Source organism: Pinus tabuliformis, chromosome 4_1 (genome assembly GCF_031772625.1).
Source record: "Pinus tabuliformis cultivar Carrire ecotype Pingquan chromosome 4_1, CPIR1, whole genome shotgun sequence".
NCBI lineage: Eukaryota > Viridiplantae > Streptophyta > Pinopsida > Pinales > Pinaceae > Pinus > Pinus tabuliformis.
Window position 1 is genome coordinate 107,882,359 of NC_142303.1, and position 72,089 is coordinate 107,954,447.

The window sequence follows — 72,089 nt, forward strand, 5'->3', positions numbered from 1 at the left end:
AGGATGCCAAAGAAAAGTTGGGCCAGCTGGACGAGAAATATGACAAATCTAAGCAGCAAGTGGCAGAAAAGACCAGGGAAGTTAGGACACTAGAAAGAAGGATAAAAGAGCTTGAAAAGGAGCTCACCATGAGCAAGGTCATAAATGAGGTCAAAAAGATCCTATGGGATAAGATTGGCCAGTCAATCACAGATCAGTGGCAATACATAGAGACAATTCATGAGCAAATGGATCTGCTGAACAGGGCTCATGCTGAAAGTCAAAGGGCCAAAGCCTCTCTGGGAAGTATGCCTGATATTGCTACCAGGATGATCAATGTCCTGAATAATAAAACTGGCCTTCAATTGGCAACAATGGGTATCAAGGATAGGACTGATGCAATTTTGTTAATCAAAAGGGTGCTCACCCTCAGGAGCTATGTGCAAACATTAGAAAGAAAGTGCCAAGATATTCAAGTAGAGATCAATGCTTTTGCCACCAAAATCACAGCATTGCATGGCAGAGGGCTTCCCAGCCTAGTGACCAGTGCAGGAATACTGTTGTCCCATGAACAGTATGCTAAAAGGGTCAAAACTTATGCAGCTAATCAGTTGACAGCTACAGCAAGCAGTCCAGAAGGAGTTGGGCCACCATCAGGGCAAGAGATTTATGATAAATTAGAGAATTTATTCTTCATTGAACATGAAACTAAGCACCTTTTTGAAGTCCCCCCTAATTATTATAAGTATAGAGAGGCAGATGAGACCCTAATCAAGATGAAGAGACATCAAATGCCCATTGATGTGTGGTGGACGAATATGATAAAAACTTTGCTCTAAATCAAGTCTAAATTTTGGTCTAAAGGTTTTTCACAAGCAACAGGAAAGCAGTTGAATGAGGTGGACAGTGGCTATGCAGAGCTTGAGCATCACAGATGAGCTGTCCAAATACAGCAGTGCCCTGACGCGGTAGCATAAAGGCAAAGACAATTGAAATCGCCGCAAAGGAGCTCAGATGGCCCATAAACCCAAAAGTCAAGAATTTCTGACAAACAGCAAACAACTGTTGTATGTTTATTTAAGTAGCTTTTAATTTTGTAAGAAATATCTTAGAAAGTTGGTAAGAGCAGTTATTGTGCAATAACTCATTGTTGAGATATTTTTGTGATATTTTGTATATATGCACCCCCGCATAGCTTATTGGGGGTTGTTGTTGCTCAGTTGTTCAAGAGAACTCGGTTGTATATCCTCTGAAAGATATAATGCAAAGGAGCTGTTGGTTTCCAAAAGAATGAGTTTGGCTTGGACGTGATGTGATGAAACTATTGACTGCTGCAGGATTCTCGTGTTATGGCGTGATACAATAAGTGTTTTCTAACTGTATTTGTGTTTCAGTTCTTGCATAATCTATTTATGATGTTTGATGATTAGTCTTGGTAGAAAAGAAAAAGAATAGTTCAGGATTTTTCCTCTAAGAACACCCTAAACTCAATCTTTACTACTAAATATGTTTTCTCTAGGGTTAGCTGCAACTATGGAATTCTTAAATGCTCCTATTTGCTCTAATCACATGATAAGTCTTTATTCAGTAATTCTCACTTGTTGTTGATTAGGATTTGTCTGTTATTCCCTGTTGCACTATGAAAGAACTCTTAATTGCCTTTTACTGGTGTAATTTATACTGTTTCTTGTCTTAAAATCAAAGTTTGTATCATGAATACCCATCTGGCCCTGCAGTGAACCTCTCTTTATCACAGATATCAAATGCTATTCATTTCTGGACTCCACATGCCCAATGGATTAAACTCTTTTGATACTTGCAAGCCCTTCTTTGAACAATAGCCGACAACCAAAATTCAAACAAAACTCTCACCTCATAACTAGCCTAAAATCTTCAAAAAACAAAGTTAAAACTAAAAGAGAGAGCCCTCTCTGATTACAGGTAGGCTAGAACCTGTAATCCAAAGTTTGGTTAGTGGTTACCCCGGCCGTATTCCCTCAGGAGTCAAAGGGAACAACCTGGGTGTTAACACAGTCTAAATGCAAATGCACATGCATGTATTTTTTTCAGTTTCCTTAATATGAGAATGACAAAAAGAAAACTAAGTACAGATCTGAACTATCTTTCCTCAAAGCAACACTTTGGCAATTTCTTTTCAAAAATGAAAGGAAGACTAAGACGACACTTTCAATTTCGAATGGAAAACTGCTTTTGACACTTCAAATAATTGACAATTCAAATCAAATACAATGGCAAAAGTGTAATCAACTATCTAAAAGAGGAAGACTTTACGACACTCTTTTTCTTGACTGAAAATGACAGTTTCGACACTTTCGAATCAAAAGAAAACAGTTCGATTAAGCTACTATTTGCAAAGGAGGACTGTAAATGATGAAAAATACATGAAAAACATTCACAATTCCTTATCAATGGAGGCTGAATAATGTAAAGGAAGAAGGTTTCAACAGTGATATACTGATCATAGATAGCAAAACTACTGAATATAGCTGAAAACAATGAAGAAAAAACCAAAATCTAGAGGCAGGAACAGCCTCACTCAATCATCGCACCTGTCCTTAAGGGAAATGGGGATGCATCTCACCTGTAGCACAGGGGAGGTGCAATGCATCCAAACTGCCAATGAGAGATAGTGCGATGGTCTAGGGACAAGACTGAGCTTGGTTTTCACCCACATTTTGCAGCTAAGTTTAGGGATTTAGGCTGAGCTTATGATAAACAATAAACAAAAAGTATAGGGTCTGATCTAATGAGGTTATTGAGCTACCACCAAGGCACTGAGGATGTTTGCAAGTCAGATGTTCATTTCATAAACCAACCCAAAGATTGACTAAAGCAGCATTGATCTACTTTGTAGTTGCATAGAAAAAGCAGTTCGAAGGCTAGCTGGCTTAACTTCAGGCTCCGTCTGTTAGTTTATAAAGCAAACAACAGTAACAAACAAACAAACTATTCATTCCCCAGCGGAGTCACTATTTTGTTTCCAAGAAAACTAGTGTCTACTCAGATCTGCTAGTCCCACTAAGACAGGTAGATATCTTAGAAACAAACAATTCAAAGTAACTTGTGTTTTCCTTTATGAGAGATAGATGAGAGAGAAGCAGAGGGCACCAACCTTAGTCTTTCACTTGGCTCCTTGCTTGTTTCCTCCCTCCTTTGACAGAGCTTTTCCACTCCTTCTTCACTTGTCCCGCTTCAAATAACACCTATAGAGTCAAAGCAGCAAAATACCATCAAAGCATAGAGATCTATAACCATAAACAATATAGGATCAGATGTACATTAACCATACAAATTCATACACAAATACAAGATTCAGAAATATGAAAGTATATGGAGGATAACTCAAATAGATTTAGTGATAGAAGTAGTAGAAGAGAGCATTACAACCTAGCTTTCTGATCCAACACCATCCTCCCAGCATGAAAGCCCTCTTCACCTCATGAAAATCTAGATCACCCAACAATACAATGCTTCACAGAGAAACCAACAACACTTCCTTACAAAATACAAAATTCCAGCCTTCGAATCTCTAGGATGAGGAATCCATATATAGATATTTGTAGGGGGTGAGTCAGCTTCTGGTATTTTGATTAGTTTCATTTCACTGATAGTTCTTGGTTCCACTTGGAGATTTCATGATCTCTTACTCATCCTTGGGTGAATTCAGAGAGGCAAGTGTCATATGAACAGTTTCTAGAAGATTCTTTGGGTTTCCACCTAGCAAACTACCTCTGCCATTTTTCTACTCTCACTCATCGCACCCTACAGAAGGGCTTTTCAGTATGCATCACGCCCTTTGTGTGTAGCAAGTGAGATGCATCGCACCCTTAGCATGGAGAAGTCTGTATGGTCCAATTTTGACTAGTTCTGAGCAATTTTTCTGGGAGAACTTCTGGGAAATGATGTAATTAGTTGACCTTGATCCTTTAGGGTATGAAACAACACTTTTAGAGGTTTATAAGCCCTTGGTTTATGGACATATATGATTGGGGTTGTAGTGCCCAAATATGTCTATAACATTTTGGACTGGACCTTTTATCATTTCTCAGATCCAGGGGAACAATACTTTCATGCTGCAAAGCATGGAAGGAGAAACAGTTTTTGATGGCCCAATTAATGGGAAGTTTTTGAAATTTTCTGTTGTTTAAGGTCTTTAGGCCTTAATGTTGTAAATATGTTGTTTCTAGCAGGTTTTAGTATAGACTTAATTAGACTCCATGCCCAATAGAATACTAGGAAATGTTCTTGTTTTTAAGTAGAAGGCAGTGGTCTACAGTTCTTGAGACCTCACAGGGAGAATCTCATCCCCAGAAGGAGCCAGTGTTAGCGCTGCTATACAACGATGATCTTATGAGATTAGAGACAAGCTTGGTCTGCTTGGTCGTACTCAAAAAGATTCCACATCGGCCACTTTCTCCTTTCTTCCTCTATTCTGCTTATTCTCCTTCATCTCCGTTTCCTCTGTTTTTCCTCTAAACCTGACAAAATAGCCCCTTGCATTTAATCCCCGAGTGTAAAGCCTAAACCTGCCATGAAACCTCAACCATATGACTTTGCACCTTTATAACTCATCGCCTTTCACCTCCACCATTGATCTTCCCTGCCGAATCTAACGACTCCCGTCACATCCGATAAAGTAACTTGCACGATCATTTCTTCACCGTCTGATCATTTACATAAGGATCCAACGGCATTCGCTTTCATCGTGCCCACAACTAGATTGAACGTTAGTGCATGATGAGAGCGCTTTTTCTCTCTCATTTGTTTCTACGTGTCGATCGCTGAGTGGAATCGCACGACCCCGTCCTTTTACCGCTTAGGGCGCAAAAGCGGTGCGATCAATACCATTACCGCCCAACTAAACCACTCCTGCCCGATAACGACCACGTAACTTTGCCTCCTGATCACCATTCGCTCTAGCCACCTAAGATCTAACAGCTCCAATTCAACTCACTTCCACCTCGGCTGATATCCTCCACCGAGCCATCTTCGCCTTCCATTCCCCTGATCTGACGGCCATCCTTTCCTCTCATCCATATCATCCACTCGCCCATGCAGTCCATGTCCTGTGACCACTCCATTTGCCTGAAGGAGGAAGGTGACCATCTTGCTTATACCAGTCACAGTAAATCCTCAAAAACCATATTTAACAGAAGGCATGGCCAAGGGAGAAAAGGACAGAGCACAACCCTGTAACTGCATTTATCAGTTATGGGGCTCCACTGGTATGAGCACTCCAACTGCCTAAGAGGACAGCATAGCACCCGAATAGATCAAATTCACCCACTGAAGCAAGCAAACACGGTCGAAGACTCCATTAGGCCATTAAATGGAGTTGGTGGTCAATTATGACCCCTCCATACCTAAATGACCAAGTGCCTTTGTAATGAAAATCTATAAATACCCAGAAACAAGATGTAATCAGGGTTGGTGGTTAGCATTTTGATGTAAGGTTCAACTTCTAGAGACTGTAGATATTTTGTCACTTGCAGTGTCTCATCTTCATTTTCAGCTAATACAAGCTTCTTTTGCTATTAACTGCTCACTTTCAATTTTCCTCTGTTCTAAGCTTGTGCTTGATATGTTGTATTCTTGATCTTTTGAGGTTTAACACTAGATAGCTGTCATCCTATCTCTGTGTTAGATTGTTGAATGTATCACTGAATAGGTTACTCAGGTTTCTTTCTATCTGATGCAAGAGAGCTGTCATCCTGTCTGTGCATTAGTAGAATAGATTTACAAGTTTCTTTACTAGTCGCAGCCAGCCATCACATGGTCATGTGTTTCTGCTGGTGTGGTTAGTATTCTCCATATTCACCCAATATCTAAATTGTGAGCATTTGGTGGTCTAAAGCCTCGTAGTCTAGGGGTGTTCATGCATGTCTGGAGTAAAACAAAATAGAAGTGGTTATCTGGCTTGAACAAACCTCAATCCTTCCATTAAACCTACAACAATAAGTTGAATTTATATGTTACTAGGCATCTCTGAGCTACAACCTAGGAGAGTTTCTTGGAATCCTAACAGGTGTTACATCTCCTCAGGTTAGGGTTTTGGTTGTTTAGGGTTTGCTCTTATTCTTCAATAGTAAGAAGGCCCTTGAGCCTCATTGTAAGACAGTTTAGAAGGATGTAGCTGCCACATCTCTTCTTAGAAATAAGCTACCATCGCCCTAGATGGTTTATTTCCATTCCTGTTTGTAAGCATATTTCAGTATTTTACATTAATGAAATGAAGTATTATTTCCGTTGCATCTTTGTGTTTACAATTATCTCTATAATTTGTTGTGTTCCTGTTTAAATCCAGATCAGTGGTATCAGAGCGGTCTTCTTTTCTTCTCTGCTTTTCTTTACATATCCCCAACAAGGTCGGAATATAAGGATTTAGGGCATGAACTAGTCAAACCTTTACAAGACCAGCCTCACAAATCTCGACGGCCTCCCATGGTGGATGAAAAGAAAGACGAGGGGGTAGGATATCCTATCAAAATCTTGCTTGAAGAAGCACTCGAGCGACAAAGGAACGCGATGATGGACAACTTAGCCCAGATCCTTCAGCGGCTACCCAAGGGTGATGCACCGGCTTCCAACAGCAACTTTGGAAATGCCACACCATTTAAGGTACAAGTTAATTTTGAAATCCCCATATTCAAGGGTCAGATAGACACAAATGCCATCGATAAATGGTTAAATGTGCTAGAGGGTTATTTTTATTTTCAGGATTTTTCCAGTCGAAAAAAAATTATTTTCGCTCTTCTCAAAGCAGCCCCCCACGTCAAGGATTGGTGGGAAACCTACTGCGAGTAGAAGGATGAAAGTACAGGCTCACTATTTTCAGTTGCACCCACTTGGAATTCATTCTGAGATGCCATCAAGGAGTAGTACTACCCTGTCGAAAGCTATGAGGATTAACACATAAAGTGGACCATGCTGCAGTAGGGAAGGGACCAAGACGTGTCAGAGTTTACCAATATTTTCCATACCCTTCACACAAAGTTGGGTATCAAGGATAAAAAGCAGCATTTGGTACTCAAATACCGTGGCTTCCTGCACAAGTACATCCAGGAAGAAATATAATTCCTGAACATCTCCTCGCTCGGCATGGCATACCGATATGCTGTCAAGGTCGAGCAAAAGTTTAAACAGAAGAAGCGAGACTTTGGATCTGTGAATCAAAAATAAGGGAAAGGTGCCCCCAAATGGTATAATAAAGGACAAAGGCAAGGCGAGGCAACCCAAGACAACTCACCAAAGCTGCAAGCAAAGAACAATGCAGCGAAGCTGAAAAAGGACATGGGAAAGTGGTGTGAGTTCCATAAGAGCTCCACTCACAACACAAGTGAGTGTCGGGCCAAGCAGTCACTAGTGGCTAAGCTAAAGGTTTTAGAATCAGATGCATGTTCCGAATTTGAGTCAGAACCTGATAAGAGGAATGACAAAGGGAAGCAGATTATCGATGCGGAGCCCAACGCCACTGTTGCCACCACAAAGATCTAGAAGGAGGAACCCAAAGATCCAAAGGAGGAGGAGCATCTCTTCCACTCCCAAATGTGGGTAAAGGGTTCCCCACTACAGTTCATTGTCGACAACGAGAGCCAAAAGAACCTCATTTCTATAGAGGTCATGAAGCGGCTGGGCGTACCGACCATAGCAAATCCACAATCGTACACCATGAGGTGGCTTCACAAAGGACGAGATCTTTGCGTGAGCAAATAGTGTCACCTTTCATACAACATCAAGCCCTTCACGGATGAGGTATTGTGTGACATTGCTCCCCTTGAAGTTTGTGATGTATTATTAGGACATCCATACTTGTGGAAGAGACATGTTGTGTATGAATCAAGGCCCCATGCTGTTATTGTTACTTTGGGAAATAAGTTGTACAGGACACCAAAGGTAGCACTACCTATTGTCATCTCTTTGGTTACTACAAAACAATGCAGTAAGCTCATTTCCAAAACCGGGAAAATGTTTTTCCTAATGATACGCACTCAAGGAAACAAGAATATGGTGGCCACGACCTCTACACGGGGCCCCTCCGCACAACAAATACAAATGGAAAAGGTCGTGGAGAAGTATAAGGACATCTTCACCTCCCTTGCAGGGGTTCCTCTGAACTCTCAGGTCAAGAACTCCATTGATCTGACCCCAGGTGCGCCGCTTCCCAATGGACCAATCTATCGGTTCTCCATTCTGGAGAACGATGAAATCAAGAGGAAGATTCAAGATTTGTTGCAAAAAGGTCACATCCATCTGAGTTCATCACCCTGTGGGAGCCCGATCATGTTGGCATAGAAGAAGGATGGGACTTGGAGACTCTGTATTGACTATTGGGCACTGAACAAGATCATTGTCCATAATAGGTACCCAATCCCACAGATTGATGACCTCCTGGACCAACTGAAGGGGGCAAAATATTTCATCCAGATAGATTTGAAGTTAGGATATCACCAGGTACCAATCGAACCCTCCAATGTGTGGAAGACTGCCTTCAAAACCAAGGAGGGCCTTTTCAAATGGTTGGTTATGCCTTTCGGATTGATGAATGCTCCTGCAAACTTCGTGAGGCTAATGGATGATGACATCTTGTGGCCATTCACCAATTCATTTGTAGTGGTATACTTGGATGACATCCTGATCTTCAGCTAGAGTTGGGAAGAGCACCTCTACCACATCCGACAGGTTCACCAAACACTCCGACAACACAAGTTATGTGCTAATTTGGAGAAATGCACTTTTGGCATGAACCCAGGTTTAGTATCTGGGATACATTATTGATGAACAGGGGGTGCATGTGGATACAGCCAAGATCCAAGTCATTTGGGATTGGCCATCTCCCACCACTCTAACAGAGCTTCATAGCTTTCTAGGCCTTGCCAACTTCTACCACAGGTTCGTGTTGGGATTTTCTCATATCACTTGGCCCTTGAGTCAAGTCACCAAGGGAGGAGCAAAAGGAAAATTATTTTGGTCTGAATCTCAACAGAAGGCCTTCACAAAGTTGAAATATCGCCTCTACTCGGCACCAATTCTTGCATTACCAGACTTGCAACAACCATTTGAGGTCGAGACAGATACCTCTGACTATGATATTGGGGCAGTCCTTACTCAACATGAGCATCCAATGGCATATCACAGTGAGACACTTTCAGACACAGTCCGAAAGTATCCCACTTATGACAAAGAGATGTATTCCATTGTGCAGACTTGTCAACAATGGAATCATTACATTTTGGGGAAGGAAATGGTCATCCACACAGACCACCGAACCCTGTAGTTCATACAGACCCAAGGGAAATTGCAAAATGATCACCATCAGAAGTGGTCCACATACCTGCAACAGTTCCATTTGAATATCAAGTATAAGAGGGGTAGCACCAATAATGTTGTATATTGCCTCAATCGACCATCGATCATGGCGTTAACCACCGTGCTCAACTCTTGTGGGCGCGAAACTTCTAATTGGCCACTTCTCTACAAAAGCGACCCGGAATTCAACCACACATCACTGACACTCTTGGAGGGTTAGCATGTTCCATATTTTCATCTCCAGGATGCCCTGTTATGCCACTTGGGTCACCTTTGTGTTCCTTCAAGCAAGTGTGCAAAGATGATTTGGGAAGCACACTACAGTCGGGCTGCTAGTCATTTTGAGGTTATAAAAAGGTGGTAGTACTGCAAAAGTATTTCTATTGGTCGAATCTTCGATAGGATGTTGGGAAGTACATCAGATCATGCACTTCCTGCGCCATTGTCAAACCGACCATCAAGAAGAAAGGCCTCTATAGCCTGCTGCCTACCCCTAGTCGACCTTGGGAATCCATATCCATGGATTACATGTTAGGCCTTCCTTCCACTAAGCATGGAAATGACTATGTTTTTGTGGTCATCGACAGGTTCTCGAAGATGGCCATTATGGCGGCCTACAAGAAGAATATCACAACAGAAGCCACTACTAAACTCTTCTTTGAATGAGTGTGGGTACACTTTGGGATCCCACAATCTATCATCTCAGATCGGGACAGCTGGTTCCTCGTTAAATTTTGGTCCAGTCTCTGGTTGATGCTGGACACCAAACTCACTAAGTCCACAACCTTCCATCCTCAAACTGATGGCCAAAAAAAGCTTGTCAATAGGATGATCGTACACATTATGCACATGTACAAATCAAAGCATCCACGCACATGGGACAAGAGCCTCCCCTATGTTCAACACAGCTACAACTAGGCTCTCCACAACTCGACTGGCCACAACCCTTTTCAGGTGCGCTTGGGATTCCAGCCACTATTTCCCATTGATGTGGCCATGCCATTTGCAGCGACTCACATAGATTCAGCTCATGTGGAGTCCGAAACAGATAAAGCAAATAGCTTCATTGAGCACATCCAACATATTCGCCAACAGGTCCATGACATTCTATACAAATCAAATGCCAAGTGTCGAGCAGTAAAAAGGGTCTTTTTCACCTCTATTTACCCTACATTAATTGTCAATCCAAGAACGATTTGTTATCTCAAAAAGTGTACTTAGTTTGAGGTGGTCAGTTTTCAGAGTAATGATAGTAGTATAGTGTTCTCAATACAAGAGTAAACAGATGTTGGAAATGAAATCTACTTACAAAAAGAAACCTAGGACTCAAATTATGCATTTAGAAAGCTCCAACAATTTATCAGTCAAGGGTACAGTAACGGTAACTCTTCCCTCTGTAAACTGATGCAATAAAAAAGACACTCAAAGGGAGGATCATCAAACTGGGAACTAGATAGCGTATGTCGATGTTCACTACAGTCTCAGACCTTTTTCACACCAAAGCAATGATAATCTTCTAATGACAAGAAATAGAACAGAAACTATTTCTATAAACAGGATTGAACAAGAAAAAATTAACCTACGGAAATGAATGCAGCAATAATTATAATCTACAGGAATTAAGTAACAGCCTTTGAATTGAACAGCAAACAGAAATGGAACAGTGGACTATCATAAATAAAGAACAACAATTTAAATATGAATGTACATCAACCCAAGTTAAACACGCGACACACTTAACATTTAAAAGGAACAGTAATCTGAGCTTTGATACAATACGCATGAATCTATAAAGTAACAGCAATTGTAATGGAACTGTTAGACTCCGTCTCATGTCAGAGATTGATTCTTCTTCAAAACCCTGTTTTGAAGAAGAAATCATTAATGTGTTGTTTTAGATTATGTAATTTATCTCCAGCTCTTCAAAAGGCAGCAACGACTTCAAGGTCTTATCCCTGCACAAACAAAAGAAAGCAAAACATCATCAGCAATCAAAGTCCGGCAATTTAATAATCAAATCAACAATACCTTCCGCTCCTTCATCCATTACTCGTACACGACAAGCTGTGAATCTTTCCAAGATCAGTCTACTTCAAGCAAAGATGACGAATCGAAAGTAAATCAAAATCCAGTTTTTCATGTAGCAGAGGCTGCCTTGAATGAGCAACAAAAAATCTCCAAGTGTGTTGGATGAAATTAGAGAGGGGTCGCGTGAGAAAAAGAATTCTTCTGGAAAATTGATGTTGCTTGTTGGGTCAGTTGGGCTGATATCTTCATCGCCTCGTCTTCTAGTTGCTGCTTGTCTTGCTTCAGCTGGTGATGCTGAAATTTATGAATACTTTTGTTGGGGAGAAGTAATAGGCTTTGACAAAGCAAAGTGCCCAGAACTCCGAGCAGCAAAATTACTGCCAACATCTTCTCCGATTGTTCATCTGGCGGCAAGTCAGCACCATCTTGAATATGCTTCGTTTATGTGCTCCAAGTTATATAGATCGGAGGAAAATTTATGTTTGGAAGTTTTACCTCAATTGGGAACTGATAGAAAAAAAGTCCCTAAGTTCAGCATGAGGCTTATGAATAAACGACAGCCCTTTCAATCGGCATGCAAGTCTTTTTGGTTTTCTCATTTTTCTCCACTTCCAGAGCTAGAAAGTTTATATGATTCCCAAACAAGATCTTATGGAACTGCAGCTACAAAAATACAGAGAAATCCTTCCTTTTCTATGATAAAAGCTAGAGATATTCTTCATTTTCAAAATATACTTGGAGAGAAAAATGTCATTCAGGATAAAGATAAATTGGCTACGGCAAATCATGATTGGATGAGGAAATATAAGGGTTCAAGCCAACTCCTACTTCGCCCTAGGAACACTGAAGAAGTCTCACAGATCCTAAAATATTGTAATTCAAGATGTCTAGCAGTTGTTCCACAAGGTGGTAATATTGGCCTCGTGGGTGGGAGTGTCCCTGTTTTTGATGAGGTGATTGTTAATCTGGGGTTGATGAACAACATAATTTCCTGTGATAAGGTTAGTGGCATCTTGGTTTGTGAAGCTGGTTGCGTCCTGGAGAATCTTGACACATTTTTAACTGATCAGGGGTATATGATGCCCATTGACCTCGGTGCAAAAGGTAGCTGTCAAATTGGTGGATATATTTCCACAAATGCAGGGGGCATACGTCTTTTTCGATATGGGTCTCTTCGTGGAAATGTTCTAGGGCTTGAAGTTGTTCTTGCAAATGGCACTGTGGTTGATATGCTTGGAACCTTGATAAAAGACAATACGGGATATGATTTGAAGCAGTTATTCATTGGAAGTGAAGGCACCCTTGGCATAGTCACAAAGGTTTCAATTCTTGTACCACCAAGGCTTTCATCAATAAATCTTGCCTTTCTTGCATGTGGAGATTACTTGAGCTGCAAGAGACTTCTCTCTGAAGCTAAAAGGAAATTGGGAGAGATTATCTCAGCATTCGAATTTTTGGATCTTGCTTCTTTGGACATGACTTTGAATCACTTGGAAGGTGTCAGGAACCCTTTACCTTCTTCAAAGGGGAAATTCTATGTTTTGATTGAGACTACTGGTAGCAACCAGTTGCATGACAAAGCAAAGTTGGATGCCTTTCTGGAGAGTTGTCTTGAAAATAGTCTCATTGTTGATGGTAGAGTGGCATAAGACTACAATCAGATTGCTGCATTTTGGTGAATACGTGAGGGTATTGCAGAGGCACTAGGGAGAGCAGGTGCTGTTTACAAATATGATTTATCACTACCTATTCAACACCTATATGAACTTGTTGATGAAATGCGCACGAGGGCATGGTGTGTTTGACACTGCTATGATAATTAATGGTTATCTCTATGAATTGGACCCACACCTGGACCGGTTTCTGAGATCTGCGTCCGTGGCAAAGATTATTCCTCCTTTTGATCGCTTATCTTTAAGGAGCATTCTCTTGCAGACTGTAGCTGCTTCACATTGCAGGAAAGGATCTTTGCGATATTGGTTAAGTGCAGGTCCAGGAGATTTCTTACTTTCCCCTGCTGGATGTTCGAGTTTTGCGTTCTATGCCATTGTTATTGATACAGAGACAATCAAACAGGATACAGAGGCAATCGAACAGATTGAGCGTGATGTAAAACGTACATAGCCAGATACGCATTTTTCTCTGGAGATTGTACATTTGCAATTGGAGATCAGGAAGCATTGAAGCGCAATCTTATTTTCGCAAAGCTGAACCCGGGGATTAGATGTGTGCAAGGAATGAATTAAGTCGTAGCACCATTATTTTATGTGTTCAAAACAGAACCAGATGAAGGCTGATGATGCAGAATAGGTAATGAGCTCACACAATGCTGCTGAGGAATTTTCCATCCCGGTTGATTTATTAATCTCAGGTGAAGTTACGATTTCCCATAAAAGTTGCACAGAAGAGGATTGAAAAGGCCTAAGAAAATGCTGAAACATGCTTATGAGGAGTGGATATTTTCAGTTCTCGCTTCGAATGAAACATTTAAAGCAACATGACTTGAAAAGAAAACAAAGCAAAAGCAACTATGTTTTGTAAAGAAGCCTTCACTGGCTGATCAGCTGTGGCAATGATCATTTTGCTTGTCTTTGGGATATTCGCCAATTAGGAGCTGGGGCCTTCCTGGGAGAGTTGAAACACCCACGTGTTGTGAACCCTGCTTATTTTTCGCCAACAACTGGCAGTAAAATCATAACTACCCGCCAAGCTAACCGGATACGTGTATAGGATTCTATCTTTGGTGATTTGCGTTGTACAAGCCTTGAGATCGTCGATAGCTATGATTTTAATGGTCACTTGACTTGCTTTCATGCTGAATGGGATCCAAAGGCTCCGTTCGAGTGCCTTGCAGTTATTGGTTGGCATCGCTCTGCATCCAATTGATTGGTTGGCATCGCTCTGCATACAAGCAATGGACAGCGAAAGATTCTATCTTTGGTGATCTCCTATTTCAAGACCCCAGTTAGTGATTTAAAGGTAGCTGCGCCCCAGCAGTTATTCCATGTGTCGGCCATCGGAATATTTTTAGGGAGATGCTGTTTTATTTTAGAATAGATGAACGCTCCTTTCTAATTTTTTGTAATTACAGTTCAAACAGCGCCCTTATTGTTGGGTCGATTTGTTGTTTGTTTTTTTTTTTAGAATAGTTTATCTAATGTATAAAAATAATCAGTTTGTAAAAGAGTGAGTAAGTAAGAGAGAGGGGAGAGTTTTCTGAGTGCTGAGAGTGTTGGAGAACAGAGCTTTCAATGTACAGTTTTTGGCAGGGATTTTTAATGAAAATTTCACAGCTCTGATTTCTGAGATCCCTGTGGCATGATGATTTAGCATTAGTTTTTCTCTTGTTTCATATGTAATCTGTTATGTTTCATTTCACTTCATGATCATTTCTGAGTGAACAAATGAGGTGTTTAGGTAGAATTCATAGTATTATATGCTCTTCCTATAAGTTTGTTCATGTTTAATGTTTTCCTCTGTTTGGCAAGGATTCAGTTATATGCCCTTGTCAGCTCCTCATCAGTCTTGCCATCCCATTTAAAACTAGATTTGATGCTAAATTCCTTGCCTACCTTGCCTCAGTCGTCAACCTGTGTTGTTCATTATATTTCTCTGTTGCAAGCTGTGATTTTGCCCATGCAGCCCAGACCGTTATTTAATTAAAAACCCCAAATCAATCATTCTAATCAGTTTACTAGCCTAATATTAGTGTTACCCATTTGGTCATCTCATCAATTGAATATCTACCGAGGTTGACCGGAGAGAGCCTTCTCCTGCCCCGTAGGGCTAGCTACGGGGCTGAATGGTTTGATGTTGCCTTGAGGTTTACCTTTCTCAGCCTGGGGTGAAAACTCAAGCGCTAACATACTGGCGACCATACTGGGGAGAACAAACTGATCTTTTGCTCATTGATGTGTTATTTCATAAGTCTTAGACGGAGCCTGAAGTTACGCCAGGTAGCCTTCGAAAACGCTCTTGTTTTACATCAGCGTTAGTAGATAAACGCTGCTTCAGTCAATCTCCGTGAGCTTGTGAATACAGCACTTCATTTGCATTTCACCCCAGTACATGCAATCAAGGTGCAGATCTGATGTTGATGGTGGACAGCAGTCAGACACTTATGTAGGCTGAACCATTCACCTGGCGACTCCAACTTGATCCAGACAGTCCAGTGCTCGCTGATCTGTTCATGCAATGGTAGGGTATGTGGCAGACCCTGCACTTTGTGAAGCTCTAAACGGAGTTAGAGAATTGTTAGTGGATATTGAAATTAATGAAGAATTTTTCAGTGACTTCTTTCAAAGTTTGAAATCTCCAGAGTTCTCTCCTGAAGCTAAAATTGGTGCCTGTGAGTTAATTGTTGAAAGAATTGAAAAGGAGATTCAGTATCTCGACGAGCAAATTCAGTCATATGATTTCCAAGACCCTAAAAAGTTCTTGGAAATCCTTCCTCATTCAAAACAAGATATCATAGAATTGCCTACAGTCGTTTACATTGACAGTGTGCAGCTGGAAGTATGCATTGCAGAGTTGGGGCAGCCAACAGAGTCCGGCTTCCGTGATCCTTTTGCGGCATACATGGACACATTTTTCAGTTTGATTGATAGATCAGGCTGTATTTTCCGTGACCAGGCTCAGTACGTGCATGAAGGGCTGCCAGCAACTGCATCTGTGACCTCGTGGCAGCATTCTCGAGCGGCATCATTCTCAGGTTTACTTGAATGGCTAACCTGGCATTTTAGTATTACCTAATCTATTGTTTGTACAGCAGATTAGAGTAGATTTTGTAAATAAATAAGTAGCCATAAGGGCAGCATCTTGTTTTAGTTTGCTTGAAGATTGTTTGAGTTCAGTTTCAGTTTGAAAATTAAGTCAAGAGTTGTGTAAATATTGACTCCATTGCCCAATGGTTGGAGGCACTGTCTGCTCTCCCAAAGTTCTGCGGTTCTTGGCACCTCCACGGAGCGGCAGCTGCCATCCCAAGTGGAGTCGATGTTAGACTCCGTCTCATGTCAGAGATTGATTCTTCTTCAAAACCCTGTTTTGAAGAAGAAATCATTAATGTGTTGTTTTAGATTATGTAATTTATCTCCAACTCTTCAAAAGGCAGCAGTGACTTCAAGGTCTTATCCCTGCACAAACAAAAGAAAGCAAAACATCATCAGCAATCAAAGTCTGGAAATTTAATAATCAAATCAACAATACCTTCCGCTCCTTCATCCATTACTCGTACACGACAAGCTGTGAATCTTTCCAAGATCAGTCTACTTCAAGCAAAGATGACGAATCGAAAGTAAATCAAAATCCAGTTTTTCATGTAGCAGAGGCTGCCTTGAATGAGCAACCAAAAATCTCCAAGTGTGTTGGATGAAATTAGAGAGGGGTCGCGTGAGAAAAAGAATTCTTCTGGAAAATTGATGCTGGAAAATTGATGTTGCCTGTTGGGTCAGTTGGGCTGATATCTTCATCGCCTCGTCTTCTAGTTGCTGCTTGTCTTGCTTCAGCTGGTGATGCTGATATTTATGAATACTTTTGTTGGGGAGAAGTAATAGGCTTTGACAAAGCAAAGTGCCCAGAACTCCGAGCAGCAAAATTACTGCCAACATCTTCTCCGATTGTTCATCTGGCAGCAAGTCAGCACCATCTTGAATATGCTTCGTTTATGTGCTCCAAGTTATATAGATCGGAGGACAATTTATGTTTGGAAGTTTTACCTCAATTGGGAACTGATAGAAAAAAAGTCCCTAAGTTCAGCATGAGGCTTATGAATAAACGACAGCCCTTTCAATCGGCATGCAAGTCTTTTTGGTTTTCTCATTTTCCTCCACTTCCAGAGCTAGAAAGTTTATATGATTCCCAGACAAGATCTTATGGAACTGCAGCTACGAAAATACAGAGAAATCCTTCCTTTTCTATGATAGAAGCTAGAGATATTCTTCATTTTCAAAATATACTTGGAGAGAAAAATGTCATTCAGGATAAAGATGAATTGGCTACGGCAAATCATGATTGGATGAGGAAATATAAGGGTTCAAGCCAACTCCTACTTCGTCCTAGGAACACTGAAGAAGTCTCACAGATCCTAAAATATTGTAATTCAAGATGTCTAGCAGTTGTTCCACAAGGTGGTAATACTGGCCTCGTGGGTGGGAGTGTCCCTGTTTTTGATGAGGTGATTGTTAATCTGGGGTTGATGAACAACATAATTTCCTGTGATAAGGTTAGTGGCATCTTGGTTTGTGAAGCTGGTTGCGTCCTGGAGAATCTTGACACATTTTTAGCTGATCAGGGGTATATGATGCCCATTGACCTCGGTGCAAAAGGTAGCTGTCAAATTGGTGGAAATATTTCCACAAATGCAGGGGGCATACGTCTTTTTCGATATGGGTCTCTTCGTGGAAATGTTCTAGGGCTTGAAGTTGTTCTTGCAAATGGCACTGTGGTTGATATGCTTGGAACCTTGAGAAAAGACAATACGGGATATGATTTGAAGCAGTTATTCATTGGAAGTGAAGGCACCCTTGGCATAGTCACAAAGGTTTCAATTCTTGTACCACCAAGGCTTTCATCAATAAATCTTGCCTTTCTTGCATGTGGAGATTACTTGAGCTGCAAGAGACTTCTCTCTGAAGCTAAAAGGAAATTGGGAGAGATTATCTCAGCATTCGAATTTTTGGATCTTGCTTCTTTGGACATGGCTTTGAATCACTTGGAAGGTGTCAGGAACCCTTTACCTTCTTCAAAGGGGAAATTCTATGTTTTGATTGAGACTACTGGTAGCAACCAGTTGCATGACAAAGCAAAGTTGGATGCCTTTCTGGAGAGTTGTCTTGAAAATAGTCTCATTGTTGATGGTAGTGTGGCACAAGACTACAATCAGATTGCTGCATTTTGGTGAATACGTGAGGGTATTGCAGAGGCACTAGGGAGAGCAGGTGTTGTTTACAAATATGATTTATCACTACCTATTCAACACCTATATGAACTTGTTGATGAAATGCGCACGAGGGCATGGTGTGTTTGACACTGCTATGATAATTAATGGTTATCTCTATGAATTGGACCCACACCTGGACCGGTTTCTGAGATCTTCGTCCGTGGAAAAGATTATTCCTCCTTTTGATCGCTTATCTTTAAGGAGCATTCTCTTGCAGACTGTAGCTGCTTCATATTGCAGGAAAGGATCTTTGCAATATTGGTTAAGTGCAGGTCCAGGAGATTTCTTACTTTCCCCTGCTGGATGTTCGAGTTTTGCGTTCTATGCCATTGTTATTGATACAAAGACAATCAAACAGGATACAGAGACAATCGAACAGATTGAGCGTGATGTAAAACGTACACATCCAGATACGCATTTTTCTCTGGAGATTGTACATTTGCAATTGGAGATCAGGAAGCATTGAAGCGCAATCTTATTTTCGCAAAGCTGAACCCGGGGATTAGATGTGTGCAAGGAATGAATTAAGTCGTAGCACCATTATTTTATGTGTTCAAAACAGAACCAAATGAAGGCTGATGATGCAGAATAGGTAATGAGCTCACACAATGCTGCTGAGGAATTTTCCATCCCGGTTGATTTATTAATCTCAGGTGAAGTTACGATTTCCCATAAAAGTTGCACAGAAGAGGATTGAAAAGGCCTAAGAAAATGCTGAAACATGCTTATGAGGAGAGGATATTTTCAGTTCTCGCTTTGAATGAAACATTTAAAGCAACACGACTTGAAAAGAAAACAAAGCAAAAGCAACTCAGTTTTGTAAAGAATCCTTCACTGGCTGATCAGCTGTGGCAATGATCATTTTGCTTGTCTTTGGGATATTCGCCAATTAGGAGCTGGGGCCTTCCTGGGAGAGTTGAAACACCCACGTGTTGTGAACCCTGCTTATTTTTCGCCAACAACTGGTAGTAAAATCATAACTACCCGCCAAGCTAACCGGATACGTGTATAAGATTCTATCTTTGGTGATTTGCGCTGTACAAGCCTTGAGATCGTCGATAGCTATGATTTTAATGGTCACTTGACTTGCTTTCATGCTGAATGGGATCCAAAGGCTCTGTTTGAGTGCCTTGCAGTTATTGGTTGGCATCGCTCTGCATCCAATTAATTGGTTGGCATCGCTCTGCATACAAGCAATGGACAACGAAAGATTCTATCTTTGGTGATCTCCTATTTCAAGACCCCAGTTAGTGATTTAAAGGTAGCTGCTCCCCAGCAGTTATTCCATGTGTCGGCCATCGGAAGATTTTTAGGGAGATGTTGTTTTATTTTAGAATAGATGAATGCTCCTTTCTAATTTTTTGTAATTACAGTTCAAACAGCGCCCTTATTGTTGGGTCGATTTGTTGTTTGTTTTTTTTTTAGAATAGTTTATCTAATGTATAAAAATAATCAGTTTGTAAAAGAGTGAGTAAGTAAGAGAGAGGGGAGAGTTTTCTGAGTGCTGAGAGTGTTGGAGAACAGAGCTTTCAATGTACAGTTTTTGGCAGGGATTTTTAATGAAAATTTCACAGCTCTGATTTCTGAGATCCCTGTGGCATGATGATTTAGCATTAGTTTTTCTCTTGTTTCATATGTAATCTGTTATGTTTCATTTCACTTCATGATCATTTCTGAGTGAACAAATGAGGTGTTTAGGTAGAATTCATAGTATTATATGCTCTTCCTATAAGTTTGTTCATGTTTAATGTTTTCCTCTGTTTGGCAAGGATTCAGTTATATGCCCTTGTCAGCTCCTCATCAGTCTTGCCATCCCGTTTAAAACTAGATTTGATGCTAAATTCCTTGCCTACCTTGCCTCAGTCGTCAACCTGTTTTGTTCATTATATTTCTCTGTTGCAAGCTGTGATTTTTCCCATGCAGCCCAGACCGTTATTTAATTAAAAACCCCAAATCAATCATTCTAATCAGTTTACTAGCCTAATATTAGTGTTACCCATTTGGTCATCTCATCAATTGAATATCTACCGAGGTTGACCGGAGAGAGCCTTCTCCTGCCCCGTAGGGCTAGCTACGGGGCTGAATGGTTTGATGTTGCCTTGAGGTTTACCTTTCTCAGCCTGGGGTGAAAACTCAAGCGCTAACAGGAACAACAATCCCAATTGAACAGCATTCATAGTTTAAGATTAAATCATATAGTAGTACCGATTTAGGAACATACAACGCGGTTAATCTATAATCGAATGGAAATTTGTAAGGAACAACAATCCTATATCAATTGTCAAAAGGAAAAACAATGCAATACAAAGTTAGAATGATAACATAGCATTCTTGTTGCAGATAACAATAGTATTTGGTCCAGTATATATAACAGAGTTGATATCTAAAACAGTAAAGCGTGTCAGATTACTGAACAGAGTAAATGAAAGAAATCAAACCACACATGAATCAAAAATATGATACAGGAGCAAGTGATCCACCAGGGTTGGGCCCTTAGCCTCTAGGGACTCACTGCTTAAGGCTACTCCAGAATCAACGATAGAACAGCAACCAGGTTTTCATATTAAAACATTAAGCAAAGTTACAAAGAATCGCTCTTCAAAGAGAATCGATGATCAAAGTTCAAGTATCAAGGAAACTTTCATAAAAATAACAATAGTTCTCTCTCTCCCCCCAAGCTAACAGTGCTACCCCTTCTTATAACAGCCGAGCAGCGATATCAACAATGCAGAGGATTGTTAAGATAGCGATCCCTCAGGATCAAAGGATCCTGAGGGATTCACCAAGCTGTTAGTTTGCAGTTATCCTCTTGTTCTTTTGCACTGATTGGAGATCTCATTTTCCTTTTTCTGGCTGTTACGCTCCAATTTGGATCGCCTTGTTTGAACGTAATTCCCTGCCAAAGGGATAGCAGTTAACTTGGTCTCGTTCTTTCCTTTGGGATGATAGTCTTCCATTTTCTCCTCTTTCTACATAGAAAAAGGGTAATTATTAGTTATTTCATATTACATATAAATCTTCTAGATTCTATCATATTCTTTTGTCATATGCCTAGCTCATGATGTGAAAAGGTTGTGAGTTTTGAAGAAAAGATAACAAAGTAAATGAAAATAACATACCTTCTTCAGTGCTCAACACACCCCCCTGCTTACCCTTTTTCATGCCCTCATGAAAACATTGTAGTTGACATGCAAGGCAGTGAGAGAGTAGGCTGGAGACGGGATCTCATGAGGAGGTCTACAGCCATGATGCCTAGCTAAGTGCTCAAAAAGATGTCCTGTCTAGCCCTCAGGCATTTTGTATAAGGCTTGGTATCCTGGTGCGGGATGCTAAATGACCAGAATTTGGAACCTACAATCTAACCAGGACGGCCCTTCCCTCAAAATAAGATCACCATAGAGGCCCAAGTGATCAGCGGCTAACTTAAAGTTCTCATAATTAAACGGTTCCCTGAGTTGGATATTCAGATTAGAAGTCTAATATCGAAATTTAGCAGCTGCAATGGCAAGGTCTTTGATGGTAAAAAAGTATTCTATCCCTTGCCGATTGATTGTTGTATGAATGGGTCCTAATGCTTCAATCACGCCCGGAGTCCTCATGAGGTTCCTATGTTTGTTCCATAACTACAATGGATCTCTAGGCGCAGCTCTTACCCATAAGTCTAATCTGTTTTCTTGTCTTTGGAAGGCATTATAGGATTTAAGCCATTTTATTTTATTAACTCCAAACGAAATAAATTCCTGCAGTTGGATATCCCCAACAAAAGGGCGAAGATTCTGCTCTATTTCTTGATCTAACACAAGGTTGTGCAAAGAAAACTCACATAATAATCTTTGAACCTTTACCCCATAGTGCTTACAACAATTTATGAGATCATCAATAGTGTTTATTTCTATAGGGGCTCCTGCTTTGACAGCCTTAATTTTCAATTGCAAATATCTTTCCATTAAAAACAAAGCATAATTCTTAGTAGGCACTCTACATGCTAGGACATCAGTGTACAAAGAGCATAAGGTATCCATTTGTTTGATAACTACATCTAACCTATGAGTTACCTTTGTGACTCTTTCTTCTTCCTTTCGCCATCCTTCAAAAGCCTATCTTTCAGATAAATTGACATTCCTTAACTACTGTTGCAATTCTTCATACTTTTGTCGAGAGATAGTTTGTTCTATAAGTTTTTCTACTGCTTGTTGGGCTTGCATCAAGCCCTCTCATAGGGTTACTATCCTTTGGTCACTATCCCACATAGTAGTTGTAGGTGGGAGGTTCACTTGAATCTTCTTATTGTGTCATTCCGTAGTCATGGTTTGAATTTCCTCAGAGGACTGTGCTTCTGTCTGAATTTCTTTGTCACAGGCCATTATGTCATCTGTTTGAATTTCGACATGGGTAACAGCCGAATATTGTTCCTTTTGATTTTGAACGGCAGGCTGGACCTGATTCCTCTTAACCTTTTTCCTAAGGGGTTTTGCTGGAGTGGTTGCATGCCTTACCACCGAGGTCTTTTTGGCTCTCTTCCCCATCTTTAGAATCCTGATTTGTTGTTGAAGTCACGCAATTACATTAAGCAATATTTGTTGTTCCTTTCATAATCTTTTGATTTCTTCCATTTTATTGGGAGGTGTTATCACAAAATCATGTACTGATGGCTTCTAATCAGTTAGACTTTATGTAACTATTTCAGACCAGACTCTTGACTAAGGATTAGCCTCCCTAGCCTGAGAGGGCTCTCTCAAACAAACTATTGATTATGATTAACACTAAGAGGGCTAACTCTTGAAATGAAAACTTAATAAACATGCTGGTTGGACAGACAACATAAGATTTCTTCCATTGGGCTCATGGAGTCAAACACCATTTCAGTAAACCATAAAACTACTCATTCATGGAAGTCAGGGCATGTAATGTTTAAACACTCAAAACATTTCTCAAATGAACCTCAACTCATAAATACACACAGGAAATCTGAGCAGCTAGGTGAATTCAGAGTGATTGTGTATCTATAAAGCTGTAAAACATAAAGGATAAGACAAAGCCACATACATCTTGAGAATCTGAACAAAGTATGAATCCTGAGAAGAAAAAAGTAGTCTTTTATATTACTGTAACAAGTCTTTACATAAGCCAATATAAACTCTGTTTCTTCAAAAACATCCAACCCTTTTTTTATTTCTGTTTCAGCTATTTATAAAGTTCTTCTACCTGACTCTGATTCTTCTGAGGGGAACTCGAAGTCCTTTCCTAATGACACCTATTCACCTTTAAACTAACTAATAAAAGCCACTTACTACTAATTGACAGCTCTAGAAACCTAAAACAAATAATATTCTAATTCTACATCATGCTGGACATAGCATTTATTACAATCAAGATTCATTCTCTGCCAAGTGGATTACTACAGCGGTAACTTTGATGGTTTTAATTACAATGAACTTCATTCTTTGACATCTGCTCTCTTTTTGGCAGTGGCTGTGATGAACCTTTAATGCTCCATGTTTGTCTTCAATGACATATCTTTCTGTTACCCTGAAATATAGGCCCCTGTTTGTCGGTCTTTGATGTGCTTCACCATATTCGAATCCAAAGAAGCGTGCCTTTTATCTTTGATTACTCAAAATAGCACAGGCTGCCACGTCTTCGATGTGCTGGCCATTTTTACATGTGTGAAGACAACACCTTTCAGAAAGATTCGCTGATTTGTCAATCATAATTGATTGGCTCAACTGAAACATGCAGCTACAGCAGTTTCGTAGCGCGCTACGAAACTGCTGTGTAATTTCATCATACACAGTCTCATCACTTCTCTGCATTCTTGCTATCTTCTCCTTGCAGTTGATGGACTTACAACAGATAAATGACGAATAACAGCTGCTCCTAACAACACTGAAGTCACCACTGTATAGCTAATGCCATGATCAAGATACCAATAATGTACTCTAAAGCATATTAAGAAAACTCTGTATATTTCAGCCACAAACAAGACAACAATTCGACTTTTGAGAAGCTCAAAGCCAAATAATCATGCTTCAATACCAACTTCAATACCATCCACATAAGCAACCTTATAAGACCTCCAGACATACTCATCTACCTCTAGGCCTGCTCCATGAAAAACTAATCCATAGCATGTGTGTCTCTGTCCGTTTTCAAGAGTCCTTCATCAAAAGTATTTAGATGTTTGATGTGTACATTTGTACCATCTTTGCTATAAACTTCAGGAAAGGACCTGCCGAAGCATGTTATAGACAAGGCAGTAGAAGCTGTGAAGCTGGATTTAGTTGCATAAAATAATGCAACAGATAAAAGGTCTTTGATTACCAACATGGCATCCTTCAAATCACTGATATTATATTTATCTGCAGAGCCAACCTGAGTGTGTAAAAACTCATTAGGAGTAAGAGATCCATATAAATATAGCTCACAACAGCCTAGGTATTAAGTCTTCCTCCAGTTCAGGGTTTAGTGCCCATTGCATGTAAGAATAATCGCCCAGGAAGAGGTAAAAGGCCTTCAATTTCGAATGTATATCCAATCCCTGTATTTCAGTAAACAGAGTATTTCAGAGAAAACCCTTGCATTTCCAATGTTCATCTGTGCAGCTTTATTTGCAGCATTCTTGGTCCACATGGCAATCTTATCTTGTCGAGCACGCACATTGACCAAGTGTGTAGCCAGAAAGTATCGACAACAGGCTTTCCTTTCAAGGTGGTAACAGTCCACTTCCCTCCATTTGCACATTTAGGGTCCTCCCATTTTGGCTCAATTCCAGCTTTGAAGCAATGAAAATCTGAACCAGCCATCAACTTACTCGGCTGAATTATATTGTTAAAAACACACCAGAAGTCCTCGACTATATTGAAGGTGTAAACAGGTCGCAAGGAACTACCCCAGGTGGCCCGCTTAGACTTCCCATTTGGATTATCAAACCAGAAAGTCCATGAATGCTCGAGTGGGTGTGTATTTGCAGGTTCTATAGGCCTTTCAATAGCCTCTACTGACTCCACAATTTCCCCTTCTTCCGCTTTCTTGATGTAACTTTGATGGATCACCAGTCTCCGCTTCCCCCATTCTTCTTCTGTTGCGATCAAAACGAACAAAGAAATCGAATGCAGTGAAGAAAACTTCCAAACGAAGTGCCGGAAAGAATTCCAACTGATGCACAAAACAGTGATTCAAGCCTGTGAACGCTCTAGAGTCTCGGTTGAGCCCTAGTTTCTTGATATCTTCTGTGAAGTCTGTTTTCAATTCCAGTTGGATTTTGAAGAATTCGGGTAGCGGACAACACACTCAAAGGATGGTGAGGATAATATGTAGTCTGACAAGTGTAATCGTTGGTAAAAGAGAAGAAGGAAAATTACAAGAGCTTCGCGCTGGCTTGTCATTTGGGTGTAAGGTACAGGAGTAGTCGAGGTGGATATACTACTTGCCACATGCCGTGCTGTGTCCAGAGCCGATTCTAATAGTTGATTAACACTTAGCACATGTACATTAGCAATATATCCTCCCTTCTCAACCGCTTTAAGAAACCATGATAATGCTTTCGCATGGTCACGGGGAACCTCCTTCAAACCAAAGTAGTAGAATACACCAAGTTTATACATTGCCACTGCATTCCCTTTCTGGGCCTTTGCATCACTCTGCTCATCATCAAAATTTAGTATATGAACCTTCTGCTGAAGACTCGAGCAAATCCCCAATTTTGTAGCGCGCTACGAAACTGCCTAAACATGTAGCGCTGCGAAACTGCTAAAAGAATCTATGCGCTGCAGGAACAGTTTGTCCTTAAGCTAGTCTGAGCAATTTTGACAACAAAATTTTCAATGATAACAGTGGCTCCACTTGGGATAGTGTGCTCCTGCAGTACACTAAGAACATGCAGACCCAGTGCCTTATCCATTATGACAAACAGAAATTTGCTTGACAAGCATGACTGTAGGAGAAAGAAAACGACATCTACTGAAAAATGCTCAGTTGACCTTGAGCTTATTTGCATTTACCTACCTACCTACCCTAACAATTTCAACTTCTTTTTGTTCAATCAATATGAAATTTCCAATGTAGCCAATCATTTATCTTATCTGACATTTGAGTCCTTTGGCTGCATCGGAGTTCAGAGCTACAATGATATTGTGATGACCGCTGCCATTGAAATTGCCTATGATCTTCATAGATAAACTGAAATACTGGAGTGCAAAACGTTTCCATGTAATCAGCTATAGGATCACAGAATACATGATCAGCTTGATTTTTCTTGTAACTTTCTGGTTGTGCAAACTGATCTTCAATAACAGTGTTCAGTTCCTCAATCGTGAAAGAGAAAGGAACCAGCATTGTCTCCTTGCGTTCTGCCATAGAAAACTTCTGAAAATAATGATCATGATTATGAAAACTGTATGCCTGAATTTGACCTTCTACACCTTCAATTTCTTTCTCAATGTCCTCAGCAACTTCATCCAAAAATTTCATCTTATCTTCTATCTTGCAGTCAAATGATTTTAGATACGAGGACAAGGACAAAGAAAAATTTTCATTTGTTTCTCCATTACTATGATCATTATTCCATTATTTGAAATCTTGCACTGAAGGAGAGTTTGTCACCACCTCTTACCTATCTATCCATTCCTTCAAAAACATAAGCCATAAGTCTTGAAATGACTTAACGGATTTGATAGGAAAGCTTTCAATCCATTGTTTGCATTTCCCTTGAAGTGAATCATAAAATAACATAATGCAAACATCCTCATGTTTAACTCTAAGAAGCTCAGCAAAATGACAGAAATCTGAGATATGCTTCAGAGTTAAACTCAAATCTTCTCCATTAAATTTGGGACCATTCCTTAGAAAATATGCATCCTTGGGAAAATGATTTGGGAAACCATGAATTCCTGAAAAATCTATGCATGCATACCTTGAACTAAGAATGGTAGCTTCTGGGTCCTTCATAACTCCAGTGGAATCACCATGAACCTATGAATTTCGAATTCTTCAACAATGGAGTCGCCAAGGTAGATTTGCAGCCTCAAAAACCTTCTCTGAGCTCCTGCTACCTTCAGAAGTTCAGCTTCATAATTTCGGGAAAGAATAATCTTCGACTCCCGGCAGACGCACCAAAATGTTATCACAAAATCATGTACTGATGGCTGCTAATCAGTTAGACTTTATGTAACTATTTCAGACCAGACTCTTGACTAAGGATTAGCCTCCCTAGCCTGAGAGGGCTCTCTCAAACAAACTATTGATTATGATTAACACTAAGAGGGATAACTCTTGAAATGAAAACTTAATAAACATGCTGGTTGGACAGACAACATAAGATTTCTTCCATTGGGCTCATGGAGTCAAACACCATTTCAGTAAACCATAAAACTACTCATTCATGGAAGTCAGGGCATGTAATGTTTAAACACTCAAAACATTTCTCAAATGAACCTCAACTCATAAATACACACAGGAAATCTGAGAAGCTAGGTGAATTCAGAGTGATTGTGTATCTATAAAGTTGTAAAACATAAAGGATAAGACAAAGCCACATACATCTTGAGCATCTGAACAAAGTATGAATCTTGAGAAGAAAAAAGTAGTCTTTTATATTACTATAACAAGTCTTTACATAAGCCAATATAAACTCTGTTTCTTCAAAAACATCCAACCCTTTTTTTATTTATGTTTCAGCTATTTATAAAGTTCTTCTACCTGACTCCGATTCTTCTGAGGGGAATTCGAAGTCCTTTCCTAATGACACCTATTCACCTTTAAACTAACTAATAAAAGCCACTTACTACTAATTGACAGCTCTAGAAACCTAAAACAAATAAGATTCTAATTCTACATCATGCTGGACATAGCATTTATTACAATCAAGATTCATTCTCTGCCAAGTGGATTACTACAGCGGTAACTTTGATGGTTTTAATTACAATGAAATTCATTCTTTGACATCTGCTCTCTTTTTTGCGGTGGCTGTGATGAACCTTTAATGCTCCATGTTTGTCTTCAATGACATATCTTTCTGTTACCCTGAAATATAGGCCCCTGTTTGTCGGTCTTTGATGTGCTTCACCATATTCGAATCCAAAGAAGCGTGCCTTTTATCTTTGATTACTCAAAATAGCACAGGCTGCCACGTCTTCGATGTGCTGGCCATTTTTCCATGTGTGAAGACAACACCTTTCAAAAAGATTCGCTGATTTGTCAATCATAATTGATTGGCTCAACTGAAACATGCAGCTACAGCAGTTTCGTAGCGCGCTACGAAACTGCTGTGTAATTTCATCATACACATTCTCATCACTTCTCTGCATTCTTGCTATCTTCTCCTTGCAGTTGATGGACTTACAACAGATAAATGACGAATAACAGCTGCTCCTAACAACACTGAAGTCACCACTGTATAGCTAATGCCATGATCAAGATACCAATAATGTACTCTAAAGCATATTAAGAAAACTCTGTATATTTCAGCCACAAACAAGACAGCAATTCGACTTTTGAGAAGCTCAAAGCCAAATAATCATGCTTCAATACCAACTTCAATACCATCCACATAAGCAACCTTATAAGACCTCCGGACATACTCATCTACCTCTAGGCCTGCTCCATGAAAAACTAATCCATAGCATGTGTGTCTCTGTCCATTTTCAAGAGTCCTTCATCAAAAGTCTTTAGATGTTTGATGTGTACATTTGTACCATCTTTGCTATAAACTTCAGGAAAGGACCTGCCGAAGCATGTTATAGACAAGGCAGTAGAAGCTGTGAAGCTGGATTTAGTTGCATAAAATAATGCAACAGATAAAAGGTCTTTGATTACCAACATGGCATCCTTCAAATCACTGATATTATATTTATCTGCAGAGCCAACCTGAGTGTGTAAAAACTCATTAGGAGTAAGAGATCCATATAAATATAGCTCACAACAGCCTAGGTATTAAGTCTTCCTCCAGTTCAGGGTTTAGTGCCCATTGCATGTAAGAATAATCGCCCAGGAAGAGGTAAAAGGCCTTCAATTTCGAATGTATATCCAATCCCTGTATTTCAGTAAACAGAGTATTTCAGAGAAAACCCTTGCATTTCCAATGTTCATCTGTGCAGCTTTATTTGCAGCATTCTTGGTCCACATGGCAATCTTATCTTGTCGAGCACGCACATTGACCAAGTGTGCAGCCAGAAAGTATCGACAACAGGCTTTCCTTTCAAGGTGGTAACAGTCCACTTCCCTCCATTTGCACATTTAGGGTCTTCCCATTTTGGCTCAATTCCAGCTTTGAAGCAATGAAAATCTGAACCAGCCATCAACTTACTCGGCTGAATTATATTGTTAAAAACACACCAGAAGTCCTCGACTGTATTGAAGGTGTAAACAGGTCGCAAGGAACTACCCCAGGTGGCCCGCTTAGACTTCCCATTTGGATTATCAAACCAGAAAGTCCATGAATGCTCGAGTGGGTGTGTATTTGCAGGTTCTATAGGCCTTTCAATAGCCTCTACTGACTCCACAATTTCCCCTTCTTCCGCTTCTCCGCTTTCTTGATGTAACTTTGATGGATCACCAGTCTCCGCTTCCCCCATTCTTCTTCTGCTGCGATCACAACGAACAAAGAAATCGAATGCAGTGAAGAAAACTTCCAAACGAAGTGCCGGAAAGAATTCCAACTGATGCACAAAACAGTGATTCAAGCCTGTGAACGCTCTAGAGTCTCGGTTGAGCCCTAGTTTCTTGATCTCTTCTGTGAAGTCTGTTTTCAATTCCAGTTGGATTTTGAAGAATTCGGGTAGCGGACAACACACTGAAAGGATGGCGAGGATAATATGTAGTCTGACAAGTGTAATCGTTGGTAAAAGAGAAGAAGGAAAATTACAAGAGCTTCACGCTGGCTTGTCATTTGGGTGTAAGGTACAGGAGTAGTCGAGGTGAATATACTACTTGCCACATGCCGTGCTGTGTCCAGAGCCGATTCTAATAGTTGATTAACACTCAGCACATGTACATTAGCAATATATCCTCCCTTCTCAACCGCTTTAAGAAACCATGATAATGCTTTCGCATGGTCACGGGGAACCTCCTTCAAACCAAAGTAGTAGAATACACCAAGTTTATACATTGCCACTGCATTCCCTTTCTGGGCCTTTGCATCACTCTGCTCATCATCAAAATTTAGTATATGAACCTTCTGCTGAAGACTCGAGCAAATCCCCAATTTCGTAGCGCGCTACGAAACCGCCTAAACATGTAGCGCTGCGAAACTGCTAAAAGAATCTATGCGCTGCAGGAACAGTTTGTCCTTAAGCTAGTCTGAGCAATTTTGACAACAAAATTTTCAATGATAACAGGAGGAACAACCGTTCGCGCACTCGGGCCTGGACCTTCTTCTTGACCAATTTCTTGATTTTTCTCTTAGGGTGCTTCCTCATTATTCTTCTGATCGGGTTGTTCAGGGGTAGAAACCCTAGCTTGCTCTGCAATCTCCTAGGTAACTTCTTCTTCCCCCCTCTCTTCTTCATAGACTTCTTCCGGTGTATTCTGACTTGGAACAAATTGTTCCTCTCCTTCATCTTCATCATTTTTCTCTCGAGATGTACTTTCATCATTGCCAGAGTGATTCTCTTCTTCTTCTTCCTCGTCACATAACTCTTCAGATGCACTCTTATCACGAACAAAGTTCTCTTGTGGCTCTTCTTCAGTGTGGAGGTTTAGTGGGCTAAGAGGTTGATTATACTCTCCCATGTTGGCCAGAATCTGGGCCAATTCATCCTCTCGCAACGGATTTTGCAATGGGCTTTCCTCACGTTGCTCTGTTTCTTCTTCAGCCTGACCAGATTGTTCGATCTCTCCTTCTGTTTCTTCCTCATCATTCAATTCTCTTTCGTTCTCTCGTCCTTCCAATTGTAGGGGTTGCTTATCCCCTGAATCAACTATTTCCACCAGTTGACTGGTGTTCCCTTGGGAATTTTCCAGCCTCCCTCTGATCCATGCCAATCTGATGGATTTCCTTCATTTCAATGGTCTATTTGATGTACTTGTAGTATGCTTTCATTTGGGGGCTGGCAAAGCCAGTCCCCCATCTATTGTAAAAATTAGTTCTTCCCAGCTGCTCTGTTGCTAAGCAAGACTGTAGCTAACTATCAATCGTATCAACCCGTGATGACTTACTACCGATTCTACTTGGTGAGATTTCTTCAGGCTTCGGGCAACATCATGTAATAAAGAATTTAAAAACGCAGGCAAATTCACTGTGCATCTTTGTTTTAATACAGCTAAAAGCTTAAGGTGGCGTGGTCTTACCACGTCTTTTCTGCCTTCACAAGTAATGTAATTCTGAATGATCTTTGCCAATTCTACCCACGGTTCTCCCAAGGCTGCTGGTAGAACTCCCTTTCCACTTCGAGTTAGGTTCTGGCCTTCATCTTGGAAGATTTTGATGGCGTCTCGCAGCCTTACTTTCTTTAGAGTCCACATATATCCAGTGGTTGGCAGTCCCGGGACTTCTGCAATTATGTCATCGGTGACTACTATCTGTCTCCCTCTTACTGTGGAGTGATATTGTTACAGGGAAAAGTGTCTATATAGAACTGCTCTATCCCACTAAGGTGTGACAGCTGCCTTAAAAACAAATAGAGAAAAACTACTTTCGTTTTTCCTTTATGAATTATAGATAGAGAGGAACAGAAAGGCCAACCTCTGTCTTACGCTAATCTCCTGATTTGATTCCTCTCTTCTTTGATAGTCTTTAGCTACCTGCTCCCTTGCACGCCCAGCTTCACAAAGTACCTGTAAGATCATAGTAGCATAGGACTATAAAAAGACATGGATCTATAAACATAAACAATCTAGGATCAGATGTAAATTGACCATACAAATGTAGCAAGCATCAATGACACAAGAGCATGGAGGAAAACTTGAATAGCTTTTATTGATAAACAAGAAAGAGCCAAGAGGAGTTACAACCAGTTGTTCTGACCCAGCATCAACCTCCTAGCTAGAAAAGCCCCTCTTCACCTCAAACAAAGCTTAGATTACCCAACAATCTAATGTTTGTCTCAAGAAATCAACAACAATTCCTTACAATATGCAAAATTCCAGCCTCTGGATCTCTGGGATGAGGGATCCATATATAGATATTTGTAATGGAGATGAGTCATCTCATGATTTTATTAGTGTCTTCCCTCTGATAGTTCGTGCTTCCACTTGGAGATTGATGATCTCTTACTCATCCTTGGTCGAATTCAATGAGGCAAGTGTCACAGGAGAAGATTCTGGAAGCTTCCATTGCCTCTCCACCTCACGGAATGACACTGCCATTTGTCATTTCTCGCCCATTGCACACCATAGAAGGGATTTTTGAAATGCAACGCACCCACACAGTGTATTTAGGTGAGATGCAACGCACTTGGCCAGTGGAGCAGCTGAAATGATCCTGTTTTGACCAATTCTGAGCAATTTTTCATGGAGAACTTCTGGGAGAAGCTGTAATCTGTTGACCTTGTTCCTTTAGGGGTTAGAATAACACTTTTAGGGACTTAGGAGCCCTTGATTTATGGACATTTCATGCTTGGGGTTGTAGGGCCCAAAAATGTCTATAACAGTTGCCCCCTAAAGCATGAGGTCATTAATCTTTTGATGTCAGGTGAAATTCTTTATTATGAGGATCCGAAGTTCTTTCAAGCTAGGAGGAGACCTATAATAAGATACAATACAATAAAATATCTTCATAATATTTTCATGATCTAGCTGAGGCGGGAATTCCCATGCTCATCTTTATAAATTCATTTTCATGTACATAGGACAGACAATCGTCTGAGTGTAGACTGATGATTCCGGTAGAGCCATCATCCTTTTGATTGGATGATTATCTGTGCGACAATGATGTACATTTGATGCCTTTATTTCCCTGAATATATATCGCAGCCCAGATGGATGAAACTAGATCCAGGGTCTTCAATCTCGTTCAATCTTCACTCGAAGTACAAGTCGATCCATGTGAGAAATGTTCTGAAGTCGAACATGGAAAGACATCGCTTGATTACCAGCCAATGATGTAAATTGTTAACAAGCATGAGAGGAATCACCGATAATGATAATGACCCTCAAGGTACTGCAGTACAATTCACGTGGTGTGAATAAAGTACTTGGCGTCGAACACCACGCAAAATCTTTCAGTCGAAGGTCATTGATCTAAACCTGTCGCCGGAAGTGAGAAACTTGCCATTGAGGCATGCAAGCTTCAAAGTACTGAATGGGGTGTTCCTAGATCAACTTCTTGGATAATGAGCTGATGTCGACAAGAAGCGATCCGTCACAGGAGGGCCTTAATGAATCCCACATCAATGACACGGAACAGAGTAAATGATTTTAATGGAGGTGAAAACAATCTGGTGATATAAGGTTCAGGGTGGCGGTCATGAAAGAATGGAGTATAAATGTATGGTAGTGGGTGAGACACAGGTGAATTCTCTGAATGACTTCTCTTGAACATATCGGCGACACTGATGTGATGGATTGGTAGCAATAACCCCAAATTTGGATGGTATGATGGGACCATGGTGATGTGACCGGTGAATGAAACAACCCAACCCGACTCGGACACGGAGTGGAAGTGTCATGTTCAAGAGCGACTTGCTACCAACAAAGTTTCTTCAAGTTTTCTTCCCAATTTTCCCCAGTCATTTGCTGACCAGTACCTCTTTATTTTTGTCAAGCTTGAGGGGATAACATATGCTTGTTCTATAATTTGCCCTTCGGGCAAACCCATCGCTATGTTTTAACGAGCCTAGCGATAGTGAAACTCGTTCTCGTCTATAGATAAGTTTGTCGTTATTAAAATTTTAACGAGTTTAACGACAAAGATAACTCGGTCCTTTTCAATTTCAGAGAGTCTGAAAAGGAACGTAAAGGTAACTCCAAAATTACTTTTTCGTCGTCTAATCCCTCAAGTCCGAAAAAGTATAAAACAATACAGAAGGGATGAATTTTCGATACTTTTAACGAGCCGAACAAAACAAGCGCTCGATCTTTTTGTGTAATAATCCTTCAGGTCCAAAAAGATTAAAATTTAGAGGAGGGATAGCACTTCCTGTCCCTTTAACGAGCTGGAGAGGCCAATGGCTCGGCAATATTTTCATATTTTACGAGTCAGTTGAAAAGAGCTTAAAGGAGACTCGTCTTTTGAGGAACGAGTGATAAAATGGATAGCAATTGATTCTAGGTAAGGTTTGGAATTTTCCAATCACGGCAGTGTTACAAGGATGGCTAGTGAAATCACTATTCGCAGTTGTTCCTCAAAATGGGTAAACAATCAAATGGAGGTGAATGATCGGCCAATGCAAAAGTGGAGGTGACGGTGCAAACACGACCAAGGCTTTAATGGCTGAAGTACTACATTCACGATGGTTATTTACCGGGGAATAGTTCATTTTTTAATGAGCTTAAACGCGGGGGGAAACATTTACTCATGGCTTATGTTTATTTTTTAACGAGCTTGAACTATGTGCTAAAACTGCTCGATTGAACGGTCTCTTTTTTGTTTTACCATAAATAGCTTTGTTCTTTCCAAGATTGTATTGTATTTTCAAATGCTTCATCAAACTAGTCAGAAATGAGCAACATATGCTTGAAAAACGAGTTAGAACACTAATATTTTACTTTGATCTACGTAAAAAGTAATGAAAAAGTGTTTTTACCTCTCATTTTACCATTTCATTTTATGGTGTGGCTCTTCATGTAGCCAACTGATCTTATGTGCAGTATGCCTTGGAATGCCTCCTGTTAACACCCAGGTTTTTCCCTATGACTCCCAAGGGAATACGGCCGGGGTAACCACTAACCAATCTTTGGATTACAGTTTCTAGCCAAACTGTAATCAGAGAGGGCTCTCTCTTTGTGATTTGTCTCTGTTATGATGGTGTTTTAGGCTAGCTATTATGCTCAGGTTTTGTTTTATGTTTTGGTTGAAGGATTTCTTTCAGGTCTTATGATATAGTGTTCAGGGAGTGAAATATCATTGGGCAATGGAGTCTGGAGTTGTAAAGTGCTTAGATATGCAGGATTGGTGGTGCTCAAACTGCAGGGCCAATATTGTATTTCAGACAAACAAATTTAGTTTAAATGGTGATATATGTCAACCAACAGAAAGCAATTAAGAATTTTCTATTAAGTTGGTGAGGTGAAAGTGTAGCACGTTGCACAGGAGCAAAACTTGAATTCCTGTGACAAAGGCCACTGTGAAAGGTGTATTCTGAAAGTGCAGCATTTAAGAATTACACTTATCTAGATTACAGCTGAAGAAAACATTCATTAACAACACAGATTGAACCCAGGGTGCTCAGTGAATAAATCCTGAAAGTTATTCTTTTTCCTTGTTGCTTAGTATTGAAAATCAGATAACATATATGGATTTTAACAAAACAAGTAAATAACAGAGAGAGTTACAGAGACTTATTGTATGGTGAAATACACAGGAATCCAGCAGTTATCAACAGACACCAGAACGCATTCAACACCTCAGCAATCCGAGAAATTCCATCACTTTCTTTATTAAACTTCTAAAAAGATTACAGCATAAGAGTTTCTTCAGGAGAAATCAACAACAACCCTTGCAATCTCATGCGAAGGGGACTTTATAGGAATGTTTATACAAAATATCTCAGGCATTGAGTCATATGAGAGAGAAATATCTTCATTACTTCGTTCAGAAAGTAGACAAGAAGTTATTACAACTTTGAATGCAGCATAAATGCTCTTTATGTCTGTCAGAGGATAATTTTGACTTTTGGAGGTCATTGAGTCGGTTGAGCCGCTTTGCTTTAACGCTGAATAATGTGTCTTTATTTCTTGCTGCGCTGTATTTTCTCGGCCCTGCCACCTGTGGTTTTCTATTTCTGCTTTATTGGCCGATACATCTGCTGAGTTGGCTCAGCTTTAATCTATGATGCATGCTGATTTTGCTGAACTGTGCTTTACATGACAATTCACATTTCTTTAAAAACAAAATTTGGTGAATGCCTTACTGCTTATAAAATTTTCTGTATTGCATTTGTCCACCAGTCCTGTGTAGGGAGTTGATGCCTGAGAATTGCATCCATTGTCTCCTCTGCTTCTGTGTATTTATAAAAATTTGGGGCCACATCAAACAAGTGCGTGATTTCATTCATTATAAAAAATAGATTTTCTATCTTACTATAGAAAATTTGTCCTGTAATAGGCCCTGTATCATCTGAAGTGCTAGCCTTCTCATTGACCTGAGTTGAAGCAAAAGCATTCACTCTTTTGGCATACTGTTCATGGGTGAATAATTTCCCTCCGTTGTTCAGTAAGCTAGGGAGTCCTCTGTTCTGTAATACCTGAAATCTTTCCATGAACCTGTTCACCTCAGTTTGCATATCCTGGGTTCTTCTTTCCAATGTCTGCACCAGATTTCTCAGATTAAGAACCCTCCTGACCATTTGGATAGTCTCAGTTCTGTTTGTAATTCCCATGGTAGCTAACTGAGAACTTGTTTTATGGTTAAGTACATTGATCATTCTGGTGGCCACTTCAGGCATATTGCTCAATAAAGCTCTTGATCTGTGAACATCCTTTTGTGCCTTTGGGATGAGCTCTAATTGCTCATGGATTGTCTCAATATATTGCCATTGATTGGTAATTGATTGGCCAATATTGGACCACAACATTGCTCTGATTTCAGCTACAATTTTGTCTAGTTTGAGCTCATTTTCCAGCTCTTTGATCTTGTCTTTAAGGGCTTTGATTTCCCTGCCCTTTTCTGCCACTTCTCTCTTTGATTTATCATGTCTGTCATTGACTTTGGCCAACTTTTCCCTGGTCTAATTTAACTCGGTCATTTGAGCTTCCAGGATTTGGATTTCATTCTTCAGCTTTTGCATATCCAGGCTTTGGGCCTGCTCTGTAGTTGTTGGCGCTGCTGAAGTAGATGTTGCTGTCTGTTCAGTCTGTTGAGGAGGAGGAGCAGTGATAGGAGCAGTTTCCTCAAGATTGATGATCTGAGGAGGAGGCTAAGAGGTCTGACCCTCTTCTCTTTGTTTCAATGCTGCTTGCAGGGCCGCTTGTGTAGCCTCTGATTCTCCCAATTTCTCTTGAGCTTGCATAAGCTGCTTATAAACGGCAATCAACAAGGCTGTGGCATCCTGCTCATGCCTTTGTTGGGCTACCTCATCTGTCTGAGGGTGAATGGTAGCTGGGAGTTTGATTTTCTTCCTCAAGGCAGCCATGTCAGCATCCCTCAACTTCAAGATTTCCTGTATTCCTGAAATATCTTTGGGATCATTACCAATTTCAATAATTATGTCTTCCAAGGACCTTATTCTATTGTCCTTCGCCTGGGATGATGCCTTCTCCAATTCCAGCTGAGAGGCTGTGGCATTAAGGCTGCTCTCTAGCTTGTAATTCTCTAATGTTTTGTCTGCCAAGGAGGCATACACCATCTCACCGGTCTGTTTGTGCAGTTCAATTTTATCCATTGGGTGTATGTCTTTGGCCAGGACCTCCAGGTTGGTCCTGAGGTAATCTGAGGCAGATTGGGGATGCAGTGCTGTGGGCATAAAATGACTCATGATCATTTTGCCTTCACTTACATCAAAGGCAGACATGAGTCTTTGCTGATTGGTGGGAGCCATGTTTAACAGATGATTGTACAGTTGTATCTTGATAGGATCACTCCTCCTTTTGATGTCTATAAATTGCTGTTTGATACTGAGCCCACCTTCTTTCTGCTGGCCGGAGGAGCTGACTTCTCCTCCCATTGTTCTCTCTTGTTCCTGCTGAAAGGAACTTGCTGAAGCTTCTCTGCTGGGTGGGCCCATGCCCAATGCTTGTCTTATTGCTATGTCATCCTCCGAAAAGTCATTCAATCTTTGTCTTTTCTCTCCCTGGTTGATAGATGAAGTCAGAGGAGTTTCTCTATCCCTTTTTCTGCTTAAGTCCTCCTTCTGTGGAGTTTGGAGGACCGAGGCATCAGTGGTGACTTCTGGCCTAGGAGGCACTATGTTCTGAGCCTGTTGCTCAGTGGAAGTTGAAGGATCAATTACTCTTTCCTGTTGTAAGGGCTGTTGTCTGTCATGTTGCCCTTCTTCTTGCTGCAATCCTTGTTGCTGTTGTTGCTCTGCTTGCTGCTGCCTTCCTTTATCTGCCTGCTCTTGAGTCATTGGAGGTGACTGCTCCTTCTCTTGATGTGGTTGCTCTGTCTCCATTTCCTTTTCTTTGCCTTTGTTGGATATATTTTCAGTGGCCTTGGTAGTTTGCTGTTTGGCAGTTGAGGAAGATGCAGTTGCTCCGGCTTGTGTGCTTGGAAGTGCGCTCACCTGTGAACAAAGTTCAAGGTCAGCCATCTTCCTTAGATTCCTTACTGCCCTCTGATTTAGCTCTTCTTGTGATACAGGCTCTTCTAAGGTCCCTCTCCTCCATTTGTCTTGGTTAGCATATTTTTCAATGTGAGGGATACTATGATGATCATAGGCAGACAACTTGTATTTGAGCCTCCTCATTGTTATAAAATGATTAGGGTCATAGGGTGTCCACGGGAAACTTGTTTGAAGGCCAAGGGACTCAAGCATTCTATCTGCTTCCCTCCATCCTTGCTCCCTCTCGTTATAGATAAAATGGCCAAGTTGGCTTTTCACCTTCAATTGTGCTTTTTTGCCTTTTCCTGAAAAGTGAAGCACATCAACCCGGCCAAATTGCCTAAAATACTCTAGGGCGAATAGCCTCATAGGCACATACTTAGGTAATCTGAATGGAGGCAAATCACACCCATATATCCTGATGACAGTGTGGTGTTGGTAGAAGTACCAATCCCCAATGCTGTAAGATTTAGACAGCTAAAGAATTCTCTGCATGTCATCGGTGAGTCTTGGAGGAGGCGAGCTCATTAGCATTGTCATAGCCGGATGGATGAACTGATCAATAAATTCACAGTAAGTGTATGGAGAATCAGGTGTAGAGTGGAAGACAGAGGACCAATAAACCACTGATCTAGGATTGCCCTGGGCATCCATTCTTTTGATTGAAAAATGAAATCTCTCATGTTAATGGTATAAGATCAAATGATAGATGTAGGAAGTATATCTGAATACCCTATCTCTCACCAAATTCATCAATTGCTCATGAATCTTGTCTGATATGTAGGTGGCATAGTCATAGTAGATTGGTGACTTGCCAAGAGCAAACATAAACATCATTACCAGCACAGTTATATCAATATGCTCAATTGAATTATATCCCAAGATGGGACTAATCATATCTGCAAGGTCTCTGCCCAGCCCATTGAGATATACATGACCAATTGGAGGGTACATCAGAGTGTTAGAGTTGATGTATAATTGATTAAGTTTGATAATTTGAGCATCTGTCAGTTTAGCCCCTTGTTTTATCAGGTTCACTAGTGACAAAGGGACCAACTTCTTCTGAGTGTTGAAGCAAAGCATGTCTCTGATAGCTTGAGGGGTAACATAGAAAAGTACTGAACCAGATGGGTCCACAACAGCCCTCTAAGAAGCATCATAATGTTCAGCACACAGGTGGATTAGTTCAGGGAACTGGTTGACCTGAGGGAGTTTGAAAATAGGGAGGAAAGAGTCCCATATGCCCAATATATCTGTCCCATTTTCATGCTTGGCTTTCAACTCTTTCAACAGATGAATGTGGAATTTGTTGCTCATGAACATTTCTTCTGTAATTTGGTAATCCATATCTGCCAAGGCTTGCCATTTCAAGTTCCTTTGAGGGGCATTCAGAGGCTGAACATTTAGTACTACAGGTGTCTCCATTGTAAAAGAGGATTTTGGATTGAGTGCTAAGTGGTTTTAACTGAGCAAGACAGTGCTGAGGAATTTCTCTTTACCAGGGAGGTGAATTTATGAGGAATAGAGAGTGGTTCTAATAAGCAGCAATTGAAATACTGTTTAGAGTGTAGATAAGACCAATGCTTGGCCTCACTCTGTCTCTCATGGCAGGTTCTTAATGAATAACCCACTGTCTCACGATTGCGCGAGCAGTTGACAGTTTTCTGATAGGAACTCGGGAATTAAGGCTCGGCTAGTGTTTTTCGACCTTGTAGTTGACAATAGAGGCTCTGCAGGGGGAACTCGCCGGTGAATTTATGAGTTTTAGCGTCCTTTAATCTTTCTGAGTGATTTATAGACAATTCCAGACGTACGGAGGAAAGATAACGAGAAATACCTGGCAAACAGCGAGCAGAGGTCGTATATGCAGGCAGGATTGGTGCTCCGGAGGTCTCCTGGTCAGGTTCTGCAGGTTGGTGGACTGTGGACGTAAAAATTGCATGCAGGCGCAACAAACTCTTTTGGAAGAAAAATGGGAAAAAACGCGAAATTTCACTATAATATTGGTTTTTTGGACTTTTGGCGCGTTTTTCTGCTGACGTCAGCATGACGTCGTAGGTGGGGTCAAGGTCAGATGACATCATAGGTGAGGTGGCGGGCTCTGATTGGTACACGGGGATGGTGAAGTGGCAGGACAGATCGGCAGACGGTCGGGCGCAACGGTTGACGTGACGGCATGGTGGCAGTGACGTGGGATGATGTGGAGGTGACGTAGTATAGGCGGGGAAACAGAAACCGGAAACCGCCAGTGGTTTCATATCGCACCGCTCATGGTACGGGGGAGGTATCTGTCAGACGTACCTCCGACGGGCTATGGCGGGGATGCGTGGCTGCCGCGTGACGTAACCTTTTTACGGACATCGGACGATATCGGTCGGATGTGAGACCCGCTCCGATATCAATGAGGACCGTCGGATCTGGAGGGCCAGATCCAACGGCTGTCGGGGCAGTGAGGTGATCGGTGGGTACGGCGGGTAAACGGCGGACGTCGGAGCCGCTCCGATGAGATAAGAGCCGTTGGATGTTCAAGCTCCGATCGGACGGCTGCCGGATCAACGAAGTGATCGGCGGGTATGGCGGGGGCGGTATTATTTAACATTTATTTTCGGGATGCGCGCTTAGGCTGAAGACCATCGGGGTATGGTCGTTTGGTAAGGTTTTTCAATATATTTCGAAAAACAAATATATGCGCCGAGACTTTGGTTTAAGCGGCGGAAGTGGGTTTTTTTGGATTTTTCATGATTTCAAAGGGGTTATAGGTCAAAAAGGGGCTTGTATAGGGTTTATATTTGCAAATGGGGTGCAATGAGTTTAACAATGGATTCAGAAAGGGGGAGGAAGGCTAGGTTTAGGTTTATCAACATGACCAGGTGTCATTTGATCCCTTTTAGAGAACATATGGCTATAATGCCAAGGGGAGGGATATTTACACAAAATTTGGGGTTTATACACCATGGTGTTAATACTAGTAGGGGAAAGGCAATATAGGGGATTTACATAGTAGAGTTAGAGTTAATATGGATGGGGGGAGTGAATGGAGGGAGAAAACACTAAGTTTACTTGAAACTCACTTAGTTTAGGGAGTAGATCAAAATGAAAAGATTTTAGACAAGAAATGTGGCTTCTAAAAAGATTAAGAACCACCATGAAACCATAATTCTTCCATGAATCTCAAGTGATGAGGGAATGTTAGTAAATGACATGAAAAGGGAAAAGGGAAGTTAGACATGCTCCTTTGCTTGCTGCAACTTGATGAAGGAGAACCCCTTGTCAATTGATTGACTTTGCTTTGGTAAACATAGTTAACACATTTGCAATGGTAAAGATAACCTTTCTGCAACCTCAACTACCTACCCAGCTACTTGCCTAGCATTTTTTATTTCTTCTTGGAGGGTGCACTTGGACTTGCAGACCCTTACTTGCCTTTTCTTTTGTTTGGCTTTTTCTTTTGTTTTTTCTATCTACTTCTACCCTTATTTCTTCCAAGGTCCCAGATTAAGCAGTTGGGAACCTTAATTTCTCTACCTAAGCTACTTGTCTGCCAAGATTAAACAGTTTGGACAGACTTTCTTTCTCTAATCTACAACTGCAATTTAAAACATGACATGGTCCAGATTAGACTGTTGGACCATCCATCAAAATTTGAGTCCATACCAAGCTATAAACATACCTTGTACTCCTTTGGAAATATGTGATCTTTGCATGATCAAAGGAGAGCATATTTGGAACTTCTATAGCCAATCATGAAATATGAAACTTATTGGTATAGGTAGCTAACAACTCCAACCGAAGGTGTTCAACTGGTGCAACGCAGTACTTCTTGTGATGAAAGAATAGTTGACCAAGATAAAGAGTGGGAGGTTGAAGAACTTTGGGTATGGTTCTATTCTGACCACCTTTGCCTTGGAGAAGATACCGCTGATGCAGCCGCAGTATATTGCACTCGATTTTACCTTCACCTACTGAACCACGTATGCAGAGATGGGTTGACCATATGTCTAGGCATGCTGGTCAGTCTCAGATTTCATTTTCTGATACCTTCTTCAGGTGGTTTGATCGTCAAGAGATGGTTTATTCCGAGTATCCATATGCTGGCATGGACTTCCAGGGTGATCCAGATTTAGTACTGCCAGATGGCGAACAGTGGGGCGCCATTGGTAAAATCCTTGACCATATTCCTGTTTATCGTTTTTCATTTATGATGTCCTTGTGCTTTACTCTATCAAGACTTTAATCAAAATCATGTGTTCATGCAGATGTTGGTCCTGTTCGACCAATAGTACACCTGAGAGTGCCAGCTGCCGCCCCAGTAGGAGAGGATGTTGGGAGGGCTATCCTTCGTGACCTCGATGTGGCCGAGACTCTCACAGCGTTATAGGAGCAGGTTGAGGGCCTCACTCTTGGTATTCCAGATGTGAGGACTGACGAGCTGCCCTTAAGGTTGCAGCGGCATACTATTGGTTTGCCAAGACGATGGACTCATCTCTTAGCTGTGACTTGCTATCACGAGCATCATTAGACTAGGGTGCCCCCTAGCATTTTGAGTTTTTGGTCACTTGACTGATTTTGTCTTGGTTATAGAACATTATGTGTAAACCATAAACAGTTATATATATTTTTGATTTTCGGAGTTTTGTTTTGATTAAGTTACATGATCCAAATGCAAACATTGATGGTATGCTTATTTTTATAAATGTTGCAAATGTCTATCTAACACATAATTTTCCAATGAGTCAGTTAATATGTTTAAGTTTCTGGAAATATGTTGATATTGAATGAAATCAAATTATCTTTCCAAAATCTTAACGCTTAGGAACATGCGATAAATAGCTGGATTTTGGACAAAATAGATACCAGTGAGTTGTAGTATGACGAGTTGTGAGTCTAGCCTGACAATCAGTCAGCGTATACCATGTGTGATGGCATCAGAGAGAAGTTCTCTCAACGCGCTATATTTAGCGACGTTATTTGTTGATCGACCAATACATACCCCTCTGAAACTTACTAACTCGTCGCTTGGATCAAAAATGGCCCAGGCCGTGGAAGATAGGTTCCGCGAACTATGACTCGCTCCGTCGGCATATCCAACACATGACTCCAATAGGTTTGACATCTGCAATAAATGTAAAAAGTGGATTACTTGACCAAAATAAACACTTTAGCGAAAACAAAAACATAGCAAAAGCATACAGGTTACCATTACGCATAGTAACGCTTGAGGTACAACCCGTTACAAGGTTGCGCCAGTGGAATTCCGTCATAATCCATTAACTCGTAGGCTCCTTTTGCTAAGACTCGTTTAACAATATAGGGGCCCATCCATAAAGACTTGAATTTACCTGCTCCCAATTTATCGGGTTCTTGGTCATAAAGCAAGACCAAGTCACCTTCTGAGAAGACACGGGGTTTGACACTTTTGTTGAACCGCACTTTGACTCGTTTCTTATGGGCTTCGTTAGCCAAAGCGGTATTACGATGGGTTTCATCCAATTGGATTAGTTCCAAGAAACGAGCTTCTTCTTCTGAAGTTCCGGGGAGGAGATCAATTGCGAGTTTGAGAGACGAGATTTTGCACTGGATTGGTAAGACTGCTTCCAGGCCATATACCAGTTGGAAAGGTGTAAACCCAGTTGCATTCCTCACCGATGTTCGGTAAGCCCACAAAGCTGAGTACAGGATTAGGTGCCATTTTCTTTTGTGTACTCCAATCATCCTTTGCAGCATGTGTTTCAGGACCTTGTTGATTGCTTCAACTTGTCCGTTGGCTTGCGGGTAATATGGAGTAGAGCTGTCGTGAGACAACCCTAGTTTGGCAGCTAATTCAACCATCATGTGATTGCGAAAATGTGATCCATGATCTGTGACTATAGCTTTTGGTACGCCGAATCTGGCGACTACATGATTGAAAAAGAAGAGGGCAGTTGTTTCACCAGTATTATCTAATGTAGGCATCGCCTCGGCCCATTTGGTAAAATAGTCAATGGCGACTATGATATACCCATGCCCCCCGGTTGAGGTGGGGTTACATGTCATGAAATCGATGCCCCATTTGGCGAATGGCCCGATAGCAACTATTGGCTGCAGAGGTGCGGGTGGTCTTCTGGTTTTGCTATCGAAATTTGACAAGCATGGCAACTTCTGACTACGGTTATGCAATCTTTGAACATTGTTGGCCAGAAGTATCCTGCTCGTAAGATTTTTTACGTTGTAGCATAACTGGATTGATGCCCCCCGCACGTGCTTGAATGGCAATCATTCAGGACTTTTTCGGCCTCCTCATGCGTGAGGCACCTTCTCAGAACTGTATCGATACCGCGACGGTAAAGTGTATCACCGACGATCATGTAGTCTTTTGCTTGGTATCGAATACATTTTTGTTCGGAGCGAGAGGTATTTGGCCTATATTTTTGGGTTTGGAGATAAATTATTATATCTCCACACCACTCATTGCTTGAAGATATCAGAAACAAACTTTCGTCCACAATTGTTTCTTCGGATGTTTCATCATTGGACGATGATGGGAGATCGCATAATAATTCTGCGAAAACCAGAGCTTTCTTTGACCTGTATTTTACAAATTCCAGATCAAACTCTTGTAGGATTGCTATCCATTTTGAATATTCGCCCCCTAGAAACTGTCGCGACAATATATAAGTCATGGGGTTGCACTCTGACAGAATGGTAGTTTTTCGAAAGAGGACATAAAGTCGAAATCTCTGTATCACTTGAACAGCTGCGAGTGCTAGCTTTTCAATCATAAGAATATTTGCTTTCTGTACCATTTAAGTTTTTACTTAAATAATATATAGGATGTTTGATTCCGTCGTCTTCTTGAACTAAAACCATTGCGATGGTTGTATCCGCTGCAGCCAGATACAAGTTAAAATCTTTTTGATAATCAGGAGCGTACATTAATGATGCTTTCATTAGGGAATCTTTTAAAGCATCAAACAAAGGGTACTTCCTTTTTCAAAAGACGTGTATAACCTTTAGCAAGTTCGGTGTAATTTGGAATGAACCTCCTCAGAAAGTTTTCTTTCCCTTGGAGTTTCTGAATCTGAAGCAAATTTGAAGGTGGAGGCAAATTTATAATTGCCTGAACCTTACATGGGTCGAGACGAATCCCGTCCTTCGAGACTACAAAGCCAAGTAAACGACCAGAACTGACGCAAAATACACATTTGTGTGGATTGAGTCGTATCTTGTAGAGTTGGCAACGTAGAAATATCGCTCTCAAATGCTACGGATGATCAGTCCACTTTCGCGAATGAGCCGGAAGGTCGTCGAGGTACGGTTGAACGATGTTTTTGATGTCATGGAAGGCATAATTCATTGCTCTTTGAAACATCGCCCCTGCGTTCTTTAAACCAAAGGGTAATTTTCGATATGCGAATGTGCCCCATGGACAAATAAATGCAGTCTTTGACTGGTCCTATGGGCGGATATTTATTTGATTATACCGGAGAATCCATCCATAAATGAAAATATTTCGCATCCAGCGCATTCATCAATTATCTGGTCGATGAAGGGTGTAGGGTAGTTGTCTTTCGGACAAGCTTGATTTACATCCCTATAATTGATGCACACTCTAATTGTTCCTTGTTTTTTCATAACAGGGACAATATTCGATACCCAATCAGTTAGCGGAACCGGGTAAATGAAACCAGCATGGAGAAGTTTCTCAACTTCTGCCTTAATGGCAGCGGCTTTCTTGGGGTGCACCTGCCGTAGCCGTTGTCATACTGGTTTGACATCTGGATACATCTTTCGTGTTCAACGATACTCGAGTCAATGCCTGGAATTTCACTATATGACCAAGCAAAGACATCTCTGAATTCACGAAAAAGAGCGTCATATATTTCTAGTTCTGAAGGAGAACAACATTTGCCAACATAAATATTCTCTACAACATCTGTTTTGTTCGAGATATTTATGGCGATAGTCTCTTCAATGTTGGACAAGTTTCATTCGGAATCTACCGTGTTTACAGTATTTGATAGAAAATCAAAAACTGAAGGATGATAAAGGTCATCAGGGTTATCTTCTCCACAATCTGGAAGAAGGGAACGATGGTGGGAATCATGCCATGGCACTCCTTCAATTACCATTGATTGAACAATTCCTTCGTCAGTGACATGCACTCGCGACCAAGGATCTGAAGGGGTACCATATTCCTTAGACCTATCTATCCAAACGCTTGATGAGCGTTGATTTGGGTTTGCCTCCCATGCTAAGAACAATGATTGCTACAATATTTCCATTGGGCTTGGGGGAAAAACCATTGCATGATCCATGTCGATATCGTTTTCTGAGATCTTTTTAGAAGATATCATATTGCAGGTTCCTACCGACGCTACTTCCGCCAGGTTGATTGGAGGTGGAAGGGCAAAAGTTCCCATTAATATAGGATCTTTTAGTAGGCCTACTCCGATATTTTGAAGCGAATGGGGGCTTCCATGGATCATAGGAATGCTTCCTGTAACTTGAGAACCATTGGGTAGGAAGTTTTGTTGATCGACGATTGTAATCCCTCCTTGAAAGGGAAATGCAATCTTCCTAAAATAGGTCGACACAACAGCAGCCATAGCATATATCCATGGTCTTCCTAGTAGGATGTTGTAATCAAGATTTCCATCGATTACTTCAACATCTATTTCTACTGTTTTCCCTCCTAGTTCAACTTTCAAGTTACTTAGAATACCATATGGGGTATATGTCCTTCCATCGAATGCTTTTAATTTCATCAAAGATCACGACAAGGTTGGAGATCCTAAAGTTTTCCAGCAACTCATCGACATAATGCATGTAGATGCCCCCTCATTAATATTTGTTCGATGAACAGTTTTGTTGAGGGCTTTCACTTGAACAAGGAAAGCTAGTTGGAGAACTTCGAAAAAAAGGCCCTCAAGTCATTTCCATACATCCCTGTTGAATGGAAAAGGTTTGTAGATGACATATTTGCCAAGTGGAGTCATGGAAAAGAAAAACTTGACCTATTCCTCAATCATCTAAATAGCCTATCTGACCATATAAAATTCACTATTGAAATTGAAAATAACAACCAACTTCCCTTTCTTGATATCCTTCTAACTAAAAGAGATGGGTCTCTCAGTTTCCAAGTCTATAAAAAGAAAATCCATACAGAAAGATATCTTCATGCAAATTCCCATCACCACCCTAAACAGAAGATTGGCATCATTAGAACCCTAACTACTAGGGCGACCAGAATATGTGATCATGACCATTTAAATGATGAACTCAACCATCTACACAAAGTGTTTGAACTAAATGGCTACAATAGAAATACCATTAAGAAAGTCATGCACCTATCTCTAAACAAGAATAAGAAGGACATGAAAAATCAAAATTTATCAACCCCTAAGGTCTCCCTTCCATACATAAAAGGCACCACTGATAAAATTACTAAAATTCTAAATAAACATAACATCAATGTAGCATTCACCCCTCCTAACACCATCAGACAATTATTCAACTCAGTCAAAGATCCCATAAACCCTAAACTTCAAAAAGGTGTTTATGTGATTCCTTGCTCATGCGGTAAGGAATATATAGGTGAAACAGGTAGGTCTCTTAACACTAGAATTAAAGAACACACTGCTAACTTAAGAAGAGATAGGACCTCTAAATCGGCCTTAGCAGAACATGTTCACTCTTCCTCTCATTACATCTGCATGGAAGATGTCAAACTGATTAGAAAAGAAGACCACTGTCTCAAAAGGAAAATTAAAGAAGCCATAGAAATAGAAAAAAGGAAGAACAATTTGAATCGGGATGATGGATTAAAACTAAGCAACACATGGAAACCTTTACTTGAAACTCTTAAAAATCAATAATTAGCCCTTGTCTCTTAAATTAACCTATTCCCTTCTCTCTTAAAAGCATCATTATAGTAATTAACATTAACATCATTCTTATAACAGCTTCCTTAAACATTCAACATCATAATCATAAATTAGTAAGTGTTTACTTCACACAATCAGTTGATAACATTAAACAAATTAAATTATTTCTAGGATTGATAGATAACATTATAACAAACCTATAAGGATTTATTAATTAATTAAAAATTGAATAAATTAATCAATTAATTAAAATTAATAAATAATTAAACATAAAATAAAAACAAAAAGAAAAAAAAAAAAATTAATTATAGACATATTTAAGTATGGGGGATTTACGCAGTGCATTATATTAGATATCATTTTTTGGGATTCAACTGCGTTAAGTAAGTCATTCAAACGTATGACCATTTCCATGAGAGGTAGTCGTAACTGACTAATTTCTCATGATTTTTGAATAGTTCACTTAGCACTCATTGCATCGGGTGATGCTCACAGGGGTGAAGAAGTGGGATTGAAACTAGTGAAATGTGGAGAACGAATCACATAGCATCAATCATCACTTCCGGGGCTTGCACCCGGTAACCAGGACTTCCCAGGAGGTCACCCATCCCAGAACTCCTCTGGCTTAAGCGCGCTTGAGCCAGAGGAGTTCTGGGATGGGTGACCTCCTGGGAAGTCCTGGTTACCGGGTGCAAGCCCCGGAAGTGATGATTGATGCTATGTGATTCGTTCTCCACATTTCACTAGTTTCAATCCCACTTCTTCACCCCTGTGAGCATCAACCGATGCAATGAGTGCTAAGTGAACTATTCAAAAATCATGAGAAATTAGTCAGTTACGACTACCTCTCATGGAAATGGTCATACGTTTGAATGACTTACTTAACGCAGTTGAATCCCAAAAAATGATATCTAATATAATGCACTGCGTAAATCCCCCATACTTAAATTCAAAAAGAGTCAAGGGATCTCTACTTGAATGGTTCATGAGGCACAATACTTGCTAAGGTTTTGCAAATGGGGTAGCAAGCTAAGTGGGCTTGATTGTGGGGAAAAACTCCACAGTTAAGCGCGCTTGAGCCAGAGGAGTTCTGGGATGGGTGACCTCCTGGGAAGTCCTGGTTACCGGGTGCAAGCCCCGGAAGTGATGATTGATGCTATGTGATTCGTTCTCCACATTTCACTAGTTTCAATCCCACTTCTTCACCCCTGTGAGCATCACCCGATGCAATGAGTGCTAAGTGAACTATTCAAAAATCATGAGAAATTAGTCAGTTACGACTACCTCTCATGGAAATGGTCATGTTGGCATTATGATTCAAGTGTTGTCCTTGATGGCAACTCACTCAGAGGTTGGTACAGATACTCAGAAGTTGGTTCAGGTGATGGCAACTTACTCAGAAGACAGATCCTAGTACAGCTTGCCAAGGAAGTTCATACACGCAGGTTTGTTAAGCCCAAGTCGCGTGTACACGCAGGTTGGCTTCAGAAAAAACGCGTGTATGTGGAAAAGCACCTTTGGTCCATGGCGGTTAGTCCTTGGAAGTTGTGCCTATGGTTTCGGACCATTGTATCTCGACGGGCGTGTCGATCCCTAGTTTTGAAGTTGATGGTATTGTGTTTCTATGGTTTTGGCTCTTGGTATTGAACAAGGCCTAAGGCTATATAAGGAGAAGATCACTAGGCAAAGAGTAAGTGTGTGTGGGTGTCTGACGCAGTGAGAGGATCTGGTATTGCTGGTTATCTGTTCGGGACGCTTGGCAAGGGTCGGATCTGACAGCAAAGGCAGAAGTAATCATTTCTAGATCTGCACGCGGGTTGCCTTTGGAGAAAGCGCGTATACACGCGGTTTTGGTACAGTGAAGTAGCGTATGCATGATAAGGGTTGATATTTCAGGTTGTTGCTGATTCTGGTGGTTGTTGCAGAGTTCTAGATTCTGGTTTGGGTTCTGTGTTCTTGATGACAGGGTTTCAGTGATTCGGTATTGGGTTGTTTAATGAATTATGATGCAAGTATAAGTTGATGATTGTATTGCGGTAATGTTTGCTTTGTACTCTTGGATCCAGTCTGAAAATTGATGAAACGTGGTCCTTGAAGGTTGTAGGGTCAGCACCTACGTACTAGTAAATGGATCAGCTAGTACAAGAGCTGAGGGGGTTGTAGCTCCCTTCCAAAAGTAGTTGGAAAACGAGAGAGAGGGTTGTAGCCCTCTGCAGGTTGTAGCCTGCATACTGGTAAAGGACTGCACCAGTATATTGTAAAAGAAGTTTCTCATTAAAGAAGAAAGAGACGAATTGCAGCAGGTGGTTTTCACCCACATTGGGTTTCCACCTTATATCATGGTGTTCATGTGTGTGGCTCTTGTGTGATGTTCTGTTCTGTTATACTGCACCTGTTTACTGCTAAATTGCTTAATAATGTTCTGATGCATTTACTGAAGATAAGATTAACTGAATCATAAGATATCTGCATATACGCTAGTTGCTTTAGACACAGTCGCGTGTACACGCGGGTTCACTTAACTGAAGTCGCGTATATGTTTCTGAGTATGAAATTGAAAAGGTTTTATTGATCTGATAATACTGATTCACCCCCCCCCCCCTCTCAGTATTATTTCCAACAATTGGTATCAGAGCAGGTCCTTCAGAGGAAGCTTGATCGCTTGAAGGAAAAGATCCATCAAAATGGCTAATCCAGAAAGAGAGTCACACATCAGGCCACCAGTCTTTGACGGGAACAATTTTACTCACTGGAAGATAAGAACCACTGCATATCTACAGTCTCTTGGAGCAGAAGTTTGGGGACTCATAGAAGGAGGATACAAATTCCCATCAGCAACTCCTACAGATCCAGCAGAGAAAAAGCAATATGAGCTCAATGCCAAAGTAGTTAATGTCCTATTGAGTACTTTGACTCAATCAGAATTTATGAAGATCATGCATCTCAAATCAGCTAAGGAAATATGGGACAAAATCATTACAAGCTACGAAGGAGATGATCAGGTAAAAATAGCGAAGCTTCAAACTCTCAGAATCCGGTATGAAACTCTTAAGATGCGAAGTAATGAAAGCGTAGCTAATTATTTCCTGCGTATGGATGAGATTGTGAATTGTATGAGGGATCTGGGTGAAGAATTTGAGGAAGTTGTCTTAGTTCAAAAGGTTTTGAGATCTATGTCTACTAAATTTGATTCTAAAGTATCTGCCATAGAAGAAAAGGAGAATGTGCGAAAAATTACCATGTCACAGCTTCACGGGATCTTAACTGCTTTTGAAATGCGACTAGAGGTACCACCAGAGGCCGCATTCGAAGTGTCAGAGGAAGAAGATGAGGTAAATTTTGTCAAGAATCTTGAACGGGGAACTGGACGGTTCAAAGATAAGCTGCCTTTCAAATGTTTTCTATGTGGTAGAGTTGGTCACTATGCTGCTAGATGTCCTCATAACAAAGAAAGGATATATGAAGAAGATGGTAGAAGCTATTATTCCCATATTAAAAGTTCATTTAATGATAGTGAAGATATTAGAAGTCTCATGGCGCACAAGAAGAAGAATGCTTCATCCAATGATAGCGAGGATATTAAAAGTCTCATGGCACATGAAGAGAAGAATGCAGAAACTGAAGAAGCTGCCAAATTAAAAGAACTATTGGAAACAGAAACCAGGGTAAGGGAGAAATTGCAGGATATAGCAAAAGATCAGAGCACAACTATTCAGAGACTTGAATCAAAGATCCTCTCTCTAAAAGAAGATCTTGAAGATCAAGAACATGAAGTGATCAAACTAAAGCGACAAGTAGAAGAAGGGAGAAAAGTTGAAGAAGACCTAAGGAAGCAGTATCTGAAAAAGGAAGAACAACATCAAGTTGAGGTAAATATCTTGAAAGGTAAACTAGAAGAAAAGGATAAGCTTTTACGATTTCAAGATAGTTCTAAAGTCTTGGATGATATTCTTAATAGTCAAAGATCTCCTGCTATCAAGACTGGTCTTGGTTTTCATGAATATGTTGAAGGTGAATCTAGTTCACAAGGTGAGACAAGAAACTCTAATGAGAAATCTGAAATGCTCAAGGAACAACCAAGAAAAGAAATTCCTCAAGGAAGATCCTTTACTCCTAACTATGGACGTGATAGACGATTATTTCCTCCGCTGAATAAAGTTGAATGTTATGTATGTCATAATCTTGGACATGTTGCAGCCAGATGCAGAAGTAGAATGGTTCAAGAAAGATCATCTCATCCCAGGTATTTCAGAGGGTATTGCTTTGCCTGTAATGCATATGGACACAAAGCAATTGATTGTGATAGAAGGAACATGAAAAATATAAGGTTTATACATGCAACAACTATGGGCATAAAGCAAGGGAATGCAGAAGCAGATTTCAAAATTCAAGACAAGGGGACCATACATCATCACAGTTGCAGGAATTGAAGAAGACAGAGACAGAAAGGTGTGGGACAACTCAGTCAGCTGACATAACAGACACAGGGGAATCTGAAAGTGATGAGATTCAGTATTCCATCCTGCATACGCTGAGATAATGAAGACAAGTCGCGTATATACGCGAGTTACATGCTGCAAAGTCGCGTATATGGAGAAAGGGCAGCAGAACAGATGGTTATATGGAGAAAGGGCAGCAGAACAGACCCAGGTTCAGTCATGGTTGGCTCAGGCTCAGGGGGAGCAGAACAGACTCAGGAAATGGTTCAGACATGGTTGGCTCACACTCAGGGGGAGAATATCCTTCAAATAATGCATTGTTGGCATTATGGTTAGAAGTTGTTGATAAAGTCTATGAAGATAAGTGATACATCTTACTGTTTAGGAATGGTATTGCAGGCTGATGCTTATATCATGATGCTGTTGGTGGCTTTCATAAGTCTTGGTCTAGATATTTCGTCTCTATGACATGTATCTCTTGTGATATCTCTTTTATGGTGTCAAGGTCATGTAACGGCCTATGTTGGTTTCCCCACTATGCCTGGGATGAATGATGAATGTATGTTGAGTCTTTTGGTGATAGGAAGGTCTTCTATAATGTATAAGTCCTTGTTCTTCTTGAAGAACATCTTTTGCAGATCTTGCCTACAGTCAAGGGGAGCATGAACAGCACAATTCAGCAAGAGCAGGATGGATAGATTTGTACACTTTGGCATACACAAAGGGGGAGCATAGTTGGAGATTTCAGCAAGTACTCAGGGGGAGTATGGACAGCAGAAGGTATACCAAAGAAGAGAATATCTTGGTCCGCCCTTTGCCCTTGATGTCAAAGGGGGAGAGTGACTTGGTGTAGTGGTTGCCATCAAGTCCAAAGGGGGAGATTGTTGGCATTATGATTCAAGTGTTGTCCTTGATGGCAACTCACTCAGAGGTTGGTACAGATACTCAGAAGTTGGTTCAGGTGATGGCAACTTACTCAGAAGACAGATCCTAGTACAGCTTGCCAAGGAAGTTCATACACGCAGGTTTGTTAAGCCCAAGTCGCGTGTACACGCAGGTTGGCTTCAGAAAAAGCGCGTGTATGTGGAAAAGCACCTTTGGTCCATGGCGGTTAGTCCTTGGAAGTTGTGCCTATGGTTTCGGACCATTGTATCTCGACGGGCGTGTCGATCCCTAGTTTTGAAGTTGATGGTATTGTGTTTCTATGGTTTTGGCTCTTGGTATTGAACAAGGCCTAAGGCTATATAAGGAGAAGATCACTAGGCAAAGAGTAAGTGTGTGTGGGTGTCTGACGCAGTGAGAGGATCTGGTATTGCTGGTTATCTGTTCGGGACGCTTGGCAAGGGTCGGATCTGACAGCAAAGGCAGAAGTAATCATTTCTAGATCTGCACGCGGGTTGCCTTTGGAGAAAGCGCGTATACACGCGGTTTTGGTACAGTGAAGTAGCGTATGCATGATAAGGGTTGATATTTCAGGTTGTTGCTGATTCAGGTGGTTGTTGCAGAGTTCTAGATTCTGGTTTGGGTTCTGTGTTCTTGATGACAGGGTTTCAGTGATTCGGTATTGGGTTGTTTAATGAATTATGATGCAAGTATAAGTTGATGATTGTATTGCGGTAATTTTTGCTTTGTACTCTTGGATCCAGTCTGAAAATTGATGAAACGTGGTCCCTGAAGGTTGTAGGGTCAGCACCTACGTACTAGTAAATGGATCAGCTAGTACAAGAGCTGAGGGGGTTGTAGCTCCCTTCCAAAAGTAGTTGGAAAACGAGAGAGAGGGTTGTAGCCCTCTGCAGGTTGTAGCCTGCATACTGGTAAAGGACTGCACCAGTATATTGTAAAAGAAGTTTCTCATTAAAGAAGAAAGAGACGAATTGCAGCAGGTGGTTTTCACCCACATTGGGTTTCCACCTTATATCATGGTGTTCATGTGTGTGGCTCTTGTGTGATGTTCTGTTCTGTTATACTGCACCTGTTTACTGCTAAATTGCTTAATAATGTTCTGATGCATTTACTGAAGATAAGATTAACTGAATCATAAGATATCTGCATATACGCTAGTTGCTTTAGACACAGTCGCGTGTACACGCGGGTTCACTTAACTGAAGTCGCGTATATGTTTCTGAGTATGAAATTGAAAAGGTTTTATTGATCTGATAATACTGATTCACCCCCCCCTCTCAGTATTATTTCCAACAGGTCATACGTTTGAATGACTTACTTAACGCAGTTGAATCCCAAAAAATGATATCTAATATAGACATATTAACAAATAACAAATAATAAATTAATAAATTTAATTTAATCAAACAAATTAGATAATTAGTTAAAAATATTAATAAAAGTAACTTCAACTAATTTCACATTATTAAAAAAAAATAAAAAATAAAAAATAAATAACAATTAAAAAAAAAACTACCAATAAAATCAAATAATTAATCAAATAAACAAATTATTAAAATAAATTAATAAACATATCAATAAAGAATAATTAGTAAAATTAATTAATTTATCAATATTCTTTTAATTAATTAATTAAACTAATTAATTTATAATAAGTGTTAAATCAATTAAAAAAATAAAAATAAAAAATAAAAAATAAAAATAAAAGTAAAAAATTAATTAAAACATTAAAGCATATTAATAAATATAATTAGGAATTATATAAATAATAAAATTAATTAAGTTATCCCTTTAACCTAGTAATCAATTAATTTATCCTTTAAATAATAATAATAATAATTAATTAATTAACAATGATAATAATAATTAAATTAATTAATTAAATAAATAAAGTAGAAACCTGTAAAATAATAGCCGACCTATTTTCTTACATATTTTCTTTAATATCCTATATATATAACCTAAATTCTAGCTCTTGGATACATCATTAAGATCTGAAATTATCTATTGACGCATCCCCTGATGATGGACTCACTTAAGTAGTCCGAAACGTTGGGTTCTCAAAACTCTATAACAGGTCATTCCTCCTCTACTAAAAACTATCTTCACCTGTATGGATTCATTATTTAACAAAGCTAGTTGAGCTGGTAATTGAGGATCGTATCCTTTATGATCGAAGGATACAAGATTGGAATCCTTTGTGTCTATCCCACCAATGGCTGATAACAAAGCCTGCTTTTGGGATGGGAAATTTTGTAGTACTTCAAGAGTCGACATAGCGGATGGAGATTGGGCCAAATATTCCACTATATTATAATGTTGTGCCGCTCTAGCGTGGGGATTAAATTTCGACTTGTGTTCTACTCCCTTTGGCGGTTTTATTGTCAATTCAGGAATGATGGGTGGCACAACTTCTGCTGAAGTTGTTGTCGAACTACTAGGTTGATCTTTATCCTTGTTGTTCGACAGCTGTGGATTCCCATAATCTTTGTTCCTTGTCGATATCAAAGCATCATTTTGCTGTCTTGAAACCGACAACATTAGCACTTGAGACGGGGAAGCATTTCCACTTTCAACCAGATTTGTTCCTGGATTTGGAAACGGATTAGTTAACACTGCGGAGGTTTTTGAATTCTTGAAGAAATTTTTAAGCTCAGCTCTGTGTGGACAATGTGCGGTCCAATGATCCTCATCGCATATAAAGCATGGATTTTCCAGTTTCCTATCTCCAGGAGGGTTTGCAGAAGATTTTTCAGGTGATGATTCTTCCTGTTTCTTCTTCTTCCCTTTGCCTTTCTTCTTGCCCCCTAGTTGCTTGGTTTCTTTGCCTTTATCTATCGATACGACATTTACTTCCGAGGCAAGAAGTTCATCTTTTGCATTTTGACCTGAAATCTTACGGGCCCTTTTGGATGTAGCCTTTGTCGATTTCGTGTCTGTTGTGCCAATCACGCCATTGCCGGCATGAGAGTCATTGCTTGATTTAGGAGGAGGGAGAACTAAGAATTCTGGTCTAGGGGCGTCAGGTATTTTGTCGTAGAGCGTGCCAGACTGAGTGTAAATCAATTCCAAATATTGCGCACAAGCGATAACTTTATCTTCTGTTACGACTCCCCCCTTTGCCACATCTTCCGTGATGGAAGGTAGTAATGACTTGATAAACCATTCAGCTAAGAGCTAATCAGGAACATACGTTTTTACCATTCTACGACGACGTCGCCACTCATGTATATGATCAGATATGTGAGTGGCTATCGTCTGTTTGAAGTTGGTAAGGAGTTTTCTTCCTGTTTCGTACCTTATAGGTAATTGAAAATGGGTTAAAAAGGTTGTGGCTAAGGTACTGAAGTTGTCGAATGAAGCTCTAGGCAATTCGATGTACCATTTTTCCACTAGACTAGTTAACGTCCTATGAAAAAGGCAAAGCCTTATCGAATCATCATTTAGGGTGTTTGATGAACACCACAGATGAAAGGTCATCACATGATTTGATGGATCTTCACCCGGATTTCCATTAAATTTAGGAATATCTGATGGAAGCTTATGTGGAATCGCCGACCACCAAGGGGCGTAAGTGATTGGATCGTTTGTTAACTGATTTAAATCAGGTAACTCTAAAGTTGCCACAAAGGGTAACTGCTGATTCAGGTTAGGTGAAGCATACCCAGGATAAGATGGGATTGCCTGAGCACTTGGTCTTTGCATACCGGCATAATGCATTTGATGCTTGTAACTTTAGTAAGGTTGGTGGGCATGACCATTGTAAAATGGTTGATTTTGACCGTTTTGAATATACGGCTGTCCACTATTTGCAAAGATTTGTTGCTCATAACCTTGGTATACTTGTTGGAATTGCGATTGCTGGTATTGTACTAGCCATGGTTGTGAAGCCATGCTCTGTTGCCCGATACTAACAGTTTGACCAAGATGAGGGGTAATTGTACCCGTCTGAACCTGTGTCATTCCACCAGTCAACGATTGTGGTTGAGTCGCAGGGTCAAGGGGCTGTTGCATTACAACCTGAGAAACCTAAGGTTGGCATACAACAGGCAGCGCTTGAACTTGCGAAACTGTCACAATAGCTGGTGTAGTCGGTATATTTGACATAGGTAAGCATTATTGCATCGAATATACAACTCTTGGTTGTTGAGGTAGTATCGGTACCCAACCGCTTGAGGTAATTCCAGTATAACTCGAATGTTGTTGTGAACTCCCGTATGGATATTCTCCCGGAGGGGATAATGAAAGGGTATACTGCGCCCCATATGGTGGTAATCCAGAACTCCAGGGAATAGTTTGCCCTTGAGGTCCGAACTGCCCAAATTGACCTCCAAATGGATCAATTTGTTGAGACTCAACATAAGAGTTTCTGGATACTATTCCGGATGAACAAACAGGAACAAACCATACTGTCGAAATGGCCCCTGAGTGGACTCTTTCTAGCGGTTGAGAGCTAGTTGGGACAGATGGTAACCGGCGAACATTGTTGGAGTGATAGCAGGGAGTTCTGCCGTCGCGTTGTTAGACGACACAGTCCTAGATGTTGACGGTTGTTCAGACATTTCCAGTCTATCCAAAAGATTACCTAGCGATTCTACAGGAGCTTCTGCTGGCGGTAGACTAACTTCTGATGAAGAAGGATATAGAGTGATCCCGACTCCAAATTGCGATGGAGTACTAATTAGAGGGTCTTCCACAATCTCTTCTATGGCAATCAGACCAGGTGGAAGGGGTAGACCGTCAGGTCCGTAGAATATTTCTGGTGCCGAAGAAGGTATGGAATCGGCAGCGACAGATGTTTGAGGAGCAAGACTCTCCAAACTGGTTGTAAATGGAACTGGTTTGGTAACACAAGTGCTTATCCTCAGACTAGGATCAGTACTACTGTCCTTCTGTGGCTGCTGAACTTCTTCTGTAGAGGCAAGGATTCCAGAAATGTTTGGAGTAACCGGAGTCTCTAATGTTGTTGGAACACTTGTTCTAACTTTAACAGGAGATTTGGAACCAGTTAAACGAGTTCGCTTTGTCCGTACTAGCTTCGATTCCGGAGACAAAGATGGTTGACTCGTAAGCCTCCATGAACGACGGGGTTTCAATTGACTTTCTTCCACGATTGCGGATTACTTGATCAACTAAAATAAAGGGGAAGTATGTTTCCGAATTAAATGAATTTTAGACGCTTTGACACAACTTGTTTTTTCAATTTTTAAGAGTCGAGAAAAAACAAAAGATGACTCTAGTCTCCTTCGATTTTTAATGAGCCTGAAGTGACAAGTGCTCAGATGGACCTTTTCTATTAAGGAGTCTGAAAAGGAATGAAAGGGACTGCTCTGGAAATCTAGGTAGAGGGATTACCAAACCAATCGTAAAACTGTAGAATACTTTTTACGGTACGGCAGTCAATCTTCCCGAATGCTGTGTTCAGTGCATTGCAATCGATAGGGCGGCAGACATGGCTTCCTATGGATAAAGGATTAAGCCTATTGGGGTCTCCCAAAATATACTCGACAATACATGGGAGCACAAGTCCGTACTAGCACTTATCGTCTCAAAGTGGAGGAATCACCCAACCATCAGTGAGAACAACAGTTACCAGGCTTTACGACGCCGGAATACGTCTCTAGCCTAGACTCCTAAATGTTGTGCGTTAAGTTCCAAAGCGTTGTTAGATTCATTGAATTTATTTTAAGTTGATCTTGTTTATGAAGTTTGTCTTTCAGGTTCACCGCAAGATGTAGATGTAACTCCTAAAATGCAATCTAAGATGATAAACAAACTTGTTATCTTCTTTGTGCAATGAAAATCCTAGCTACTAAGGAAACGAAAGACAGAATCTTTTCACAAAGCGCAAAGAGCACACTCTAAAAGCACTTTCCTAAATCAATCCAATCAGACTCTCTATATGCAAATGCATGTATTTGTTTTCGACTTTCTTAGTATATGAATGCTAAAAAGAAAGTTGATGCACAAATCTTAATTTCTTTTCAAGCGACAAATATCAACAAGTTTCCTTTCGAAATCAAAAATGGAGACAATCACAACACCTTACGATTTTGAAATGAATACTTGTTCTTGACACTATAAAATTACAAATTCAGACCAAAAGCAATAGTAACAGGATAATCGACCATCAACAGCAATCAAACTCTTTCCTACGATTGAAATCGACACTTGCGACAGTTTCAAATCAAAGGACGACAGTACGATTATGCTACTTTTGCAAAGGAGAACTGAAAATGACTCAACAAACACACAAAAACATCTACAGTTCTTTTGTACAAAGGAGGCGGAATAACAGCAAGGAAAAGGGGTTTCAAACAGACATATATTGATCACAGGCAGCAAAATTCAGGAATAGAACTGGAAAGAATGAATCACAGAAACCAAAACTACACAGAGCCTAGTCTGATCAGTGCACCTGTAACACAGAGAATTTGAAATGCAGCGCAGCTTGTCCACTCGGGAAGTGCGCTGAAGTTCAGATTCTCTGAATAGTACCTGCGCTGGGCTAGAAACGAGATTCTGTTTGGGTTCCGGGTCACAGTTTGCAGTTCAATTCTTGGGTTTTGGCCGAGCAAAAAGCAATCAGTAATGCAACAATCAGGGGTAGATCTAAGGAGGATTTAAGAGCTATCACAAGGGCAATCAGATAGTTTGTGAATCAGTTGTTTGAATCATAAACAGATCCAGTAGATGGATTGAAGTAGCATTTATCTACTTTGCATTTGTTATGGCAAATGCAGTTCGAATGCTACCTGTAAGTTTATGAAATAGACAACAAAGAATGATAAACAAACAAACTAATCAATCCCCAGTGGAGTCGTCATTTTGTTACAGGGAAAAGTGTCTATATAGAACTACTCTATCCCACTAAGGTGTGACAGCTGCCTTAGAAACAAACAGAGAAAAACTACTTTCGTTTTTCCTTTATGAATTATAGATAGAGAGGAACAGAAAGACCAACCTCTGTCTTATGCTAATCTCCTGATTTGATTCCTCTCTTCTTTGATAGTCTTTAGCTACCTGCTCCCTTGCACGCCCAGCTTCACAAAGTACCTTTAAGATCACAGTAGCATAGGACTATACAAAGACATGGATCTATAAACATAAACAATCTAGGATCATATGTAAATTGACCATACAAATGTAGCAAGCATCAATGACACAAGAGCATGGAGGAAAACTTGAATAGCTTTTATTGATAAACAAGAAAGAGCCAAGAGGAGTTACAACCAGTTGTTCTGACCCAGCATCAACCTCCCAGCTAGAAAATCCCCTCTTCACCTCAAACAAAGCTTAGATTACCCAACAATCTGATGTTTGTCTCAAGAAATCAACAACAATTCCTTACAATATGCAAAATTCCAGCCTCTGGATCTCTGGGATGAGGGATCCATATATAGATATCTATAATGGAGATGAGTCAGCTCATGATTTGATTAGTGTCTTCCCTCTAATAGTTCTTGCTTCCACTTGGAGATTGATGATCTCTTACTCATCCTTGATCGAATTCAATGAGGCAAGTGTCACAGGAGAAAATTCTGGAAGCTTCCATTGCCTCTCCACCTCGCGGAATGACACTGCCATTTGTCATTTCTCGCCCATCACACACCATAGAAGGGATTTTTGAAATGCAACGCACCCACACAGTGTATTTAGGTGAGACGCAATGCACTTGGCCAGTGGAGCAGCTGAAATGATCCTGTTTTGACCAATTCTGAGCAGTTTTTCATGGAGAACTTATGGGAGAAGCTGTAATATGTTGACCTTATTCCTTTTGGGGGTTAGAACAAAACTTTTAGGGACTTAGGAGCCCTTGATTTATGGACATTTCATGATTGGGGTTGTAGGGCCCAAAAATGTCTATAACAATATTCTTGTAGGTTCTGCAAAAATTCAATTGCCACGGTCTCGTTAGACTGTTGCAGACGATCGAGATAAACTATCCATCCTGCCATTGTTAGGATTTCTCATGCGGCATCAAAGACTTTCAATACTTGTGGTTCTCTACGAATTGATCTTCCTCCCATGCTTAGAAAACTGTAAAAACACAGATATTGCAATGGAATAGCAGGTTGTTCAAGCTGTTAGCAACCATAGAGAAAATGACGGAACAACAAGCTTGTTTAAAGTTCAAATTACTGCTAATTATTGCAGAGCATAACATGGAAATAATTTTGAAACAGCAAGACATGCAAATTGGAAAACGATATACTGTTAAGCCTTGCTATTCCCAAGTAAAAGTTCTCTGAATGATAAACTGACACGTATGCCAGTGAATTATGAGGTCACCTGCTTCCCCCCTACAATGTGATAGGCCACCCTCGGCCATCAAATGAGGGAGTGGCATGCTGGATTGACATGATACAGATTCAGAAAGGAGCAGCATATACTGGGATGCCATGTTTACAAGAACGAGCGAATTGCCAAAATTGAGGTATATCATAGAATCGCTTAATAAATAAGAGAATGCCATGATATGATGCGAGATTTGGAGGATAGGACAGCTGACGTGCACAAAAAGTTCAGTGTAGTCACGATCAACTTTTTCTGTCATGTTTCATGTATTAGAGGTTCAAAAGAATTATGTTCATAATCTTATTTGATCCATCACAAAGGTAGAAGAAGGGATTCATAACTGCTATTAGTGTATAAAGAATGTGACTTCAATACCATCAATAGAGCTCTGTTGCCCACAGGTGTCCATAACCTTGACAGAGTTGTTTATTTCACCCATGGAACCATGATCCTTTGTGCATGCTTAGGAAAGTGCTGTGGAATGTCAAAATGGAGGCCATTATGCTGGCTTGGTAACCAGATAAACCATAATGTCATTGACTAGGAAGGAGTGAAAGGTGGGCAGGCTAACTCGTGATGAGACCTCCTGTTCCAAGGAATTTTCTTATTTTTTCTAATGTGCCTCTTGGATCATATCCCTGGTGTGGTGACCATAATGGGAATGCCACTTCACTTTCTTCCTTATAATCATGGTAGGCTGGCTCTCAATGAGATCCCCTATCCTTCATTGACAAACCATGTTAGCAAATTATATAAACATTTTTCTTTTTATTACTTTTTTCTCTTTTTATAAAGTACTTTCCCTATTTATACACAAAGGGTGGTTCAACACTCCTTAAGAGTAGGGATGGTGGAAGAAGTCTTAACATCTCAATAGAAAAATATGCCCTTCATTCTTATTGCTTAATAGTGATCAAAGAGGATTATGAGATTTTAGAAGGAACCATCATGATAAAGATAACCAAACAAATCGATATTAGTAGAACAGTGACAACAAGATAATCAATAGTTGTGTCCTTTCCTCTTTTCTCTTATCAATTCAGAGAAAATTCTTGTAAAGATAACAAATTTTTATGTAATTTGGTGATTTTAGCATCTTCTAGTTCTCATATTCATTGCATAAGTGTATAGTTGTGTTTCAGAAATGATCTGAATGATAAAATACACAAAAAAAAGAAAAAGATAAAACAAGTGCTATGTACAAAAATCGCAAGCAAAAAGAAAGAAAAACTCAAAGCTACTGTGCACTAAGAAGAATATCAGCAAATAAAACAAGCACAAGTGAAATAATGCAAAAATGTTGTGTTTTTCAAAAAAGGAATAGCGGAAAATGCAAGTGTTGTTCCTCCGCAAAAAGGAACAGTAGAAAACAAAAACGTGTCGTGCAGAACAAAAATGTTGTTCCTTCGGGAAAAGGAACAGCAGAAATCGAGAATGTTGTTCCTTCGGAAAAAGGAACAACAGAAACAAAAATACGCCATTCATTCAAAAAAAGGAACAACAAAAACAAAAATGTGTCGTTCCTTCGGAAAAAGGAACAACATAAACAAAAATGTGTCGTTCCTTCGGAAAAAGGAACAGCAGAAACAAAAATGTGTCGTTCCTTCGAAAAAAGGAACAGCAAAAAACAAAAATGATGTTCCTTCAAGAAAAGGAACAACAAAAAAATGTAAGTGTTGTTCCTTCCGAAGAGGAACAACAAAATGGCGGAAATGTTGTTCCTTTTGAAAGGAACAGCAGTAGTGCAAAAGTGTTGTTCCTTGAAAAAGGTGTTAACACCCAGGTTGTTCCCTTTGACTCCCAAGGGAATACGGCCGGGGTAACCACTAACCAGTCTTTAGATTACAGTTTCTAGCCAAGCTGCAATCAGAGAGGGCTCTCTCTTTATGATTTGTCTCTGTTTTGATAGTGTTTTAGGCTAGCTATTATGCTCATGTTTTGATTTATAATTTGGTTGGAGGACTTCTCTCAATGCTTAAGATGTAATGTTTAAACAGTTGTATTTCATTGGGCAATGGAGTCTAGAGCTGTGAAATGTTTGGAATGCATGAGTGAGAATGTTCAGACTGCAGGGCCTATTGGGTATCTCAACAAACAAAATTTGAACTTAAGTGGTGGTGTATGGTTAGCCAACGGAAAGCAATCAAGAATTCTCCATTAAGCTGGTGATGTGAAGGTGAAACATGTTGCTCAGGAGCAAACTTGAATTCCTGAAACAAAGGTCACTGTGAAAGATATATTCTGATAGTGTAGCAATTAAGAATTACGCTTATCAAGATTATAGTTGAAGAAAACATTCATTAACAACGTAGATTGAGCTCAGGGTATAGCATGAATAAATCCTGAAGGCTATTCTTTTTCTTTGTTGCTAAATACTTAGAAATTAGAAACATATATGGACTGTAAAAGATTGAAAACACATAACAAAGCGAGTTACAGAAAACTTATTGTATTGTGAGGTACACAGGAATCCTGCAGTTTTCAACAAACACCAGATCGCATTCAACACTTCAGAACTTTGAGAAATTCCATCACTTTGTTTATTAAACTCTGAAAAGATTACAGCATAAGAACTCCTTCAAGAGAAATCAACAACAACCCCTGCAAGCTTGTGCGAGGGGCAAATATATACAAACAGTATTAAAAAATATCTAAGGCGTTGAGTCATCTGAGAAATAAATATTTCACCAACTTTGTTCAGAGCAGCAGATAAGAAGTTATTGCTGCCTTTAATACAACATAAATGCATCTTTCTATCTTTCAGAAGATATTTTGGATTTTAGAAGCCAATGAGTCGGTTGGAGTGATCTGCATTAATGCTAGAAAATGCGCTTTTGGAGCTGCTCTGCTGTAGCTTCTCGGCCTGGACACCTGTAGCTTCTCATCTTGCTTTGTTGGCCGTAAGTTCTGCTGAGTTGGCTCAGCTTTCATCCTTAATGCATGCTGATTCTTTTAAACTGTCCTCTGCATGATAATTTGCATTTTATATGAACAAAATTTATTGAATGGCTTCCTGTTTATAAAATCATTTGTATTGCCTTTGTCCACCATTCTTGTGTAGGTAGTTGATGCCTGAGAATTGCATCCATAGTCTCCTCTGCCTCTGTATATTTATAAAAATTGGGAGGCACTTCAAACAGGTGTTTAATTTCATTCATTATAAAAAATAAACTTTCTACTGTGTTGTAGAGAGTCTGTCCTGTGGCTGGCCCTGTTTCCTCTGAGGTGTTGGGCTTCTCATTGATCTGACTTGTGGCAAATGCATTGACCCTCTTGGCATACTGCTCATGTGTGAACAGTCTCCCTGTGTTGTTCAGTAAGCTAGGGAGCCCTCTGTTTTGTAATACCTGAAATTTGTCCATAAACCTGTTTACCTCAGTCTGCATGTCTTGGGTTCTTCTCTCTAATGTCTGCACCAAGTTTCTCAGTGTAAGAACCCTCTTGACTAACTGAATGGTCTCAGTTCTGTTTGAAATCCCCATGGTAGCCAACTGAGTACTTGTTCTGTTGTTAAGCACATTAATCATCCTGGTGGCAACTTCAGGCATATTGCTTAGAGCAGCTCTTGATCTTTGAATTTCAGTCTGTGCTTTTGGAATGAGCTCTAACTGCTCATGGATTGTCTCAATATACTGCCATTGGTCAGTAATAGACTGGCCAATATTAGCCCACAGCACTGTTTTAAGCTCAGCCACAACTTTATCTAATTTGAGCTCATTCTCTAGCTCTTTGATCCTGTCTTTGAGGGCTTTTATCTCCCTGCTTGGATTTGTCATATCTATCATTTACTTTGGCCAATTTCTCCCTGGTCTCATTTAGTTCTGTCATTTGAGCTTCCAGGGCCTGAATCTCATTTCTTAGCTTTTGCATATCCAAGCTAGGGGCCTGCTCTGTTGTTGGTGGTGCTGAAGTAGATGGTGTTGCTTGTTCAGTCTGTTGAGGAGGAGGAATAGAAGTTGGAGCAGCTTCCTCAAGGTTAATGATTTGAGGAGGAGGCTGGGAGGTCTGACCTTCTTCTCTTTGTTTCAGAGTTGCTTGTAATGCTGCCTGTGCAGCCCCTGATTCTCCCAGCTTTTCTTGTGTCTGGATAAGCTGCTTATAGAGAGACACCAGCAAAGCTGTGGCATCTTGATCATGCCTTTGTTGAGCTACTTCATCCGTTTGAGGGTGAATTGTGGCTGGGAGTTTGATCTTTCTCCTCAAAGCTGCCATATCTGCATCCCTCAATTTCAATATTTCTTGTATGCCCTTGATATCTTTCGGATCATGCCCAATCTCAATAATTATATCTTCTAAGGACCTTATTCTGTTGTCCTTAGCTTGAGAGGATTCCCTTTCCAACTCAAGTTGGGCAGCTGTATTATGAAGGCTATTCTCTAGCCTATAATTATCCAATGTTTTGTCTGCCAAGGAGGCATAGACCATCTCACCTGTTTGTTTATGCAGTTCAATTTTGTCCATTGGGTGGATGTCCTTGGCCAGGACCTCAAGATTGGTCCTCAAGTAATCTGAAGGGGACTGTGGCTGCAAAGTAGTTGGCATGAAGTGACTCATGACCATCTTGCCCTCCTGGACATCATATGCAGACATTAGTCGCTGCTGGTTGGTGGGAGCCATTTTCAACAAATGGTTATACAGCTGTATTTTTATGGGCTCATTCCTCCTCTTTATGTCTATGAACTGCTGTTTGATTCCTCCTTCAGCTTCTCTTTGGTGGCTTGAGGAGCTGACTTCTCCTCCCATTGTCCTCTCTTGTTCCTGTTGGAAGGAACTTGCAGATGCTTCTCTACTGGGTGGGCCCATGCCCAGAGACTGCCCTATTGGCATTTCCTCCTCAGAGAAAGGATTCAGTCTCTGTCTTTTCTCACCATGACTTATTGATGTGGTTAAGGGAGTCTCTCTGTCCCTTTTCCTGCTTATATCCTCCTTTTGTGGAGTTTGGAGGATTGATGCTTCCGCTGATGTTTCTTGCCTGGGAGGCACCGTGTTTTGGGCCTGCTGTTCAGTGAAAATTGGGGCCTCAACTGCCCCTTCTTGCTGTGGGGGCTGCTCTCTGTGATGCTGCCCTTCTCTTTGCTGTGATTCCTGTTGTTGCTGTTGCTCTACCTGTTGCTGCACTTCTTCTTGTTGTTCCATCTCTTTATCTGTTTGGTCTTCAGTCATGGGAGGTGGTTGCTCTTGTTCCACCTGCTTTTCTTTGCCTTTGCTGCATGTCTGTTGAGTGTCCATGGCAGCTTGCTGATGTGTTGTTGAAGAAGAGGCAGCTGCTCCAAGTTGCCTTTGATATGATAAGGAAACCTGTCCACAAGTTTCCAAGTCAGCCTCTTTTTGCATATTCCTAGCCTCTCTTTCTAGCATCTGCTCTCTAGTAATTGGCTCTTCTAGAGTGCCCTCTTTACAGCTCAAAGAATTTGCATACTTTTCAACATGAGGCAGCCTTACATGTGCATAGGTACCCAATTTGTGTTTTATCCTCCTGAGGGAAATAAAATGATTACGGTCATAAGGTGACCATTTGAAACTGGTTTGCAATTTGAGGCTTGCTAGGATCATATCTGCCTCCTTCCATCCCTCCTCTCTTTTGTTGTACAAAAAAGGGCCCAGCTGGCTCCTTACCTTCAGTTGTACCTTCTTGTTTTTGCTTTGGAAATGGATGTAGTCAGCATTTCCAAACTGCCTGAAGTATTCTAAGGCAATAAGTCTCATGGGGACATACCTTGGAAGCCTAAAAGGGTCCAACTCACAGCCATATACTCTGATTACTGTGTGATGTTGGTAAAAATACCAATCACCAATGCTGTAGGATTTGGAGAGATGGAGAATTCTCTGCATGTCATCAGTTAACCTTGGAGGAGGGACACCATACAGTAATGTCATAGCTGGGTGAATGAACAGGTCTATAAATTCACAGTATGTGTATGGTGATTGAGAAACATTATGGAAAACTGAAGTCCAAAACACAACTGACCTTGGATTTCCCTGGGCATTAAGTTTCTTGAGGGGAATGGAGAAACTGTCTGGTTGATAAAACAAGAACAGGTGGTAAATGTATGATGTGTATCTGAACACCCTTTCCCTTGGTAGATTCATTAGCTGTTCATGGATCTTTTCTGCAATATATGTCGCATAGTCATAGTGTACAGCTGGAGGCTTTCCAGGAGAAAATATGGACAACGTTGCCATTATAGTGTCATCAACATCCTCAATTCCCTTGTACCCCAGTGCATAGCTGATCAAATCCACTAGCATTCTGCCCAAGTCATTTAGGTAGTGATATCCAATAGGAGGAGTTCTCATAGTTTCAGAGCTTGGCTGTACAAATAACTGGTTAATTTTGACAATCTGGGCACTTGACAAGTTACTCCCCTTCTTTATTAAATCCAACATGGAAAGAGGGGTCAATGGCCTTGCAGTATGGAAATGCAGCATCTCATTTATGGTTTCTGGAGTGATAAAGAACAAAACTGAGCCTGTAGGACTGAGAACAGCTCTCTGGCAAGGATCATAGCATTCCTGGCACTTGTGGATCAAGTCTGGGAGGGCATTGACTTGAGGGAGGTTGTAAATGGGCAAATTTGAGTCCCAAATCCCTAAAATATCAGCTCCACCAAGGTGTTGGGCTTTCAATTCATTTAGCATGTGAATATTGAACTTGGAACCCATTGGAAACCAATCTAACATCTGATAATCTACATCTCCCAGGGCTTTCCATGCTATCTCCCTTTGAGGGGCATTCAGAGGCTGGATATTCAGGGCTATTGGTGTTTCCATGGCTAGTAAGGTTTCTGATTTGTATGTAAACTGGTTCTGAATGATCAGAGCACCCCGGAGGAGTTTCTTTGCAATGGAAGTGTGAATTTCAAGGAATAGAGGGCAAATGAACAGCTGCAGCAATTGAAATACTACTTTGAAGTGTAAATAAGACCAATGTCTGGTCTCAATCTGTCTCTTTTAGCAGGTATGTACAGTTTGAGTGACTGGTTCGCGATTGCGCGAACAGAGTACAGTTTTTTATGAAAATGTGGGCAAACAAGGCTCAGCTGGTGCTTTTCGACCTCACAGTTGCGAATGGGGGCTAGACACAGGAATTTTACCGGCAATTTATAAGTTTCGGTGTCTTTTAAGCTTTTTGAGGGAATTCACAGACAAATTAGGCGTATGAAGGATTTACAAGGGTAAATACCTGGTAAACAGCGAGCAACGGTCACGAATGTATGTAGAAATGGCGCGCCGGAGGTCTCCAAATCGATTTCAGCAAGGTGGTGCAAGTTTGGACGTGAAAAAACCATGCAGAGAAAGCAACAGCGAATTGGCAAAAAGTATGAAAAAACGCGAAAATTGGCCAAAATATGGATTTTTGGCATATTGGCGCGTTTTTTGGATGACGTCAGCATGACGTCATCAGGTGGGGTCAAGGTCGGATGACGTCAGCATGACGTCATTGGGTGATGTGGCGAGCTATGATTGGTCCACGGGGATAGTGAGGTGGCGGACATATCAGCGCGGGGGCGGACGAAGGAATTGATGCGGCAGCGGGGTGGCAGTGATGTGGTCCTGACGCGGGCATGGCAAAACTGGTGGTAAACGAAAAAGCGGTAATGGTTTTCTCAGACCGCCTACCATACGGCGATGGTTTTGTCAGAGGGCAACCCGAGAAATTGTGAGGGCGATGCGTGGCAGGGGCCTGACGTCACCCTCTGACAGTTTCTCGGGTACTAAATGTCGGACGTCGGGCCCAACCCGATATGTGTAATGGCCGTCCGATCAAAAGCGCTCGATCGGACGGTTGACGGGTCAGTGAAGTGATCGGTCAATACGGAAGGGGGGCGGGATTAAAATAATACTTCTTTCGGGATTTGTGCTCGGCGGACACCTCTGGGATGCGGTGGTTTGTAATGTTTTTCAAAGTATTTTGAAAATAAAATAATATGCGCCGATACTTTGGATAAGTGCAAAAAGTGGGTTTTTGGTGTGTTATTTGCAAATGAAGCGGGTCATAGGTAAAAAGGGTTTTTTCAAGGTTTTCTTAGCAAATGAAGGTTTTAATGGGCCAAATGGATTCAGAAGAGGGGAGGGGGGTAAGACTTAGGTTTATCAAAGTGACCAGATGTCATTTTGATCCCTGACAGAGAAAATATGGCTATAATGCCAAGGGGAGGGATATTTATACAATGTTTGGGGTTTATACACCATGGTGTTATAATACTAGGGAAAGGGTAACATAGGGGAATTATATAATAGAGTTAGGGTTAATATGGATGAAAAAGGGGATGAGGGGTAATATTACTAAGTTTATTTGAAAATAACTTAGCTTAGGGAGTAGATCAAAATGAAAAGAGTTTTAGACAAGAAATGTGGCTTTTAAAGGACTAAGAACCACCATAAAACCACCAATTCTTCCATGGATATCAACTGATGATGGGATGTTAGTAACGAAATGAAAAAAGGGGAAAATTTGGGAAGTTAGACATGCTTCTTTGCTTTGCTGCAACCTGATAGAGAAGAACACCTTCTCAATTCATTGATTTTGCTTTGTGATCAAGGCTAACACACATGCAATTTGTAAGAAATGACATTTTTGCAACCCCAACTGCCTACCCATCTACTTGCCTAGCATTTTTATTTCTTCTTGGAGGGTGCACTTAGGCTTGCAAACCCTTATTTGCCTTTTCTTTTCTTTGGCTTTTTAATTTTGTTTTTCTATCTACTGCTACCCTTATTGCTTCCAAGGTCCCAGATTAAGCAGTTGGGAGCCTTACTTCTCTACCTAAGCTACTTGTCTGCCAAGATTAAATAGTTTGGACAGACTTCTTACTCTATTCTATAACTGAAAATTTAAAACATGGCATGATCTAGTTTAGACTGTTGGACCATCCATCAAAATTCAGTCCACATCAAGCTATAAGCACAGATTGTATTCTCTTGGAAATATGTGATCTTTGCATCATCAAAGCAGAGCATATTTGGACCTTTCCTTGCCAATCATGAAATATGAAACCTATTGGTATAGGTAGCTAACAGTGGCTCCACATGGGGATGGTTTTTCATTTGAAAGACCAAGAACAGCAGGTCAGATTGCCTTGCTCCTTGACTGCTTTTATCAAAACTTGAAGTATGCTGCTCTGAGATGCCAAAATTGTGATCTTCCCTTTCTTGGTAGATATTTGAACCTATTTTTCTTTTGCTGATAGCTTTTAAACTTGAGAAACTGCATTTTTACATCCTAACAGAAAACAATATATACATCTGAATATGTACAAGGGAAAATCAGGCTGCACTTATGGATAGTAGTCAAAATAGTGTTTCAGCATCCTGCCATTCACAGGACCTTCATCCAAGTCAATTTCATTAAGACTTTTAAGGAAATAAGTATTGTTTCCTTGCACCGCTTGGACAGCAAATGGTCCTCTCCAAAGGGAATCAAATTTTCCATGTTTTCCCTTATCCTCTCTTCTTGAATCTCACTTGAGGACTTTGTCACCAATGTTGAAATCTTCTGCCTTAGTTCTTCTGTCAAAGGCCTTCTTTAATTTTTCTTGTAGAACTTGAACTCTGCTGAAAACTTGGTCTCTAGTTTGCTGTAAACATATGATTTGATTGATCCTTCTTTGCATATCATTTGGTTCAGCTTGGCTTTCTTGAAGAAGTTTCATGACAGGCACTCCTAGTGATGAAGGAAATTTGGCTTCTAATCCATAGACTAACTCATATGGGCTGGTCCCAATTGATCTCTTGGTTGTTAGTCTATCTGCCCATAAGGCATTGACCAGCTTCTTATGCCAATTCTTCTTATTTTCTTCCAGCACCTTCTTTATGATGTTTACTAGGCTTTTATTTGATGACTCAGCAAGGCCATTTCCTTGGGGATAGTATGCAGTGGAATGGCCCAAAGTAATATGAAATTTATGGCAGAAATTCACCATCTTTTTAGATCTGAAAGCAGCAGCATTGTCTGTTATTA

General features: G+C 40.5%; 4 pseudogenes; 2 read left to right on the forward strand and 2 right to left on the reverse strand.

Annotated features, from left to right (window-relative positions):
- The first annotated feature begins 11,465 nt into the window (after positions 1–11,465).
- Positions 11,466–13,139, forward strand: LOC149174450 (D-2-hydroxyglutarate dehydrogenase, mitochondrial pseudogene; annotated as a pseudogene).
- Positions 13,140–17,007: 3,868 nt separating this feature from the next.
- Positions 17,008–18,337, forward strand: LOC149174451 (D-2-hydroxyglutarate dehydrogenase, mitochondrial pseudogene; annotated as a pseudogene).
- Positions 18,338–24,388: 6,051 nt separating this feature from the next.
- On the reverse strand, positions 24,389–25,342 carry LOC149174452 (eukaryotic translation initiation factor 4E-2 pseudogene; annotated as a pseudogene).
- A 3,442-nt stretch (positions 25,343–28,784) lies between these two features.
- LOC149174453 (eukaryotic translation initiation factor 4E-1 pseudogene) lies at positions 28,785–30,119 on the reverse strand (annotated as a pseudogene).
- Positions 30,120–72,089: the final 41,970 nt, after the last annotated feature.